This window comes from Protopterus annectens, chromosome 11.part0 (genome assembly GCF_019279795.1).
Source record: "Protopterus annectens isolate FY-2018-M chromosome 11.part0, PAN1.0, whole genome shotgun sequence".
Taxonomy (NCBI): domain Eukaryota; kingdom Metazoa; phylum Chordata; order Ceratodontiformes; family Protopteridae; genus Protopterus; species Protopterus annectens.
This window is the reverse complement of record NC_056745.1, coordinates 1,386,223,640-1,386,295,728: the sequence shown is the minus strand read 5'-3', so window position 1 is coordinate 1,386,295,728 and position 72,089 is coordinate 1,386,223,640.

Below are 72,089 nucleotides of genomic sequence, written 5' to 3'. Positions count from 1 at the left end.
TCATGCATCCTTAACACACCCAGGATATATACGGCAGTGCACTGGTTGGCCAAGATGTGCATCAGTCATCACCATATCCACTCATGCTAGGGAATGGGTAGGACACAACCATCATCATCTCCACAAGTGGAGTCGACACAGTGACAGATAACTGCAGCACAAAGAGATTGAGTAGTGTGAGGTGAAGTGAATATCATAGCTGCACATTCTGGTAGACTATTGAGAGTCATGAATCCCATCATTCAGTGGTGCGGCAAGCTGCAAAGTTGTAATCACTGTCAATGTTCACTGCATTAGCTTGCATTGTTGGGGTTTGATGTAGTCCATCCCAGGGAAGGGATACACCTAAATAACTGTGAGCATTCACCAGATAGAGTGTACAGTTTATTGATCTTGATAAGCATCATTGCCCAGAAAGTGTTTACTTGCCATAAATTGGGGTGCACATTGTGCACCCACATGTGACATGGAAAGGGTGTAGAACTATGAGAATATGTTAATGCAGTCTGATACAAAACACAGGGCATTCCATAACCTTGATAATACCAATGACCGAGTGGCAGGATGTGTGCCAACAGTCAGCAGTAATGCTTTCTCACTAATGTTCTGCTTATTTTGAATTGGAATGGTTTTACATCTTGACATTTTGATCAATAATGACATAGTACCATGGAATTGATCAATAATGACACAGGAAACCTCCAGACAATTGAACCAACCCAATTTGCTTTCATCAAGGATAGGTCATGCCTACTCAACCTAGTGGACTTCTTTGAGAAGGTCAACAAAGCAATGGATGAGTGAAAAATGGTTTACACTGCCTGCCTTGACTTGGTCAGGTCATTTGACACAATCCCCCACCTGTGCATTGTTATAAAACTTAAGAGGTTAGGTACAAACTATTATGTCACCTGGTGGATAGCCAGCTGGCTCACAGACAGGACACAGGAAGTTATAATTGGGCAGTCCACCTCTACAAAATGCCACTCACAAGCAGAGTCCTTCAGGGATCAGTCTTGGGACCTCTCCTTTTTGGCATTTACTTTTCTGAAGTGAGGACAATGTCATTGGCCTCTGGCTGACACAATTTGCAGATAATTGCAAATTAGGTGCTGTCAAAAATCACTCACTGATGCTAATGTTCTCCAGGAAGGGCTGACACAGACAAACAACTAGTGCCAGAGCCATGGACTAAAAATAATGCCAAGGAATGCATAATAGTATCCTTTGGGAAGTCATTCACCACTGGAAACTATCATATTGACAACACACCTCTAAGAGTTGACCCAATAATCAGGGACTTAGGGACACTCATAGCCAATAATCTAACCTTTGACCATCACATGTCTACAGTAGTGAGGAAATCATTCTATATTGTGCAACTTATAAACAAAGATATGACATCTAGGTCCAAAGACATCATTGTTCCACTGTATTCAGCATTCATCAAACCTGTCATTGACTACACTGTCCCATTTGGTTTGTACCTAACCAGGCACATCCAACAATGGGAACGTTCACAGAGGTTCCTCACTAAAAAAATACAGGGCATAAGTAACATATCCTGGTCAGATTGCCTCAAGGCCCAATCCCTGTATTCTGTCTCCTACAGACTTTTGAGGACAGATCTACACCTGGCTTACAAAGCCTTGTTATAATCTATTCTGATGGACCTACTGCATATCTGCAAAATAAACAGCACCAGAATTACCCATTCTAAAGACATAAACCTTGCCTGTGATATAAATAGGACCTGCTGGAGATGCAGGTATGTATCACAGAGACTACCCCTTCTCTGGAACAGGCTCCCTGTCCATGTAAAGCACAGTTCATCCCTTACTCAGCTCAAGTGTACCTTGGACCATTGGAAATTCATCCCTGATTTGGCACCTATGTCTCTAATGGACACAGGCTGCATGTTAATGTTTCATCTTCCAGGCCCCTGCTTGTAAATGTTTCACCTCCCACACCCCTGCTTACACTTAACAAGGGTACCAAAACTAATCAGAGGTCTGGTATGCATAGCTAGGCTTAATAATGCCATTGTTGTCATTAGCCTAGTACACACCTATGAGCATATTGGAATGACATATCAGTAAGCCTTTATCAAACATGTTGTACAGACCTGTTATGGTCACCCACAGTAACTCCACTCTCTACCAGCTCATACCACATTTGGTCCTAATTATACTTGTTTGTGGCAACTTTGCTAAGGAGCACATGTAATGTGTGTGAACAGCCAGCCAAACCACTTAACTATCATGGGTAGTGTACTAGTGCCATCATTGTCTCTTTAGGTGGCAATGCCAGCACATGTACATCTGTGGGAGAAATACATTAGTCAGTGGGTGCACAGGGTATGCTGTAAGATGTTTATAACTATGGCCATGGTGTGTTATCAGTTATAGTTAATGTTATACATGGGCTCCTCCCATTTCTGTACTGTAGCCATGGCTACACCCTCCATACCCCCTCTTGCACCTGTTTATCAGCCAGATAGTGCTATGTACAGCCCCCTTTACATACTGTAGCCATGTTTCCTTATATAGCTATGGAATGCTAACCCCCTGAGTCATCTACTGTATGTGGTTGTCACTACCCACAGCCACAAGCAGATGGTGCAGTGCTATGCTATGCCAGTGTCCAAAGTTCTGAGTTACATGTTCATCATAACAGCTTTCTCACTGCCTCAGAGTAACTGGCATCCACAACAAGATTTGTTTTCTTGCCAAAGTACTTTACCAAGCAACACTCCTTTCTTAACTCTTTGAAGCCAAAATCTGTCAAACATTTATTGAAGTTTCTCTTTTCTACAGCTGTGCAGTAACAAGGAATGTTGCACAAAATGACAACAAATGTTTCTGTCATGCTAAGAAGGTCTAATGACCATAGCAGTACAACTACTGAAGCCACATGATGCCACTGTTTCTGAATCACTGATTGTGCACTGTGCTAGTCAAACATGCTAGCACAAGCTATGCATGGGGACCACAAAGCATGTGGCCAGTCTGCTCAGACATATGGCATCTATAACCTTGGAACACTGTAGCACAGTGCTAAATCTACCACTACTGTACGTGTCCCATTTCTTACTGTTCTCTTTCCTACTTTCCTATTTACCCTTATGTTCATTTTATTTCTATGAAGAACAGGGTTGGTATTTTGCTGTGCATACCTGCAGTGGTCTGTCTGATTGTTGCTATGTTGCAGTGCTTGTGTTGGATGCATGACATACAGCTGTGCAGCAATGCACTGCATGTAAGTGTGCATTGACATGGCCATGTTTACCTGCCATCAATAGGATGTCCGTCATGTTGGTCCTATGTAGTATTGCAGCACTACTCCAGGCTAAATGGAGTTTCACCATTAATACTATGCTTTTCCTTTCTTATGCTGTCCTTTGCTAGGTATGCTGAATTTATTCAATACCTAATACAACATATACCTGATTAGTTGAAGATCTTTGCATAACAGCTTCCTTGCAAACTAGCACTGTGCATGCATGTAGCACCTATCTATGAATCCTAGCCTAACAGTTTACTGCATCTTCAAAACAGGGTAGATTTTTTTCTAAAATTGCTGATTTTCATCTTGTTTTATTTTTTTTTCTTCTGCAAGCATGTTTTACAAATGAAAGATTCAGGTACATACTCTTATTCCTTCCACCTGCGCAGACCTTTTCTGGGTTTCATATAATTCAATATGATGTTTTTACTGACACCCACTTGAAATTTTAGTCTTGAGTTTTTTTAAGTGCCTGTAGGAGGTCCTTTTATTCAGCATTTACTTCTTAGATCCAGAAACCAACAAAGTGCAGTACAGTAGTAAGGGCATGTAACTTTATTTTCAGTAACTAGCTGTCCTAAGATTAGTTACATGTAAAGCATTTCTGTGTTGCTGGTTAATATCCTAAATACTAGCTTTAATGGTAATTTTTACAAGCTAAGCATTTGCTACTATATTGGGCACTGCTAACCGCCACTGCACAGTGAGCAGCATTGCATAAATGTGCCTAATTTAAAGCAGACAGAAAAAGCTGAAAACTAACTCTTGTCCCCCTAGTCAATAAATGACTAGACTTTGAGCTCCCAGGAGTGATTCTCAACTCATAAAGATCAGATAAATATCTTTTGTGACAAGGTGGATGATCCTGGGCTTTGTTAATGTAGAAGCACAGCAAAAATAGGTTTCAAGTGCAGATTAACACCAGACAACTAAATCCCGCTAGCACGGAAAAAGAGTTATTTTGACTCAAAACCTTTGCATTTTACTGTTTATATGAATACATTTTAGACGGTTAAGTCCTTGCTTGCTTTTTTTTCAACAATGAGGAACACACACACACACACACACACACACACACACACACACACACACACACACACACACACACACACACACACACACACACTCTTACTTTACGGCAATTTCAATGTACACTAACAGTCTAAAGGGAGTGTCTTCCCAGTTTTACCTGTCAGTACCCAATGTGACCAGCCAAAATGATAAGACTGGGAGGAGCTTCTAGGGACAGGTATACAGAAGAAAAGACAGGGCCAGATATATAGTAGGAAGAGACAGCTCAAAAGCTTCCAAGATTAAAAATGCAACAGGAAAAAATTAGAAGAGAGATAGTGAAAAGTGCAACAGAATGAGACAACACTCAGGAATGATTTAGACACCTAGGCAGAGCATGGAAACCAATTGAAAATACTATACTACACTATAAAGCACTGCAGGTATAAAATGCCTTCAATTAATAGTTTTATCTTCAGATACAGAACAAACACAACAGGAAAAAGATAAATCTGATTTAAAAGGTATGATAAGACCAACAGTTTAAATGTACTTCCCTAGATGTAAAATTTAGTCTGAATGCTTTGTTTCCAATCTTCCAAGCTTCCAGCAGTCCCAAGACTAATCCTTGCCTGATTAGAAAGTATTGCATTGGTGCACTGCAGTTTATTTATCCCAGCTCGTCTCTTTAGATTTGACATGATTTATACTTGCTGCCTTTTCTAGATCTTGTGTCAGCTATCTACTTAAGTTTGTCTGGAACTTATATGCTGATTTCATGACTTATTTACCAGCTTTATATGTCAGACACCTCATAATTTATTGAAAAAGAATGGAGTACATATATAGCATCACTTTCTCTCTCTCTCTTCACTAGACTATTTGAAAACAGATAAGTAACCATTTAACAAGGTGATTCTAAGAAACAATGATATGATATCTGCCTCATTTCGTATATTATGTGGGGATAGGAAAGTGGAACTTTCTTATCAATGACTTTATTATTTATTTTTTCCTTTATTTTTACATATTTATTTAATTTCATTTTGTTTTATGTTACATTTGAAAACCAGGTAGGTGGACGAGTCCAAGGGCCATTTTCAGCCATGGCACAGGCCACATAACAAAGATAGAATACATAAAAACTTGACTGGTAAAGGCTATTATATAGATTCATAGGTTTATAGATTTATAGTTTTTGTAAGGCAGAGTATGTCCAGGAAGCATAATTATATCACCAATACTTATACTCATAGGGTACCTTCTGCCTGCAAAACATGGTCAGGTCCAGGCTGAATTTATAGGCACCATGCCAATTGTCAGGTTTTGCCTTAAAGAAAATGTGAGCATCACTCTGTTTATATGCAAAGCAAGATTTTTCAAAGATGGAGAAGCACTGAGTAAGACATCTTTCCCTCCAATGTCTTATTTATTGAATTTGAGTGTTTGCGAAGCCATTGTTTTGTATAAGTGTAAGAGATCCAGGAAAGTTGGGTCCTTAATCGCATGGAGTGGTAGACATAAATCCCTTTGCAGAATTCTATATAAGACAGAGTACAGGAATAAAGCTTCAAGCCTGGCTTGGTATCTGAAGATCTTGAGTCTATTGGTCTTTTTAGTTAAGAACCTATGGGGTCTTTTTATCTGCATGATTTTTTTGGATAGATGAATACTAAAATGGACATTATATTCTATAACTGGTCTGACCAGGACAGAATATGCATGAATTATAATCAAACTTCTCCTAGATGAAATACTTTTAGCTATTAATTGGGCTAGATAGAAGGTCTATGTGGTTTTCAAAGGATAGAGTTGTCTATGACAATAACAAGAACTATGATTACTTTAACAGTCCAGAGTGGGGTGCAGTTAAGCTACTGCTGAGATTTTTGTAACCAATAATGACAAAGTTACACTTTTTTCTTTTAGTTTAGCTTGTTTTCAATACACCTGCTATTTGTATGGCATAGCTTTTGTAGTCACTTGATTTCAGATACTGAGTAAAGGACAACATCCAGCTTGCATTCATTGGCAAAATTAGTTACACATATATCTGGGCTAGTGGTACTGAAATCTGAGAACTAGCTACCATACAGAAGGAGTCCCGTAAATGACCACTGAGGAATGCTACTAGTCACCTTATTTGCATTTTGAGATGATACCTGCTACTTTAAAAATATGGATGACTACATCTATCAGCAAGTCTGTTATCTCTCTTACAAAACACCATTCAACATTTGTACCTTAAAGCTTATTTGCAATTCCATCATGGGAAATAGTGTAGTAGCCATGGCCATTTACAGGTACAGCATATGAACAGCATGATCACTATTCATAATGGTTTAAATGACTATCTCAAAGAAGTTTACTATAGACACTGCAGTCTAGAGCAGCATTTTTTGTGTGTGTATCAGAGCTAGTGAAGCCAGATATAAAACATTCCATAGCTTTGCAAATTAGGCTTGTTAGGCTGATGGGTCTGTAGTTCTCGGTAAATGAAGTGAGACATCTTTATTGAGTGAGATAATGACAGGCATTTTTCATATCACAGGAATATGCCCTATGAAATAGTTTTAGGATGGGTTCAGAGAGGGTATACCTCACTCTGTTGATTAAGTAACCAAATATACTGCCATGGCTTATAAAGATACTATTTTTGGCTTTAGAGAGTGCAGTTCAGTCATGTTTTATACTATCTTGGAGAGAAGAAGGGTCTGAGAAATCTGTGGAATGTCAATGACTGTTCCTAGTATGAAGGTGGCACTAAATTTATTTAAGCATGGTAGCAATATTTTTGGGTCAGAAAGAATAATATCATGAATTAATGCAGAGCATTGCTGATATCTGTAGTTAAAGAAGGATTTATTATTATTTTTGGCTTTGAAAGCTAATTTTAATTCATGCTCTCTTTTGATCTTCCATAAGATAACATTCACATTTTCTGATTTTCTTTTAATATCTTTATTGAATTATCACTTGGCATAGGCAAACACACATTTAATAAAACAAAGCAAACCATCATAACATGTTCACAGTTACAAACATTATTCATCACATACATTCTTTTTTTACAATTATCGTCAATCCAACATTACAGAAATTGCTCAGTTGCTGCCTTCCTTTAAACCTCATTTCTCCTCCAAAACATTATTCTGCATGCATTGTTCCCACAATTTCCATTTTTATGCAATCTGCTCCTACCATTCTATAAAGATCCTACTTCCAGTTCTTAAATCTCTGTTACAATATTTACTACTTCAAATATAGTTGGTTTAAACTTATTTCCACTTTCTAGCAATTGTGTTTTTGGTAGCCACCATAACTAAACTTAAAAGGCCTTGCTATGTCTATACAATTCAGATCTTTTATCCCAGCTCAAAAAAGTTATTTTCTTTGTTACACCTATTTGTTCACCCAATATTTCTAATAGAGTGCAATGTAGGGGATTTTTAAAACCAGACAACTCATTACACTCATAAGTTCCTGGTCACCTCTTTTTTCACCTTCACACCTCCAACATTTGCCATCTGCATGAGTAAAATTCTTTGGAGTTTATTTCAGGTATAAAATACCAATACAAACACTTCACTTTCAAGCAAAAATCTTAAATCTTCTTCTTTGTTGCATATTTGGGAGCTATAAATATTTCCTCTCATACTTTCCTTGTGAAGTGCTTATCCAATCTATCTTTCCAATCTTTTCTAACCTCCTCTGATTGGTTCCTGTAGTTATCATGCAATAACTTATATACACTACTAATTATTCACATTTTAACAACATATTCTGTTCTAGACTCACCTAAAACCTCTAATAAAGCAGGTCTTTTGCTTAGGACTCCCTTATTCCTTTTTTCTGCCTATGCTCTGATAACAATCCCTGATACGAAAGGCAGTCACTAGCTTGCAGTCTAAATGTTGTCCTGGCCTCTTCCCATTCTGTTACCTTTCCCTCTCTAGTTATTTATTTACAATATTTTGGTTCATTTGGAAGTTTTATCCAGTAAATTTCAGGTCCCTTTTGTCTATTCTTTGTACCCCTAATTACAGCCATCCCTACTGGCAAAATGTCCTTTTTCCAGATTTGACTTAGTTCTTAGAATACTTTCTGGTATTTTATGAATATAATATTCTGGATGGCTGTCATTATTCTCCTTGAGGATTTGCATCCAAAATCCCTCTCTCTCTCCTTATATCTTGAATTCGCACCCTGCTTCATCATCACCCCTTTCCACTTGGAATTATAGTTTTCTGCATGTGTTATGCATATGATCCTTAACTATGTAGTTGTAAAATATCCCTTCATATCAGGTAATCCTAAACCACCTTGTTCTGCTGGAAGGATCAACTTACCCACTTGAATCTTGCCTTCTTCCCATCCCAGATAAAATCCTTCAGCTCTATCAGTTACTGTCCCTAACTTCTACTCTGGTTAAGGAAAATATGACTGACTTGAAAATAAAACTAAAGGTACTAAAAACATTTTCATTTCTTGTATCTTGCAATCCAAATTCATAAACATGAGTTTCCAGTTTTTCAGTTTTTTATCTTTTGTTTAGTTTCTTCCTGCATATCCTTAGCTGCCAAAACAGTATGTTTTTTAACCCATATTCTTAAATACTTAATTTTATTTTGTTAACCTGTACTCCAAAATAATAAATTTTATTGTGACCCATAATTATGGGTATTGCTGAACTAATTCATGTGTGAACACATAGTTTACAGCTATGGCCTTTGTGTTGTCTTCATTAATTTTATATCCAAAAACTACTGGAAACTGTCTCAAAATGTTCCACAACACTAAGATGTCTTTTTCTGGTTTTATCAGGTACAAAAGAACATAATCTTCAAAGAAAACCACCATTTGTTGATTACCATACCGATTATATCCTTGAATTTCTGAGTCCCTTTGTTATTTGCTTTATATTTAGAACCATTGGCAAAGAAAATAAGGGGAAGATAACAACCCTGCTTGGTTCCTCTGTGCAGACACAACTTATCAAAGAGGAACCCTCTCACTTTAATGTTTGCCTCCAATCCCTCATATATCCTCCCAATTAACCTTATTATTGTATCAGGGAATGCAAATGCCTCCAATGTCCAATCCATAAAATCTGAGCTTAATGTTTTGCCTGCATTAAGACCCACCAATAACAGTAGTGTTGTCTGACATTTTGCTTCCCTCTGGATCATCACTGTTCTATTAATGTTGTCAAATGTTTGCCCCCCCCCTTTACAAAACCACAATGATCAATATTTATCAATTTTGGCAACATTGCTGCATTCTTTTTTTAATTATACACTTTATAATCATGGTTTAAATTGAAATGGGCCTATTTAAAGCTGGGTCTGATGTGTCTTTACCATCTTCAGGTATCACAACCACCACAGCTTTCTTCCAGGATGTTGCTAATTCCTCTCCTTTTAAAATAAATGCTATTAAACCAAACCTTCTGGGTCTTTATCACTTTTTTCTCTCCCAGCTTCCAAACTTCTACAGGACTTCCATCTATTCCTGGAGATTTTTCTGCAGATTGATTATACGTCACCACTGTTATCTCATCTCCTCCTATCTTAACTGTTAATTCATCTACCTCTAAGCTTAGCATACTTAAGTCTTCCAGAAATATTTCCATTTGTGCTTTTTCTTGATTTCTACATTCATCATTTTTATACAAATGTTCATACAATTTCCAAAATATATCTGATACCTGTACAGGATATCTAGTTACTATTCTTGTTACAGGTCCCAATTTTGGCAACATATTCTGCTTTTTGTTGCCTAAGTCATTGTACTAAGAATTTTTGTGCCTTGGAGTTATTATCCAAAAACAGTTGCTTAACAGCAGTCTTTCTAAACTCATTCATATTAGTACTCTGCAGTTCTGCATTTTCTTGTTTGTGAGATTCCCATTATTCTGCAATACTTTAGCGTTTGACAGCTCCTCTAAATAATTTTTGTTACTTCTTAACCATATATTTCTCTTTTTTTATTTAAATCCTATTTTTAAACCCAATTTTCATGTTATCCCACTTAATAGCTATAACTTCTGAAGAACTTTCTATCTTCCCATTAACTCTCAAATAATTTCCACTACCCATTCCATAAAAAAAAAAAAAAAACAGCAGGAACATAACACAACAATCCCAAAACCAATGACCAGGTAGCAAAATAACTCGTAAATAAACTTTATTAATACATCGGTTAAGCAGTTTCGTCTAAACTTAATCATAGATTTCTTCAGAATCATAAAATATGTAAGGACAAAATATTAAAGTTTATAAAACCTTACAATAACATACCCCCTATTTCCAAACCAATTATTGCAATCTTGTAAAGCCTGCCATAAAAAAATTAAAGTTACAGGCACACCATTAAGATAAAAAATATACATAAAAACAATACATGAAAATGGTCACAACAAAAAAATGCCTCAAGATCATAAAATGCCTAAATTATAATTTAGAGGCTCTAAACTTCAATTCACTAGTAATAGAAATACCCTCATTTATTCCAGGTAAATTAAAAGCATCAAGCTGTATCTGCCACATTATTTCTCTGTGTAGCAGATGATACTGTCAATCCCTTCACACCCACTGGAATATATATTTTCTAAAACAGGTAAGTGGGGAGACAGCAATGTTCCATTTTTACTTTATTCCTCTGCATTTTATCTTAATTGTTATTAGCACATGATCTGAAATAGTTATTGGATGTTTGTGAAAGCTTTCAGTTAAATGTACATGTTCATCTGAAATATAATTTCTGTCTGTTATAATCCATCTATTGCACCTTGGGGAATAATATGTAAATGTTCTCCAATTTCCTACTACTGAATTCACACATCTTCCATATCAACTATTTTCATAAATTTCTTCAGAAATCTACCCTCTTGTTATATTTCCCCTTCTATGTCACCCAGATACATATTTACTGTTGCAAGTCAAGTTCCAGTCCTCAATAATATTTCCTTGTAAAAGCTGATTATTTCTCCCAAAATATTCTTAACCTCCATAACAGCAGTTTTAGGTGGAATATAAATGCACGCCAGCATAACCCTCATCCCTTGCTAGTAGTCCTTTACTACCACAAATCTATAATTACCATATTTTTCCTCTTCTATAACTACTGGAGCTCCTCTAGCAATTAGTATAAGTACTTCCCTTTTCCTTTAGACCTGATATTCTGCTGAATATCCATCTTGAAATAATTTATTTATCAAATTAACATCCTCACTTCTTTCCAAATGTGTTTTCTGTAGCATTGTTATTTGAACTTTGTGTTTCTTAATATAATTAGTACTGTAACCTTTTTGTCTATACCTGTGAGGCCATTCATTTTCCAAAATAAAATGTTCAGTGTTGCCTTTATGATAAGACGTTATCATTCCCACACATTATATATAACAACTTTTTTAAAAAATGTCTATTTCCAGCTTTTGTATTATATACACCTACTAATGTTGGTCAGGTTGATCTTTTATAAAGCTGTCATTTCCGTTTTAACCTATGTCACATTTTACAAGACTTTTTATTTTAATAAAAAACTCTCACACAAATAAATAAATATAAATAAATAAATACCCAGAATACTCCCATAATCTATTAACATAAAATAAACACACAAATCTATTTGCATCTTCAAATAATAATGTTTAACCCACCCAATAAGAACAATTGGCCCAAATCAACATCTGCATGCGCAAGCATAAGTTAACCTAACATTAAGGCTATTCACCCATATGATACATGCTGCAGCCTGTGCTCCTACTTAGATTAACTGCTGTCTGTTCGTCTTTCTTCTCCCAGATGTGAAAAACAGTTTATATGATTTCAGATAAAATTAACCTTATAGCCTTACAAAAGTGATCTGGCTTGTATTGCTTGATCCTAAAGTCAACTTGCCTCCATGGAAACACAAGTACAAAATTTACAGATGCCATCATGTGATCATCTTTAAGCCTCTCAACTTACACTGTATATTATTTGCCAAAGGAAAACTTTTCATTATTTTCAATGTTCTCTTATTTACTTGCTTACACACATGCACGCACACACACACACACACACACACACACACACACACACACACACACACACACACACACACACACACACACACACACACACCTTGTATTAAATTAAGCCAAGGGCCTTAATTCAGACATTCATCATGCAAAAGTGAGAAAGAACATATCAACTCTACATATATAATAATCTGTGCACTTTTACACCCCATCCCCCACCATAACAACTGCATTATATCATATTAAATTAGCTTTTGTCCAACCTTTCTTCTCTTTACATTGTAATGTCTGCATTTATTAACACTTAAAAAGACGAAAAATGGCACTTGTTTACTTTAGTATCTTTAGAACAAACAACAACTGAAAATGTTTTACTATATAGCATGCCATTTATGTCATATTAAATATGTTTAAGAACAAAAAGTGTTTTCTTACAGTTACTTTTCTTTGTTTCTCCTCCTCTTCCCTTCAGTGTCCTTCCAAACATTAATGAAATGAAGTGGGGTATATGCATTTCAGTCCCCCACAAGTTTATCAAATTCAACCAGTCTTTTCACTTTTTCTTGTAAAGTCATATTTCACAAATGTGATTGGTGCTTTATGGTCTTACATTTATTTATTAATTTCTTTGTTACTGGTCTTTTTCCTGTTCCTCTCCATTTCCCAACTCCAGACTCCAGTTCAAGTCCAAGTTACTCTTGATTATTGTAGTTAGCTCTTGTGCTTTTTTTTTCAGTCTCTCAAGCAGTTTCCTTTAGAACACTGGAAAAGGTTTTACTGGCAAAGACTTTCTCTGACATTTATTATCAGAAGAATGAGAAGCAGAGTCCCATTCTGTTTAATGGCTCACTTTTTGTTGGACAAACCTTTGTGTTTCCTCCTTTTCCTGTTTTACATAAAAAAAATTACTTTGATCCTCCAGGAAACAATATTCTGAAGATATCTGGATACAGAAGCTTGAATTTCACACCTGCCTCTCAGCATTTCCTGATTGCTGGGATAAGTGTGCTTCTTTGCTGACTGGTGTACAGCGAATAATACTTTTCCAGAAATACTCTATTATCTCCAAATTTTAATATTTGCCCTTCTGCCACAGTTTTGTCATGATTAACTCTTTCTGTTGGTATGATTGTATCTTTACTAATATAGGTTGTAGCTGCTTTCTCATGGCCAGCTTTGGAGCATAAATAAGATGTGCCATCTCTCTCAATTAACAAATCTTGCTGTAGAATACCAGTCCAGTTGCTTATTTGCACTTTCATAAAATTAATGCAGTCTGTTCCTTCCAGTTTCTCTGGTACAGCAGAAAATTTCAGGTTTTCCCTACATCTTCTGTCCCCTAACTCTACCATTTTTTGAAAGAGCTCATCTTGAACAGTTTCATACTGAGCCTTGTCTTCATTTTGGCCACTGATTTTTGCAGTTTTGTCAGTTCATTTGAATAGGGCGGCCACGGTGGTGCAGTGGTTAGCATTGCCGCCTCACAGCAAGAGGTTCTCCGGTTCAATGCCCAGCTGGGGTGCCTTCTGTGCGGAGTCTGCATGTCCTCCCTGTGGTCGCGTGGGTTTCCTCCGGGTGCTCCGGTTTCCTCCCACATCCCAAAGACATGCTGCAGGTGGATTAGACACTCTAAATTGGCCCTAGGTGTGCGTGTGAGTGTGCCTTCTGTGGAAGGTTGGGCGCCGGGCTGGCAACTCGACACTGTAAAACTCCACTGCCATTCAATGTGCGGACAAGGTGATCCGCTGTGGCTACCCCTGACCGGGAAAAGCCGAAAGAAGAAGAAGAAGAAGAAGTCAGTTCATTTGAATAGCTGTATAAAGTTTCTTTCATTTTTTTCTAGCCTTTTATTATTTGAGTCAATATACTTCTTCAATGTTTTGTTTATTTTAATCAGTTCTGAGCACATTTGGCTTATTTTTTCCTCTAAATTACTAGAAACCAAGCCTTGCACCAAAGCTGGAGCTTGAACTGCTTTTTTAATGAACAGCTGCAGAATTCTTCACAGTCAGTGTTTTCTCTTTGTTTTTTCTAGTTGATTTTCATTCAAGGTTTTATAAGTTTCCCCTTTGCTGGCATCCAGGCAGTGTACTTACTAGCCAGTAACTGATTGTACTAAACCTTGCAGTTTCTGGCCCTTATCTCTCTCTTTCTTTTTTATACTGGAGAGCTGAAATCAAGCTGTGGATCAATGTGCAGCCTCATTGGAAGTCCATATTTTCTGATCTTTTTAATACAATTTTAATGTGGGTAGATTTTGATTTATTACAGGTCTTAATAACTGTTTTATTATTGCCAAGCTAATTAATGCTGACATTGCACCAAGATAACTTGTTTGTTCTACAATATATTTGGTTCTGATTAGAACATCCTGGTTTTTGATATTTCTTTGATGTGAATAAAATTCATTGCCATATATGATAGCTGAGGTTACATTGGAGCTGTAAATTTTTATAGCAGAAATTTAAGAGGTAGTTATGAAGTTTTAATTGGTTTGTCTTTTTAAAGTCTTTGAATTCCTTGTTGTTCTTTGTAGGGGTTTATGTAGATGAAAGGAGAAGATTACTGATTTGTGATTGGATTTGACTAGGGACAAGGATAGTACAGGAATAGTAAAAGGAAGCAAGGATAGTAAGGATGAGGTCACTGAGACTTTGATTTCTGAGAATGTCACAGAGTAATGGGATAAAGACCTAACAGTGGCACAGGCTACCCAGATTCAGATAGTGGTTTGGGTGTCTGAGGTGCTGACAGGGATGAATAGTTGTGCCCATCTTGGGGGGGGGGGGGTCATTCATCTATGTGTTACCTGCAGAGAGGAGTTGTCTATAGAGGAGAGTATTCAATGAATAAAACAGGTGAATAGTGGGAATGGAAGATCCTTAGGTTCTACATTAGTCTTAGAACAATGATAGTCCAGGAGCAGTAAAAGAGGTTGGCAGACCTGGCAATAGACAAGGTCACTGGGGTAGCTGGAAAGAATGAAGCAGAAAAAGGCCTTTGTTTACTAGTAAGCTGGTTAACTAATTGTACAAGGGTGTTGACTTTTACAAAGTCTAGAAATCTTTTGGAATGCACACCATTTATGGGATGGGTGTTCTGCTTATACAATGGATAACAAGAATCACAAATCAAAAAGTTATTTTTATTAAAAGAATAATTTTTGTGGTCCTCTTGGGGCATGAAGAGTGATCTAGAGTAAGCTACAGATTAATAATTTGTTATATTTACGAAGAAATGATTTATGTTTCTCATAACAACTATTTTAAGGCTAGAGAACAAGGTAATAGGTATCTCTAAATTACTTGCATGCCTAATTTAAATATTCATGGGGCTGGAAAGTCTTTAAAATTATGATGCCACTCAGAGGTGCAATCAGACGATTAGAAAGGCAAGACTACCTTCACAAAAGAGATCAAAATGATGTCGCTCCAGAGCAAATACCTCATCCATCTCCACTTATCCCATCCATAGCCACTCAACCCTGTACCCCAGCAGCATGAAAACAATGCACTATAGTTTTAACGTAGTTCTAATTTTTTATTTAATTATCTTGCATTTATTACTCTCATAATCCATCTCCACTTATCCCCTCCATAGCCTCTCAACCCTGTACCCCAGCAGCATGATAACAATATATTATAGTTTTAAAGTAGTTCTAAATTTTTATTTAATTATCTTGCATTTATTACTCTCATACTCCATCTCCACTTATCACATCCATAGCCTCTCAACCCTGTACCCCAGCAGCAAGAAAACAATGTACTATAGTTTTAAAGTAGTTTTAATTTTTTATTTAAATATCTTGCATTTATTACTCTCATAATCCATCTCCACTTATCCCCTCCATAGCCTCTCAACCCTGTACCCCAGCAGCATGATAACAATATACTATAGTTTTAAAGTAGTTTTAAATTTTTATTTATTTATCTTGCATTTATTACTCTCATAATCCATCTCTACTTATCCCACCCATAGCCACTCAACCTTGTACCCCAGCAGCATGAAAACAATGCACTATCGTTTTAAAGTAGTTCTAATTTTTTTATTTAATTATCTTGCATTTATTACTTTCATAATCCATCTCTACTTATCCCATCCGTAGACACTCAACCCTGTACCCCAGTAGCATGAAAACAATGTACTATATTTTTAAAGTAGTTCTAATACTGCCATATTTCAACAACAAACACACAACTGTACTTGAATATTTTTTCACTATATCATATCAGTATTGATGAACATATGATGGTGTGGCTATAATTTATAGCCCTATTTCTGACCATGTACTTTGAATTTACATTGTATGTGATGGTAACCTCCTGAAGGGAGGAAGCATTGGAATATCCACATAATATAAAACTGCACAGACACATTTGAACATGATAGTACTTGTAGAAAGCAATCATACAGGGCAAACATATGAAAGAAGCAGCAAATCAGCTAGGTCATTTTGCATTCTTTTCTGTCAAGTCCTGTTCTTAATAAATATCCTTAGAGTTAAGAGTCCATTGAAAGCCTGGCAGGTAATGTTGACAGCATAACACTCTGAAACAGTGTCATGCTAGACATTACCATTTTGACCAATGGCAGTGACATTCTAATATGCCTCTTGGTAACTGTGTTTTACTACAACTTAAAGTAGTATGTGTTTGTAATCTGCAGTGCAATACCTTTGTAGAGTATCTGCCCCTAAATATTCTTTTCAGAATTGTACAAGCACCATCTCCTCTCTTTTGTAACTCAGCAAAAATACTTGAGTCTTCTACTAGACATTTCTTTTATCCCTCTTGTAAAGATTCAGTCACAAAATGCATATATAAAGCTTACAGTAAGTCTACAAAATGCCCAACCTGCAAACAAAAGACGCAAGAAAGGACATATCAATTAATCTGTTACTCCCTATGCTGGAATACTCCCTACCTTTCATAACCTGTTACCTCCTCTCTAAATACATGCTTATTCAGAAGACAGAAAACAAGATATTGTCACTTATTCACTTAAGCCTTTTTCCAAAATACCACTGTATCACCCTCACAAAATATAACTGGTTCCCAGTAATAGACGGAGTCTCCTTCATACTCAGTTTGTAGACTTTTATATTACTGAATAAACATTGCTGCCCCCCCCCCCCTTTTAACAATGGCTCCAAATCAGAGACATTTCCTACTCCCACATAAATACTGATAACAACCACCTTATTAAGATGCCTTACACTTTAGCAAAGGTCATATTGTAAAGCTGGACCTGAATGTTTTTACAAAATAACTCAGGGACAACAACTGCATCTCATCGCTGTAAGAAACTGCAGACAATCTCTATGAAAACAAATTAAAAAGTTACTCCAATAGCACTACTTTGACAAGGAAGGGTAATTGTTCATTATATACCGGTAGTTTCACTATGTTATATGCAACCCTAGTGATATCTACCTTACTGTAGTGATTAATTCATTACCTGCCATGTTTCCATTCCTACTATACAAATTTCATATAGCTTCCTAATCCCATAATCTTTTGGCTGTACTGTCCACTGAGTATCCTTTCCTCCACCCACCCCTTCTTTTGATCTATCACAGGACCTTACTGACAAGCCTTTGCATTTACTAATCTTTTCTTTATTCTATTTCATCTAACCTCCACTATTTTTCTTCAGGCTAATACTGCAAATTACACATGATTCCTGCTACTGACTAATACCCCTACTAATTCTTCTAACTCTTAATTTCAAACTCTGCCAGTCGTGATTTATAGCAATACTCTACTATAATCATATTGTTAGGTTATTCTTCTATAAATCTTGTTCTTGTTGTAATCACATTTCTACTTAAAGTGTACTATATTTCATGCATGTTATTGAACTTATGCCCTGAGTTGTACCTGAAATGGAACTTTGGATTATAGTACATACCCAGCTAACAAATGGATAAATAAATACACAAATAAATACTCCATTGTTGCTGCCTATTACCAAATGACACTAAAGTATCTCTCACAACAGATGCATGTGACAAAATCAGTTGTAGACTGCTTTATGGGTATCTAGACTGAAATGTCTTGGCAGTAAGATAAACAGTCCCCTCAACATAATGTCTAATTGTTTAGCACCTCTGAATACATATCAATCAGTGATTCATGTTTTTTTGCAACACATTCACTTTTTCATTCATTAATTCTTCCATTACCTGTTTTATCCATTTCAGGATGGTAAGGGAGCCACAATCAATCAAGGCAATGAAACTAACCCCAGACCATCAGTCCATCTCAAGATGTACAAACATACATACAGACATACTTATTTATGCATGACAAGGACACTAATACACCAAACTGGAATGTGAAAAAAAACTAGAAGTGCTAATTGAAACCTATATGATCACCTGGAGGTTACGCAAGCCCCACACAGAAGGCAGCACAGCTAAGAACTAAACCTCAGCTGAGCCAAGTGACAGGAGTCAACACTGCATCAACCATTATGTGAAGCTATGAGAAAAAAATTAATTAACCTGAGATTGAATAAGTGTTAACAGCTGCAGCAACCTCAGCTTCAGAAACAGCATGAAGAATTTTAAAAGGATCATATGACATCAATCCTGACTGATACTACTGTGATCTCTGTAACAGAAAGGCACTTATCCTCTGCTCCATTCAAGTTTAGCTAGTAAAATAATACTCCCAGACACAGAACTAGTTGTTTGATGTTATGTTCTTTAAAGACTAACTATATGATATATCTAAAATGTGAATTCCAAAGTCAGGACAAAAGTTAGCATTCTGCCTTGAACACATACACAACTAAATGTCAGATGGAAAGTTGTTAAGAGTCTGACACCCAGACATGTGACATGGATGTCATCTGTCCTGGTGAAGTGTAAAGGAAAGTGCGTCACAGAGCCATAGAACAGAAGGTTTGTTGGTAAGATTTTGTTGCCCTTATGTTTGTAAGAGATTAACACTTATGCAAACTCCATCAAGAGTTTTTGTATACAGGTTAGTCTCATCACCAGTGTTCACCTATCGACAATGATGCTTTCAGTTTGTTCAGATCCCCCTTGCACAAAACAAACCACACCATTTAGGATAAGATGACCATTTATTAACAATAACTGGACTGACACAGACATCCTCCAAAAGGGTCTCACTGAGACAGATACCTGGTGTCAAAATCATGGCCTCAAGCTAAATGCCAAAAAGTGCATAGTCATCCCCTCTTGAAAAAACAAAGTACCCACAAACTATCACATAAGTGGTAGCCCCCTAAATATGGAAGACGTAATAAGGGATCTGGAGACCCAAGTAGATAGTAACTTCTCCTTTGATAATCACATTGCCAAAGTGGTTAGAAAATCCTTCTATGTGGCCCACCTAATCACAAAAGGGTTTGCATCCAGATTGAAAGAGGTCATTGGGCCCCTCTACACATCACTCATCAGACCCATCATAGAGTACAATGCCCCATTTGGGATGTACTTTACAAGACACCTGCAACAACTGGAAAGACCACAGAAGTACCCCACCAAGAGTATCACTGACCTCAAGCAGATGCCCTATGCAGCTTGACTGAAGAAACTCCAGCTGTACTCGGTTGCATACCGCCTACTTAGAGGTGATCTTTGCCTGACATACAAGGCCATGTCCAACCAAGAATTGATGGACATGCCCCACCTAAAGAAAACCATATCCCCTCGAGCCACACTCTCCAGGGATCTAAACCTCACCACAACAATAAATAGAACATGCTGAAGGGATAGATTCCTGTCCCAGAGACTTCCCATGCTCTGTTACAAGATTCCAATCTACATTAGGCAGAGCTCCTCACTAACCCTCTTCAAGAGAAACCTTGACGAATGGATGAGAAACAGAAAGTTTACCTCAGGGATCACTTCAATGGCTCTGCTGGACAGAGGCACAGGGAACTAATTTAAGGGGTCAGAGAAAGCCAACACATTCCAGCTAGGCTTATAAATGCCTTCAGGCAGATAGCCTAGTACCTACCTATGAACCTATGAACTTATGATTAACAATAACATATGATAAAATCCATAACACTGCAATGTGATGAAATCCAGCAAAACAAATACAGTAGGCAGCATTAATCACTCACCTTCATCCAATTGTTACCGAAAGGCAGCATTAAACAATCCACTGACTTATACCCAACATCCATTAGAAACAGAGTGATACTACTCACTTCTATACCAAAACCACACAATACCAATCCAAACCAACTAACAAGAAAAGGGAACAGAACAGGGGTTCATCAGAGCCCCTCTTCTCTGCCTTCACTTACTTCCAATATTCTATCGTAATTCAACAACTAATAAAACAAACTAATGAAAACCGAGGGCTCGGGGAGAGGGGGTGCTCAGATAGCCGACATCAAAATATGCTTTTCCCAAGCTAACCATTTTGTATAACCTGGCTAATTCCTCCCTTTCCCTTACCTCACTTCCTGTCTATTCCTTCTATCCATTCACATAGTAAACCCTTATCTCGCCATCAGTGACCTTTAATACCTACCTTATTGCCTAATCTCACACCTTCCAAGCAATTCCCCTTCTTTCATTGAGGTGTCACTGAACAAATTACTCTGTGTTCAACTACATTTATGTCAGTGTTAATCTATCATACTGATTTTATGGCTCACTTATCAGATTTATATGTCAGAGAGCTCAGAAGATTTAATTGAAAATATATGTACTGCACACCTTTGCTATTTTTTCTTCACCAGCCTGTTATTTGAAAACATCTGAAATAACCATTTGAAAAAGTGATTTTAATATATTGTGCATGATCAAGGGAGTAGAACATTCTTTTCTTTTTTACTTCACATATTTTATTTTAGTTTACTTTTTTTACGTTACATTTGTTAACTAGGTAGGTGGACTAGACCAAGGAACGTTTCCATTTACAACCTGAACCACATAACAAAGACACAATATGTAACACAGTTGAAAAGCCTCTCACATAGTGTAATCATTTCACAGATTCATACAACTTATAAGGCAGAGTCCATCCAGAGACCATAGTTATATTGTCGTTCCCCTGCAGAAGAGCAGAGCTGAGGATGAATTAACAACCACCCATTCAAAAGTCATCTGTTGCCTTAAATGAAATGAGAGCATCTCTCTTGTAAGTAAGGAACATAATTCCAGAAATGAGGGAAGCATTGAGTAATAAATCTAACACTCCAGTGTGTCTTAATTACTTATTTATAGAGATTCAAGTCTTTAGTTCATGTGTTTGTGAATTGAGTTGTTTCACTGAGGTGTATAAGATTAAAGAATTCTGTGCTCTTAACAGCATGGGATACTAAACTTAAATCACATTGTCAAAGTCATAATGCATATGCTATGTTCACTGGCTTTTATCATATGATTGGTGTATAAATGCTCTGCTACTCTTTAACTAATTTTTAATCATCTAATGACATGCTGTTTCTGGGTGAAAACGTGCATTTTTGCCATTTTTATAGTTTTTATTTAATAAACATTCTGTATAATTTCCTGAAGCAAATTGCATTTTTACATTTGTGAACTTTTGATGTGGATCATATTTTACTGGTTTGAGCTATTCTGCGTTTAGCACTTCATTCCATCCCAGCCTGTCCTTTCAGCTTTTCCTTGCCCTGCTGGTTATTTGGAGTCATTATTTCGATGCTTTCTGTTAACATTTCCTGTTCATTGCTGTCTCTGTTTGGTTTTCTCTCTTTTGTTCTCTTTACTCTTTCCTTCCGTCTTCATGCTTATCTTTAGTACTGCCAGTGCATTTTCTGATACAGCTGACACTTGTATGGTCACCTCCACCCCTCCCTCTGCTTTTTGTCCCCCACCAAACAAGTGCAGCCTGCTTATTCAGTGCTGGTCATTGCTTGAAAACATACATGGCATTTTGTTATGGTGTATTTCCCCTCCATGTATCGATCCTTCCCATTTTGCTCATCTTCTTCTTATCTATTTTATATCATTATAAAGGCTGTATTCCAACATCCCTTTCTATCATGATCTAGCATTCATTTTACATTATAATCTCCTGCTTTGCATTCCAGATTTTTTTTTACCATGTCTGCATTTTTCCCATTCTTCATAGAATCTTCCAGTAAAATCCTTGATGTCCCTGATAGAAAATGCATGTTCACACATTGCCACAGTTCAGTATGAAGTATGCTTGTGAAATATGGAAGAATGCATATTAATGAAGATTCAGTAATCCATCATTTGTCTCTATTTATGGTTATTATTTCACATCGTTAGGTATCATCTCTGGATTTTGATGTGTCACTCATTTGCAGCAGGTCATCAAAAATCTGACCTGACACTATGCATCTAAAATGACTCAGACAACAGATTCTCTGACTGAAATCGGAGAATAGAAAACACAAATTATATACAATATTCGACTCTATTGAACAGATAATTTTAATCTTGATATTGTCCTGTTAAAGGCTGAAATAAAAAAGCTTTTTTGAAATAAAGACTGATTTAAAAACATTCAACCCCCTTAATCAGTTATTTTAAGGTATTTCTACAGATTTGAGTTTTCATAGGTTACCATTCTGATGTACAGTAAACACATTAAAAATATGAGAGCATGCCAAATCTGCTTTGTTTAATAGCTGCCTTCATTAAATTTGCTGTATCTTTCTGCTATATACAAGTACATATGTCAGTGAGTGCAGATTCATATGTCCATGTGTGTGCATCTGAGGGTTTTTCCTCAACCATTAAAATGAGGATTTGAGGATACACATCTGCACCTCCCATAAGAGAAGTACCTCGCATAATATGATCTTGGGTAGAAACGGGGCATGCTGGGATTATATCTTGTAATACACCTATGAATGCCTTGAAATTCAACAAGATAATATAGAGACTGCTACTGCAGATAAGAAAATCATCTAGCCTCCTCAACTTGCTACATTCTGTGATACCCCCCCAAGACAAATGCTTTAGAAAAATAGATGGATGGGTAGTTATAAAATGTAAACCTACAAGTACCATTTCTCAAAGACAAGTGAAGCCCAGATAACATGGGTTCCTATTACGTGATTGAAAAATCACAGTTTCGAATGCTCAGAAGAGCGAAAATGCTGCTTATTGAAGTTCGTATTGTGGGATCGCAGTACAGTGAAGATTGGAATATTTGCCCTTTCCCTCACTGTAGTGCAATCTTAGAGTTGGTATATATATTTTGCGGGGGGTGTGGGGGGGGGGGGCGCAGCCCCACACAATAATAGTTTCGATATGTGGTATTTTCGCTCTTATGAGCATTCGAAATTGTGATCTTTCAATCACATAATAGGAACTCGATAACATTGCTGTGTATCATAAATGTGCATTTTGCCTTCACAACAAAATATAGCAAATCAAGACGTCTAATATAGATTAATCATAACAGTCATAAAAATTAAGTCAATGATTTAAAAATACTAATATGTTTAAAATGTCATATTATTCATTTAAAACATACCTCGCATGCTTGTACATTCCTGGTTTAGTAAAGATTCCATACCCATTAAAACAGTGCTGCACTAACATTCCAAAGAAGTGAACTGTCAGGACTTGATTTTATAAACATGTACTACTGAAAAATATCATATTCAGCAGCTTCCTTAACGTATTTAGAATCAGCAGCTATTCACAGACATTTAACAGCATCTTTGTAGAAAAGGAAAATACGAACAGTGACGAAGGAAAAATGTATTTGTTTGCATACTTTGTTTTATTCTATAGTTTGGTGTAAAGTATGCAGCATCAATTTGCCCATCATCTGTGTATTGTGGCCTGTCATGAAAAACGTACATGAGAAAGAACTAATCAACTGTCTAATAACACAAACAATATCACGATTCTTAGCTATCTAAGACATTGTCAGGGTGCATTGATCTCTTCCCTTAGGAGACACTGTGTTTAGATTGAATTCTTGTTAATAAAAAATGATGAGGTAAAGAGTTAGAAGCAAGCTGAGACTGCGTGCTTTATTATAGCATTTTTTATTATGCTTCTCAAACTCCGGTATGTCTAAAAATAATAAATCTTAGAGCTTCAGGCAGCAGATAATTTTAGCTATTTTAAAGCAAAGTGATTTGGTATCAGGGTAATCTTTTAATCTTTCTCTTGTTAAATAGTATGCTAAATATTTAATCTTTCTTATGAAATATTCAAATAAATGACCAGTTTATATTGTTGAAATACATACACTTCAGCTTCAGCTGTTCCATGCTAATTGGAATTTAATGTTCCACCCCCTCCTCACTGCAAACTGCATTACTTAAGTACGTATCACCAGCTAAGTGTTATTGATTTGGGATCCACTGGGACTGGAATATGATACTTGTCTGCCCTTTTTGACCAGAAAGTGAGTGGTGTCTGGGTTTAATGGATTGCTAATCTGATAGGCATTGCAATATTTTGAAAAATAAATGTTTTGCTTATGGTGAAAAACAAGTGGGAGGTAGAAGTTGTCAGTGTGCAGTATAAAACACAGTAGGGACAGTACAGAACATCAGTTTGTCAAAGGTCAGTAATAGAATGCTTGCAGAAAAGTCAGAAGGAAGAGAAGTATAAATTAGCTGAATGTCTTACATAATACTAAAAGAGCTATGGCAAAATGCATCGTCAGTGTTAATTTTATTGTATAAGTGAAACCACTTTTATCCCTGTAACAGGTGGGGTTAATTTTATGTCTATTTACTTTTATAAAGGATAATTATTTTACCAGGAAATATTATAATCTAACCCCCCCCCCCATCTTTTCAAAGTTTTCAAGTCGACACAAGACATTATGAATTTTATTCCAGGAAAAAAGCATGGACAGATACAATCAACAGGAAAGATAAAGATAGGAAAGCAGCCTGCAAAAGATAAAAGAAATCAGAAAATAAATTGATTTAAAAAGAAACTGTTGAGATTAAATGAAGTTGGAAACACAAAAATAATTACTTGCAGTTTTTTTAATATATGCAGCAGGTATCGACAGATTTGAGCAAAAGTTTGGCATTACATTGACTCTTTCAAATAGAACTTGGAGAAAAACAATTTCTACAGCAAACAAGTATGTATCAGTTCCTACTCTTCTCAGTATTAGAATATGTGTGTCTTGAACCTTTCTTACTCCAGTTATTATTTTTTCATGTTAACATGTCAATGGAATATTGTATTTGAATTTCATATTAATTTAAGTGATTTCATATCGTAGTTATAAAACAAAATAAGCTTATTTAAAAATATAACTTTTTTTACTTATTAACTAGGTTGAACTGTTTTTAACCATGACTTGGTTTACATTGCAAAAAGTAAACAGCAAAAGCCAGGACTGAACTAAAAAACCTTATAGTTGAGAAACAAAGATCACTGGGTCTTGTATCATTGCTACTGAACTATTCTCATACATTTAAAATGTCACAGATTTGCTTACTTTATTTCAGCAAGTTATAAGCAATTTTGCTGGCAAGGAAGGAGTGAGACTGTTTATAATCAGGGCTGAAAAAGAACCTTTTCAACTAGCATGATACATATAACATCATGAGCACTGTGTGATACATGTAAGTAACGACATACAACAAGCAATAGTGCTAAATTAAACAGGTCTTGTGTCAACTGACAGTGCATGTCTGGTTTAATTTACAGAGGCTCAAATTCATTTGAACTGACCTAGTTGTTAAAAAAATACCCTTGTGCATTTTGCATTGATATCAGTTCTTTTAAATGTTACTGAATATTAATTTAAGAGAGATAGTTAAAAATGGGCATAATTTTTAAACACATAATCACAGCATTGTTTTGAATCTATACACAAAGTAAATGCTGAAATGGTTTGGTGACATCACAGTTTTGTAAGAACTCCACTTCAGAAAGTTTGTCACCATCACTTACCAACTTATCCCTAGGGTAGCCTGGAATAAATATATGCAATAGATATAATATTATCTGAAATAACTGTGTCATTTGACAGGACTGAAAAAAAAAACACTGATATAGATCATAAGCTTTGCATTAATGAATGGAATGTTAAATGCATGGGTCTGCAATGCTAAAAGCAATGAAACTTGAAAGATAACTTGATAAAGGAAATGAAGGAGGGACCACACAACAGTCAGTTTTCTAAAAGCCTGGAGAACTGATTTCATAATCTTTCTATACTAGGTTCCAGCCTTTAAAATTACAGCAATGTCGCTGTTAAATCCTTGTGTCAAAGTCTGATTTTGTGCAATGGTTACAAACTGATCATTTAATACAGAACGGTACAACTAGATTCCATTATCTGCCCTACTTCCAACAAACTGCACGAGGCATAAATGTGTGCAGCAATATTTATTTTATTTATTTATTTAAGTTTGATGACCGGGGAAGTCCACTGGGAGAAAAGCTCCATGATAATTGCAAGTTACATTCCACATGTTACAAAAGGACATAGTTCCTACAGCTAATTAAACATTTACAGATAAGCCCCATGATATTTGCAATTGGCTTGTCACAGTGCTACAAAAATGAAAAGACATAATTCAATACAGAAATTTCAACACTTACATAAAGTGAATGTTTTTGTTATAAACTCAGCTATAGGTTTAACAAGGTAAGGTTTAGTAAGGTAAGACTGTGCACACAGTCTGGCTCAAGAAGAACTGCAAATTAATAAAGAAGGGAAATCAAATACTAGTGCTATGGCAGCTAAACCAAGATGGAGTAATGTTAACAGAGAATAACAATATGAAAAATATTGTGTTACAAGCCTGCACTCATTTCATGCACACTAGGAATGCATGTAGAACTGGTAGATAAACATCATGTATGCTACCACATTTGTCATCACAAGGACCCCAGTATCAGTGATATGAATATAATGCTGACAATTTATTTATTTATTGACATTTGATTACCAGGAAAGCACTACTGGGTAGAAGCCCATTATCAACAGAGGCCTGGGGTGAAAAGCTCTAAATTATTACAAAATATTTTCAGAACAATAATTTTACAATCTTCAGAAATAAAGCATAAACATATGCAGTGTAAATAATTATAATAAATTAGACATAATTGGGCTAATTTCTATCTCTTTCATTTCCCTGCTATAAAACCTGCATTTGCAAGGTTATTGTGCTAGTATGCAACTCAGCAAGCTCCTGCCTGGTGTCCTGCAGAGTTCTACAGCAGCAGAGAGACAAAAGAGAGACTTTGGAGTGATTAAGTATCATTTTTCTGTATTTGCTTGCTGCCTTTAGCTGATTCCACCTAAAACGCCAATTTTCTAGAGTTTCTATGATTTAAAAAGCTTGTTTCAGCTACATATTGTTACTTATTTTACTGCCTGCACTTTAAGAAAGTCATTTTTGTATTTAAATTACCTGTTTAAGTGTTATAGGCTACATACTCAAGTTTGATAGCCATTTCTGTACATTTAAAGTGTTTTTTAATTGCATCTGCTTTATTTTCTGAAAAAAAAAAAAAAAAAATTACTTGTTTTCCTGCCTTTCTAAGCTAGTATAGTCAAGTTTTCAGATTAGTGCTGAATTCAGGGCTGTTTTACAAATCTCTGTGTTTGCCCAGACCTTACTTGGATAGAAGGAAGTTTCTCTGCTCACTGTGAGAGATGGAGCTTTGAGCAGCCTATCTGTCCCTGGAGGAGTGGTTTCAACCCAGAAATGAGTAGTTTATTGGCCATTTTGTGCTAATTTCTATCTCTTTCATTTCTCTGCTATAAAACCACCATTTCAAGATTTTTGTGCTAGTATACAGCTCAGCAAGCTCCTGCCTAGTGCCCTACAGAGTTCTACAGCAGCAGAGAGACAAAAGAGAGACTTTGGAGTGATTAAGTATCATTTTTCTGCATTTTCTTGCTGCCTTTAGCTAATTCCGCCTAAACGCCAATTTTCTAAAGTTTTTTATGATTTAAAAAGATTGTTTCAGCTACATATTGTACTTATTTTACTGCCTGCACTTTAACAAAGTTATTTTTGTTTTTAAATTACCTGCTTAACTGTTGTAGGCTACACACTCAAGGTTGATAGCCATTTATGTGCATTTAAAGTGTTTTTTGATTGTATCTGCTTTATTTTCTGAAAAAAATCTATCTATCTATCTATATATATATATATATATATATATATATATATATATATATATATATACTTGTTTGCTGCCCTTCTAAGCTAGTATAGTCCAGTTTTCATGTTAGTTCTGAATCCAGGGCTGTGTTACAAGTTTCTGTGTTTGCCCTTACCTTACTTGGATAGAAGGAAGTTTCTCTGCTCACTGTGAGAGAAGGAGCTTTGAGCAGCTTATCTGTCCCTGGAGGAGTGGATTCAGCCTAGAAACTGGTAGTTTATTGGCTATTTTGGGCTAATTTCTATCTCTTTCATTTCCCTGCTATAAAACCCACATTTGTAAGGTTTTGTGCTTGTATACAGCTCAGCAAGCTCCTGCCTGGTGTCCTGCAGAGTTCTACAGCAGCAGAGAGACAAAAGAGAGTCTTTGGAGTGATTAAGTATCATTTTTATGCATTTTCCTGCTGGCTTTAGCTAATTTTGCCTAACACACCAATTTTCTAGAGTTTCTGTGATTTAAAAAGCTTGTTTCAGCCACATAGTGTACTTATTTTACTGCCTGCACTTTAACAAAGTCGTTTTTGTGTTTAAATTACCTATTTAACTGTTGTAGGCTACAAACTCAAGTTTGATAACCATTTCTGTGCATTTAAAGTATTTTTGATTGTATCTGCTTTATTTTCTGAAAAAAAAAACAAAAAAACAAAAAAATATATATACTTGTTTGCTGCCTTTCTAAGCTAGTATAGTCCAGTTTTCAGGTTAGTTCTGAATTCAGGGCTGTGTTGCAAGTTTCAGTGTTTGCCCATATCTTACTTGGATAGAAGGAAGCTTCTCTGTTCATTGTGAGAGAGGGAGCTTTGAGCAGCTTATCTGTCACTGGAGGAGTGGTTTCAGCCTTGAAATTAGTAGTTTAGTGGCCATTTTGGGCTAATTTCTATCTCTTTCATTTCCCTGCTATACAACACGCATTGGCAAGGTTACTGTGCTAGTATACAGCTCAGAAAGCTCCTGCCTGGTGCCCTGCAGAGTTCTACATCATGAGAGAGACAAAAGAGAGACTTTGGAGTGATTAATTATCATTTTTCTGCATTTTCTTGCTGCCTTTAGCTAATTCCGCCTAAAACACAGATTTTCTAGAGTTTCTGTGATTTAAAAAACTTGTTTCAGCTACATATTGTACATATTTTACTGCCTGCACTTTAAGAAAGTTGTTTTTGTGTTTAAATTACCTTTTTAACTGTTGTAGGCTACACCCTCAAGTGTGATAGCCATTTCTGTGCATTTAAAGTGTTTTTTTGATTGTATCTGCTTTATTTTCTAAAAAAAAAACAAAAAAAAAAAAAAAAATACTTGTTTTCCCACCATTCTAAGCTAGTATAGTCCAGTTTTCAGGTTAGTGCTGAATTCAGGGCTGTGTTACAAGTTTCTGTGCCTGCCCATACCTTACTTGGATAGAAGGAAGTTTCTCTGCTCACTGTGAGAAAGGGAGCTTTGAGCAGCCTATCTTTCCCTGGAGGAGTGGTTTCAGCCCAGAAATTAGTAGTTTATTGGCCATTTTGGGCTAATTTCTCTCTCTTTCATTTCCCTGCTATAAAACCTGCATTTACAAGGTTTTGTGCACCGAGCAGCGCCGGTTAGCTAAGGTATAATTATTCCCGGCTCCACAAAGTGTACTCTTCAATTTTTCCCTTGGAACTAGACAAACTTTCAACTTAAGCACTCAAACCATTCACTTTTCATACAGGCACTTGCTCAAAACGTACAGCAAGCACTAATAAACCTTAGCACTAGACCCCCTCTATACTGTATAGAAGGACAAGGCTGTCTATTCGACCTTACCAGCCAATCAGTAAAACAGTTCACTGTACCTATCCAGGCATGTCCAAAGGGCAGTTTCAGGTGTACTCTCTGGTCCAACTGTTGAATCTGGGCATTTTGAGGCAATGTTACAATTGCCTCATGTACACAGACAACCCTCTCCTCCTTCCACCAAAAACTAATACATGCAAGAGATGCAATTATACAGCCAAACTGGAGGCTAAGCTCTTTCAACCCAAGACTGGACCAGGCAGTTAAGAGGAAAAGGGAATTACTTGCATCACACCACCAGTCTCACATAGACCTATGAAACCAGTGCCAGCAATAAACACACATAAATACATGAAAACATACTCGGAGACTCTAAATAAAAATCTGCAGACGCTACAGAGACCTCCAAAGTAGACATCCAAGCAACCTCCACCCCCCAACACAAACCATGAAACACATACTTCACAAAACCAGTGTGCCACACAATCACAGCCCTTAAGGCAAAATAACATACCCAACGCACTAGTAATAGGTGACGCTATAGTCAGGCACACTGACGTCTCGCTCACTAGGCTGAACAAGGAGAAGGTTACTGTTAGCTGGCTGTTGGGTGCCAGGATCCACCACATAACACAAGCACTCAGGTCACTCCAGAACAAGTACAACTATGACTCTGTCACTGTCCATGTTGGTGTAAATGACCTGAGCTGTACCTCCCTGGATTACATGAAAAGAGACACGGAGGAGCTCTCTGATCATGTAGCCCAGGCCGGTATGACCCTGACCCTGAGTAGCATCCTGCCCTCACCAAGAATTATACCATGGAATAGAGAAAAAATATCAGTTTCAACAATTGGCTAAGTTTCTGGTGTCATTCAAAGGGGATCCAGTGTCTGTCAGCCTGGGATGACATGCTCGACAAGCCACGCTGCTTTGCTAAAGATGGCTTGCACATGTCACCCTTAGGCTTTCGAATACTGGCCAAGGCTCTTGTCACCACCATAGTGCCTTTTTTAGGCAAGGCTCAAAAGACAAACCCACTGCCATAAACAGCACAAGTATCAAAAAACTGAGGGCAATGCTACTGAATGTCAGAAGTCTAAACCTCAAAATGCATGCACTTGAGGCACTCCTCAGTATGGAGAAAATCAATATATGTGCAGTAACAGAAACCTAGTTTATAGCTCCAGAGAGTACCCCAGCACTACCAGGCTACAACTCATACCATACATTTCAGCCACAAAACTCAGACTGAAATACAAAAGGCAGGGGCGTATCCATATTCATCAAGGATACCCACACCTCCAGCTTAGTGGCACAGCACGATGCTTCGGAGATCATCCACGTGCAAGTAACAATGGGCAAAACTACTATTCAAATTATAGCTTGTCATAGATCACGCACCATGTCCCAGGGCCCCCACTCCACATTCCTGGAAACACTGGGAAACATAAAGGTCTTACCAAACACTCTGATATTGTGTGATTTCAATTACCGAAACATTAACTGGGAGAAGTACTCAAGTACAAACTCCATTGTCTAAAATTTATAAACTCGAATGCCCTGGATCAACTAGTCAACAGCCCCACCAGAGGTGACAACATATTGGACCTTTTCATCACCAACATGGGCAACCGGTGTTCCACACCAGAGGTCAACCCCTCGCTGGTTAGATCTGACCATAAACTAATCACTCAGGATATCCACATTCTGCCACCAACCCCGATCAAAGAAACCACTATGAAAAACTTTTCAAAAGCAAACTTCACGTTACTTAAGACCGAGGTGGGAAGTTTCAAAGCTCCCATGCTAAAGGATAATGCTGTCCAAGCTGCAAAATCCTTTAATAATGCATTCTATGGGCACCTACAAGAATGCATGGATCATGCTCTCCCAAACAAAACCAAGACTTACTCCTCCAAGAAAAGGAAACCAGTCTGGTGGACCCCTACCATAAACAAGCTATACAATAGAAGGAGGAAACTTGTACACAAAAGAGAAAAATCCCAAGAAGGGAAGACATCCCTGATCAGTATCAGCAAGAAACTATGTTCCCTCATAAAATCATCCAAGGCTAGCTTCGAAAGAAAAATTGCCATGGACTCCAAAGATAACCACAAGGCATTCTTTAGCTATGTCAAGAATCTAAGTGGCAATTCTCAGATCTGCTTGGAGTTAGTGCAGAATGGCACAAAATACACTGAACTTACCAATATTGTCAACATCCTGGCAGTCAGGTTCAGTGTAAACTTCACCCCCTCTCACCCCCAAAAGGGCCCATAACTATACCAGAAGAATGTGGTGCCCCTGAAATCACAGACACTCAGGTTAAAACAGCCCTCTCCAGCCAAAAACACTGCATCAATGAGTCCGGATGGTGTCCAAGGCTGAGTCCTACACAAGCTCAAAGATGAACTAACCCCTCACCTAAACACACTGTTTAAACTCAGCTTCTCCACAGGCTACATGCCCACAGAGTGGCACACAGCGATGGTTATTCCGCTCCACAAAGGTGGAGCCACAGGGGACCCCTGGAGCTATCACCCTATAAGCCTGACTAGCTTGGTCTGCAAAGCTATGAAGTGCATCATCATGGATCTCATTAACAAAGACATTGGAAACCTCCAAACACTGGACGCTACCCAGTTCAGCTTTGTTAAGGGCAGATCATGCCTCCTAAAACTGATGGACTTCTTTGAGACAGTTACCAAGGCTATAGATGAGGAAAAGGTGGTCCACACAGCCTACCTAGACCTTGCAAAGGCCTTCAACACCATTCTCCACTCAGGTATTATAGACATGCTCACCAGCCTGAACATAAACCCCTACTTCACAAGATGGGTTGCCAACTGGCTCATGGACAGAATCCACATGGTAAAAGTTGCAGGAGCTAGGTCTGACTGTAAACTGGTTACAAGTGGCATTCCCCAGGGCTCAATCCTAGGACCCCTCCTGTTCTGCTTATACTTCTCAGAAGTATAGGCAAGCACAGGAGGACTATGGCTGACCAAGTTCGCAGACGACTGCAAACTAGGGACTATAACTGACTCTCCAGCTGACACAGACATCCTCCAAAAGGGTCTCACTGAGACAGATACCTGGTATCAAAACCATGGCCTCAAGCTAAATGCCAAAAAGTGCATAGTCATCCCCTTTGGAAAGAACAAAGTACCCACAAACTACCACATAGGTGGTAGCCCCCTAAATATGGAAGACATAATAAGGGATCTGGGGATCCAAGTAGATAGTAACCTCTCCTTTGATAATCGCATTGCCAAAGTGGTTAGAAAATCCTTCTATGTGGCCCACGTAATCACAAACGGTTTGCATCCAGATCGAAAGAGGTCATTGGGCCCCTCGATGCATCACTCATCAGACCCATCATATAGTACAATGCCCCATTTGGGATGTACCTTACAAGACACCTGCAACAACTGGAAAGACCACAGAAGTACCTCACCAAGAGGATCACTGACCTCAAGCAGATGCCGTATGCAGCTCGACTGAAAAAACTCCAGCTGTACTCGGTTGCATACCGCCTACTCAGAGGTGATCTGTGCCTGACATACAAGGCCATGTCCAACCCAGAATTGATGGACATGCTCCACCTAAAGAAAGCCATATCCCCTCAATCCACACGCTCCAGGGATCTAAACCTCACCACCACAATAAATAGGACATGCTGGAGGGATAGATTCCTGTCCCAGAGACTTTCCATGCTCTGGAACAAGATTTCAATCTATATTAGGCAGAGCTCCTCGCTAACCCTCTTTAAGAGAAACCTTGATGAGTGGATGGGAAACAGAAAGTTTACCCCAGGGATCAATTCAATGGCTATGCTGGACAGAGGCACAGGGAACTAATCTAAGGGTGCGGTGAAAGCCAACATATTCTGGCTAGGCTTATAAATGCCTTTGGGCAGATAGCCTAGTACCTACATATGAACCTATGAACCTATAATATAAAAACGTTGGTTAAGAATCGCTACAAGTTATCTGACAATCATTTAATACGTATAGAAATTTTAGACGGTTTGTAGAGAAATTAAAGGTAAGTTAGTGTAATGCAAACAGGAATTACAATATGAAGTGAGGGAAAAAAACAGGCTTATGGTGTATTTAGAGAGAAAGTCAGGGAAGAGAATTTGGTAGAAGTTAGGAAGTAAGTGAAGAAGGGAGATTAAGGAGTTATAAGGAATGTAAATGTACTTGTTCACATTTCTGGTTTTGAACAAGAACAGAGACAGATCTTAGATAGTAGGTGATTCAGAGTGGTTTTGAAAGATGTAAGGGGGGTTATTGACTTGATGGATACAGATAAGGACTTCCAGCCTTTAGCAACCTTGTATGAGTATTACAGACAATATTAATGCTGTATTGGCTTTGTGTCACAGAAGAAACGTGGTTGATGCAGGAGCCACACACTAAGTTTGACCACAGCAAAGACAGAGACCCTGCATAATGCAGTATGTTGTCAACTTAACCAATAATGAACTCTTTGATCAGTACAAGGTTGCCAGTGTTACATAGTATTGCATTTTTTATACCGGTGATTTGAGTTTGAATAGTACAGAATAACATGGAATGCTCATGTAGCTAGACACCATTTCTCCATAGCCCTCTGGATTCTGGACAAAGGAATGTTTCAGCAGCCTACTGGTGACAGTGTAGTCATCTCACAGACATCCTAATCCATAATAATAGGAATGTTTCTTAGCTTCATGTTGAAATACATGGGAAGTTCTATAGCATTTTATAATTCCATGTAGGAATGCTGCATTGCAGTGTCATTTACCAGTGTTTTAGCACTGCCAGTTAAACAGGGGTCAGGGGATGGTAGAATGGTTAGGGTGTTCACCTCAGAGACACAAAGCACAGGGTTTGATTCTCACATTTGGAAGGAAATTGTCTAGGTTCAAAATAGTTCACAAGGGCAGCTAGCCTAGAACTTGTCTATGAACCAATGAACCTATGAACTAAACTGTATAGGCTATGTCTATGCCGAATAAAGGTGTCATCTGACCCTCAAAAGATAGTTTGCATTAACAAAAAATGGTGTCAGTCTTTCCCTTACCAGATCATGTTCAGCACAAATGATTACATCATGAGTGCATCTGACAATCGCAAACTGAACATGATATACACATACAGCAATAAGCAAATCATGTTAATCATATTTCTGTAGAAATATTTCACTGCCGATAATAGCACAGATCACACAAGATTAATGTTCGCAGCTTGCCAAAACAGGACATAGCTGATGAAGTGTCTCTTGTGTCATGGCATATCTGAATCACAGAAAAAAAATTCTTGTATACCATGTGTCGATCATTATGTATAATGTTGCTTTGGAGCCACTGTAGCTAGAAAGCACTTGCATATAAGTACTGAACTCATGCGAGAACACTGCCATTTTGTACAGTCAGAGTGAGTGCAGGCATGAATAAAGATGCACATACGAGTGTGTTTGAAGTAATGTGCAAATCAGTTAACTTAAATATATGTTCCACTTAGATTTCCTGAAAATGTTTATGTACAGTAAATATCTTGAAACCATACACTGCTTTATCGTCTCTTTTGAATACATGAGACAAACGACATGGTGTCAGAAGTGGGATCCGAAGTTGAAGCAACACACAAGCAATGAGGCACATGGTTAGAAATGGAGGAATATACCGGAGTAAACTTGCAAACAGGTCAGCGGTCATTTCAAGTTACTTAAATTCGTTTAAATTATTTTTCAGTTGCCAAATCTGAGGCAAAGCATTCAAAATGTTCAAAATAATTACCAAGATAAAATGGCCAAAATTGAGACATACTGATAAAAGTATTCAAAATAAATAAAGTGTTCAAAATGTTGTTGTTGTTTGTCTTTCTGCTTTTCCCAGTTAGGGGTCACCACAGCGGAACTCCGGTCCGCTTATGATTGGCAGGAGATTTTCACGAACGCTGAGGTGCCAGCTCGATGTTCAACCTTCAACAAAGGCACGCCCATTTATGCATGTCTTTTGAACACCCACCCAACTGCAGGGAGGACATGCAGACTCCACACAGAAGGCACTCTCTGCACTCCATCCAAGAATCGAATGGGAGAACCTCTTGCTGGGAGGCAACAACGCTACCGCTGCACCACCATGGATGTACAAATAAAGTGTTCAAAATAACTTCTGAAATGTTTAAGATGTACAAAAGGGCTAAAACAACCACATTTTTTCACAACAGACTACTTTTGCGCATTAACTAAAGCTATTTGAAGTGTCTGAAGTTTCTGGAATGTTCACAGTGTTTGCAGTGTTAAACTGAAGCTTTTTCAAAGAGATAATTGTGCATTTCAGCATTATTACAAGTACCTGGTCTATGCTTATGTTTAAATGTATTTTGTTGATATGACAGAGGAATTTCACAGACCTGAGCCACTGGTGTTTGATAACAATATTGCAGAGAATTGGAAAGTGTTTGAACAAAAATATGATATTCTCATACAGGCTGCTTTTTCTGATAAGATGCACATACAGAGGTATTCATACTTCTTAACTTAGCAGGCTCAAAAGCCATTGAGAAGGAATGCTCATTTGTGTATGCACCTGCTGTGTATGCAGGGGAGAGGGTGAACTGCCATATTGTGATAGAGGCTGAACTGCAGGAAGACCCAGAGTGCTTGAAACATAAATTTATAGAAATGTGTAACCCTCAAACAAAGATTACAGTGTAAAGGCACATGTTTTACACTAAAAATCAAAAGACTGGTAAAACTATAGCAGCATACATTACTGACTTGAGAAATAAAGCAGAAACTTGCAGATTTGGTGATTTGACAGATGAGTAAATAAAGGAGAGACTTGGGTATGGTGCTAATAATGATGCAGTGAGAAAGATTTTGGTTTGAGACAGTGATCTAAAGTTGACCAAATGCATTGATATTTGTCAAATATATGAGCTTACAAAAAAGCCCTTGGATATGCATACAAATGGGAATGGTATGCATACAGTAACTATCAGTGTAAATGTTGATAGTGTGAGACACATAGCTAAGATGAATAGGAGATATAAGCTGAAGAATGTGGCAGTACACAATTTTAACCATAAATCAAATGGGGCAGCACAAGTAATCTTACCGTCATCTGTTGTCATTGTGGAGGTAACCATAAACCTAAGCAAGAAAAGCACTTAGCTTTTGGTCAGCAGTGTCACAAAATTAACAAGTGGAATCACTTCAAAGGCTTTGTAAGTCTAAAATACCACGATCTTTTAATAAAAGAGAGCATTTGAAGAAGCAAGTAGATCAGTTAGCAAGCTGCGAGATTACTTTTTATGCTGATGGTGTATCTGTGCTTGATGAGACAGTTAATACAGTGAACTATCAGCCAACTGGTAATCTGGCAGCAAAGTATAAATGTTTTTGTACTGTTTGGATTAATGAGAAGCATGTAGAGCTTAAAATAGATACTGACTCCAAGTGCAATGTTTTATCAGCACAAATGTTTGCCAAAGTGAAAGCTGGTGAGAAAATTGATTCAGCCAACTGTGCAAAACTTGTTGCTGGTGGTGAAGAGATTCAAACTGATGGCACAGTAGTTCTCATATGCTATTCTCCTGGAAACAGCTATGACTTGCAGTTTTATGTAGTCAAAAGACACATGCAGTCATTGTTAAGCCTCAAAGATAGTTTGAGACTAGGAATGATTTAATTTAATAAGGAAGTCCAGTATATAAGTCTGAACAAACAATATAGTTTTACATAGAATATTTTTCTTGAATATGCTGATATTTTCAAAGATGAGCTTGGCAAGCTACCAGTCAAATATTCCATAAAGTTAACCCATGAAGCAAGCCCAGTTGTCTGACCAGCAAGGAAAGTTCCAGTAGCAATATAGAGAAAAGTAAAATAGCACTAGACAAAATGATGAATTTAGGTGTGATAACTCCAGTAAAAGAATTGACTGAATGGGTATCCTCCATGGTCATAGCTAATAAGAAAAGCTCAGATGATATTCGAATATGTATATATCTGAGAGATTTGAACAAAGAGCTTAAACATCCTCATCATCCGATGTGCACAGTAGAAGAAGTAGCAGCTCTCATGCCAAATACCACTATTTTTTCAGTCTTAGATGCAAGAAAATTCATTTTGGCAAATTTTCCTGGATCAGAAATCTTCATTGTTAACTACTTTCAGTATGCTATTTTGAAGGTACAGATTTTTGAGAATGCCATTTGAGATAAATTCTGCCATTGAAGTCTTTTAATGTGGGATGGAACACATTTTTTTCAGGTTATCCATGTGCTATCAAAGAAGACAACATTATTGTAGGGGGCAATGGTGAAGACAAACACAATATAAACCTTAAGAAAGTTCTAGACCATGCACATGAAGTCAGTCTTAAACCAAATCCCCAGAAATGCAAATTCAAGCTGAGAGAAGTTACTTATGTGGGACATTTGTTCACTAGTTCTGGTTTACAACCAGATCTGTCTAAGCAAACAGCAGTTCTTGTGATGCCAGTTCCAGATAATGTCACATCTTTGCAACCTTTTCCTGGTATGGTCAATTATTTAGGAAAGTTCATCCCAGACTTGAGTAAGCTTTCAGCACTGTTATGTGAGTTGACATGCAAAAATGTAAGCTGGTCCTGGTTAGTACAGTACCAAAGAGCATTTGACATTTTGAAACAGAAAATTGCTTATCTACCCACATTGAGATATTATGATGCTCGCAAACCTGTCACTCTTTTGATGCGAATCTTCAAAGTATGGTCTTGGTGTAGCATGTTTTCAAGAAGGCATAGTAGTAGTCTATACATCCAGAACTTTAACCCAAACTGAGATGCAGTATGCACAAATTGAGGAAGAGCTTTTGTCTCTAGTGTTCGCATGTTCGAAGTTCAATTATTATATTTATGGCAAACCTGTTCAAATATAGCCTGATCACCAACCTCTAGTGACAATTCTGAAAAAAACTATTCACTCAACCCTAGCACACCTACAAAGCATGATATTAAAAATTGCAAAAGTACAATTTCAATATTGTCTACACAAAAGGCAAATATTTATATCTTGCAGATGCTTTGTCAAGAGCACCCAGACAAACAAAAGAACAGCATGACAATGAGAAACCAGACTTGGAAGACATGGAAGTCAAAAGACATCACAAAGCTTTAGACCCAGTTCTGAAGAAGCTGACACATGGTATCAGTTAAGGATAGCCAGTGCGACAGTCTACCACTTGATGTCCAGAAATATTTTCCTTACCAAGATGACCTCATGATGGAAGATGGTATCATCATTAAAGGTCCTAAAAGGTCCTAAAGTAGTAATTCCTACAGCATTACAACAGGGATATATCAAAATTTTGCATCATGGACACCTGGGTACTGATTCTACCAAAAGAAGGGCAAGAGGCATAGTATTTTTCCTTCTATGTCAAAAGGCATACAGAAGGAAACTCTAGCATGTTCTATTCATAATGGTACTAAACCACACCAACAAAAAGAACCACTTCAGCTAAACTAGATTCCTGAACTACTATAGTCAATGGATGCTACTGCTATTTTCGAATGGAATGGTTAACATTACTCAGTGTTAGTAGATTCTTAATCAAATTGGTTTGAAATTGACCTTCTTCCTAATCTAACTTTCAGCACTGTCATTACAAAGTTGAAGAGACTTTTATCTGTGCATGGCAGTCCACACAAAGTTGTATCTGGCAATGGTACACAGTTTACCAGTCAGTAATTTAAGAAATTTGCTGACGGTTTGGACTTTGTCCTTGTTACTAGTAGTCCTGAGTATCCACAGTCCATTGCATTAGCTCAGCTTACAGTCCAAAGTGCAAAATGTTTTCCAGAGAAATCTAAGAGAGACAGTATCAATGTTTTCCTCAACCTTCTCAATCTAAGAAACATCCCCTTAGATAACTTGCTTGGTTCACCTGCTCAGAGATTACTGTATAGACAGATGAGAACAACCTTACCAATCAGTAAACAACTATTGATTTCAAATGCAAAGAACAACAAAGTGATCCAAACCCAACTTTTGAAGAAACATCAGTCACAAAAGTTGTACTACAATAAATCTAACAAACCTCTTAGACCACTAAGACAAGAAGAAATCATAAGGATTCAAACAACCAAAGGTTAAGACTGAGTGGGCATTATAAAAAAATGTCTGTGAGGAGCCGAGATCTTATACTGTTCAATCGGAGGGAATGGAATTTAGAAGAAACTGACGACATATACTTCCAATTTCTGAACCAATAACTTAGCAGATTGCCTGTGCCAAAGACTCTGTTTCTCAGAGCAACCTTATGCTTGTTACCATTTCACAGGACAGTGTGTTTCCTTAAATAATCCTGATGTTATCCCTGAATTTCTTATTGACAAGAATTCCCCAGGGACTGTTCCTGTTACTAAACCCAGTCAAAGGTTTTATGTAACCAGATTAGGTAGAATTTCCAAACCCAATCAAAAATACACAGTGACTTTGACTTGAATTTGATTTGTTATTAAAACTGAAATGGTATCTAGTATATACATTGTCTTGTTCTCCTACTGCATGTTGAACAAATCAAAGAGGGAGGATGCAGATCATTATGTGTAATGTTCCTAGTGAGCCACTGTAGCTAGATAGCAAGTGCACGTAAGTACTGAGCATGTGCAAGAACAATGCCATTTTTTACAGTCAGCCAAAGTGAATGCGGGCATGAATGGAGATGCACTTGTGAGTGTGTTTGAAGTACTGTGTGAATCAGTTAAGTTAAATATATATTCCAGTTACAGTTCCTGACAATGTTTATGTACAGTAAATACTTTGAATCCATACATTGCTTCATCGTCTCTTTTGAAATCATGAGACAAGTGACACCATGGTCATTTACAAAGGCAAAAACACCTGCACAACCTGAACAGGTTTCCAATAATGTATAGCTTTTGACATCATGTGCCTTGGGATCTAAGTCTCAGCATCTGCTAGAAGCTAATGGAAGAATATCTCTACGAACACTTCCTCCAACAAGGTGGCCAGGTAATAGCCGCTCATTACTGCCTCCCTGGCTTGACCCTCTGTTGCTTGAACTGCTAATTAAACTTGTGTCTCCATCTACAGAGCCACTGTCTGTAGTCCTATTATAGTCAGCACACAACTGCAATGTGAGCGTGATTACCAGTATTACCCAGCAGCTGTGATTACTAATGTACAGAATGTTATTTTTTTTCAAAAGTTTTTGACTACCATACCCCTAACCATCAAGCATATGCTATAAGTTCAGCTCTTTCCTCCCATTCCCAGGCATCTTAAAAACAGGGGATCACATCTGTCATGAAATGAAGTATATCAGATTTTATATGGTTTTAGGATCTATCTGTTGATGAAATGTGCATAGATAATGTGATCCAGCATTACTACTGACATTCTTACACCCAGTATATCCAGACAGAGCATACACTCACCTTGGTACACTCATGCTCCCTGATTCTTGCATTATAGAATCTGCAGCACCTGGCATCCCACAAAGTGGAATCCATGCAATAGGATCCTGCCCGTGCTTTCAACTAGAACACATGAATAGAAAATGGCTGGTCGCGCCTATCCTCATCACCCCCTACAGTAACCTTAGTGTACTTCGTTCATCTGAAAGACTACTACTTCAAAAGCTCAAATCCAACAACACAGCCAGTAAATCTCTATTTGCTAACTCTGTTGGCAAAACTTGGAATTCTCTTCCTGGTAATCTTACATATGAACTCTCTCTACCTCAATTCAAGAAAGGTCTGATTCGGTACTTTAAAAAATGATGGCTATGTCCTTGTCCTAATCCAGACTAACTCTAACCATCACTCGTGTGCACATGGAGGACTTCTGCCTATACTTTATTGTTTCTTAACCTACAAATCCTATGATCTCCTTGGATCCACTACCAGGTTAGCCTACTAGGCATTCAATACCCTATCATTCTTAAAAACACTGTCTAGAATTTTCCATCTGAGTAAAAATGTAATATTTTGTTTGTGTATCTGTTTTTGTGTTTGTTTACATCTGTGAAAAAATCCTTTTATTTGTGTTTTATTTTGTGTTTTAAACTGTAAAAATGTAACAGTTTGTTGAATGACTTTTTGGAGCTTTTCTCCCCTGGCCTCTGCTGAAAATGGACATGTATCCAGTAGGACTATCCCGGTAAATAAATATAAAATAAATAAATAAAATAAAAACCTCCTTCATTTGCTTCCTCATTGCCACAACCTGTGGTGGTGGTGCTGCGGTAGCGTTGTCGCCTCACAATAAAATGCTGTCCGGTTCGATTCTCAGCTAGAGCGCCTTCTGCGTGGAGACATGCATGAATGGATGTACCTTCGTTGAAGGTTGTGCATCAGGCCTGGCAAGCCGGTACGTAAAAATCAACTGCCAATCATTAGCGGACCGGTGTTCCGCTGTGGCGACCCCTAACCGGGAAAAGCCGAAAGACACAAACATTGCCAGACAAAAGTCATCTCTATGTTGCTAATCCAGACTTCCCTTTGTGGGGCAGCTGACCTTATATCCACTGTGATGAATGTTCCTAAGTAGTGAGTTTTCAACTCATGTAGCAAGTAACCCCCTGACTTCTGACATGAGGTGTCCATTGTTGGTCTACTGCCTGTGCTTTTCCTCTCTGAAACCACACTCAGAACTTATTCTATACCTTTAAGTCTACGTTCTCAGTGGAAATGGTGTTGCTATGACAACCAATGGCATTCAGGTCCTTTATACTTTCCACAATTGACCATAGTCAGTGTACTGAACTCCTCTGCAAAAGTTTAACTAGCCATGTGTACCTCAGTCTGCATTAGCAGCACCATGATTCATACACTTGTCAGTGTATTTATCTGCCTCTTTTTCTATGCCTTGCACTATCGTCCATTACTTTGTGACATGTGAATGGATGTTGCACTGTCATCTGTTACTCTGTGATATGTGAATGGATGTTGCACTATCATCCATTACACTGTGACATGTGAATGGATGTTTGACTATTGTCCATTACTGTGTGACATGTGAATGGATATTGCACTACTGTCCATTACTGTATGACATGTGAATGGATGTTGCGCTATCATCCATTACACTGTGACATGTGAATGGATGTTGCTCTATCGTCCATTACTGTGTGACATGTGAATGGATATTGCACTATTGTCCATTACTGTATGACATGTGAATGGATGTTGCGCTATCATCCATTACACTGTGACATGTGAATGGATGTTGCTCTATCGTCCATTACTGTGTGACATGTGAATGGATATTGCACTACTGTCCATTACTGTATGACATGTGAATGGATGTTGCGCTATCATCCATTACACTGTGACATGTGAATGGATGTTGCTCTATCGTCCATTACTGTGTGACATGTGAATGGATATTGCACTATTGTCCATTACTGTATGACATGTGAATGGATGTTGCGCTATCATCCATTACACTGTGACATGTGAATGGATGTTGCTCTATCGTCCATTACTGTGTGACATGTGAATGGATATTGCACTATTGTCCATTACTGTATGACATGTGAATGGATGTTGCACTATCGTCCATTACTGTGTGACATGTGAATGGATATTGCACTATTGTCCATTACTGTATGACATATGAATGGATGTTGCGCTATCATCCATTACACTGTGACATGTGAATGGATGTTGCTCTATCGTCCATTACTGTGTGACATGTGAATGGATATTGCACTATCGTACATTACTCGGTGACTTCTCAATGGATGTCAAACTATCATCCAGGACTCGGTGAATGGATATTGCAATATAGTCCTTTACTCTGTGACATGTGAATGGATGAACCGCAGAGTTACACTCCTTGTCTGGCTGTTCAGAATGCAGCACAGAGTCAGACTCCTTTGATCTTTAATACAGAGCCTTTTTCACATCCTAACATCACCAGGCATGATGTATATTGGTAGCACTACAGATGGTCCTTTACTATATACAGTGCAACAACAACTATCCCCAGACTATCCATCTATTTAGCCTATGTATTTTGCATGTCATAGGTTCATAGGGTAGTACTAGGCTAGCTGTGATTGTGGAGCATTTTAAGCCTAGTGAATTTCCCTCAAAGATAAGAATCAAATCCCGTTCCTTGTGGCTGTGAGATAAACACCTTAACCAATGATCCACTACCACTATAAAGAACAAGAGATCCCACATGATGTGCCTTTGGTGTGGTGATATCTCCATATCATCAGTGGCAGAAAACTCATTTGGTGAATGCATGTTTTATGGATATGTTTAGAAACCCTTCTATTCACATTCTGGGCCATGTATAGTTCTTTTAGATATGCAAATGAACCACCTTGTACCATTGGCTAGTAAATTATAAACAATTAACATTACAGTGGTGTACTGTGCAGCTATCCATCAACCACAAAGCAATATGAAAAACAGTGCTCATATACAAGCTGAAGCAAAATGTTCTACTCCATACAAGTACCACTAATATATAGCATACATCATAGCTGTTTGCACATCGTCACTTAGTCATACACTAGTTGGCATTCTCTGCCATTAAAGCACAGGACACTCTGTAAGGTATGCTATCAACAGTCATGTTATGGTATGCATTGCTTTAGAAATGCACCATGCTATCTGCTATTTTACAATCCAAAAACTTCATCTGCACAAATAAACAAAAATCAGCTGTCTAGTGAAATTAATTAGTACACTCTTGAACACATAATGCTTTTTGCCATCCAAAAATCTTCCTGAAACTAATTTACTTGTTTTTCCTTTGTGGTACCTTATAGAAGTACTGAGAATGCACAGTGGCAAATAATGCAGTAATTTATTATTAACGCAATTATTTGTCAAGTCCAAAACCAGAAATTAGCTCACATGGCATTCAACAAGAGAACACCATTTACTGATACTACTTAAAATTACTTAAGACTTTTTTCATTATTATTATTATATAAAAAACAACAAAAAATTAGCACTTTCATTTGCAAGGACATCTTCGAAATCTAATTATGACTTTGAATTACTTTCTTTTAGATGTTCTTACATCCAATCACATGTAGTCCAATCATTCATGATACTCTCAGATTGCACTCAAACCAACCCCCTTCCCATCATTTACAAAAGGTTAATTTATAAAGAATCCCTTGAGGAATGCCTACAACTCTTGGGATGCAGAACAGTTCTGCAGAAGGACCTCTAAGTTTTTCCTTCCATTCTAACCCTGTATTTTATTCTCCTGGTAGTCTTTCTCATCATTATGAACTAGACATTATTGTTAATTTATATTTTCTGTTAACCGAGACATCTATCTCATGAACTTAGACAGACTAACAACTTACAAATTATGACTTCTTGCTTTCCTTCTCTGGATTTAAATAAACACCCTACACATCTCTTATTTTGGGATTTATTGCCTCATTAATGTCAGAGCAGTCTCTCTAAGCATTATTTTCTTTGCTAAATGAACACTAACTGTAATGTAACATGCCAAACTTTGATTTATATACATATATATATATATATATATATATATATATATATATATATATATATATAGATAGATATGGTTTACCATTGGAATGTCGCAGTACCATTGCACGGCTATGAAGTATTCAAACTACAAATGTTCGAATACTTCATATGTCTGCAGGTTAAATGAGCGAACGTCATATTTGCGAATGGACTGTGCTTTCGCTAATATAATGTTCAAAGGGATGTACAGGGTTCACGGTACAGTGCGGTTAGGGAAATACATCCCTTTCCTCATAGTGTGATCTCGGAGTTGGAATATATAGTTGGGGGGGGGGTGTGGGGCTGCAGACCCCCTGCATAATCTGGATGTTAGGTGTGCTAGCTAGGGAGTAGCGGCAAGGGTGGCATTGCTGTTAAGTGCCGAAAATGTTGTGTCTGACATTTTTGAAATTAATAAACCTATATATATATATATATATATATATATATATATCTATATATATATATTTATATATATATATATATATATATATATATATATATATATATATATATATATATATATATATATATATATATATAGGGTCTATATTAGATCAGCAAACGCTTAAAAAAGCAAACACTGATTGATCGAACTTATGTAAGTGAAAGCTTAAAATATTGAAGCAACAGAAACCCAAATTTTTTCCTATGGAAAGAATTTGGTTGTCCGTTTCTGTTGCTTCGGTATTTTCAGTGCTGTGGTGGAAAGTTACGTGTTGGGTTCAGGTAAGTGTGCGATTGTGTGGATGTGAGTGTTAGGGCAGGTTAGGTGCGTTAAGGTTAGGGCGCGGGTTAGGTATGTGTGCGATTGTGTGGACGTGACAGTCAGGGCGGGTTAGTTGAGTTAGAGCTAGGGAGCGAGTGAGGTGAGTGTGCGATAGTGATTGACCTTAGGGTTAGGGTTTGGGTTAAAATAAGTGGATAGTTAGTGGTGTGTGTATAGTTTAGTGTAGGGTTTGGTGTCAGATTTTAGGTGTATGTGTGTGGATTGCTGTTTGTTTGGTGTGCTTGTGTTGTGTGTAAAAAAATCACTGTTCTGACAGTTCAAGATGGTAAGCTTTAGCTTACATAAGTTCGATTAATCAGTGTTCGCTTTTTTAAGCATTCACTGATCTAATATGTTGCTGTGACTTTCGGCTTTTCCCGGTTAGGGGTCGCCACAGCGGAACTCCAGTCCGCTAATGATTGGCAATTGATTTTTACGTACCAAGTTGCCAGCCCTGACACACAACCTTCAACAAAGGTACGCTCATTCATGCATGTCTCCACGCAGAAGACACTCTAACTGAAAGCCGAACCAGACAGCGTCTTACTGTGAGGCGACAACGCTACTGCAGCACCACCAACGCGGACCCTATATATATATATATATATATATATAAAAAGATATATATATTAATAAATATATATATATATATATATATATATATATATATATATATATATATATATATATATATATAGGTTCACTACACATTACCGAAAACCCACAATATTGACACCCATAAACCCGAGAACAAATACCCAAAAGACTACAAGACCGATGGACCACAAGTGCGAAATTTAAAATCACGAACATTTGAAACACATACAGTACACACATACACAGACGCACAGCTTCCCCCCACAATCAAACGAATAAACTTACACTATATACACTTCGCCTCCCACACCCCCCTACTTTAATATTCTAACTCCAAGATTACACAAACACACACATAAGACAAACTCACACTCACACATTACAGTCCCTCGCACACACACCACAGTCACAACACACACTAAAGCCCCTCACAAACACACTTACACACACATACTTACCTGAACCGCAATACCAGAAGCGCTAACTCAAAATCTCTGAACATCGGGAGTATGAAACTCGCGCTTCTGGTCTTACGATCATCTGGTTTCGGTGTTCTGGTCTCAGGATTCTGAGCGTCGGTAATATGGGCATTCAGTCTTCCATAGTGGACCTATACATATATATATATATATATATATATATATATATTTATATATATATATATATATATATACATACACACACACACACACACACACACACACACACACACACACACACACACACACACACACACACACACACACACACACACACACACACACTCACACACATATATACATATATATATGGATCTCCTTCTAAATACCATAATTTCAGAATACCATAAACCAAAACATCAAGACTTGAATGCCGAAATCTTAAAATACTGAAGGTTTAAAATACCGATGCTCAAAAGACTGAAAGTTCAGACTGCCGAGTGTCATAAGACTGAAAGTTAAAGTGACAATTTCGGAATACCAATAGTGCCATAAGAAATCTTTATTTACTGTTTGTAAATGTGGTATGTCCCTTTAAATTTATATAGGAAGTATGTGAACAAATATTTTATTTAACATTTGTTTACCAGGAAAGTCTGACTTGGAAAAAAGCCAATTTTCAGTGGATGCCCAGGAAGATACACTCTAGATGCATGTCTTTGTAACGTGGGAGGAAACTAGAATACCCAGCGGAAACCCACACAAACACAGGGCGGACATGCAGACTCCACACAGAAGGCACCCAAGCTGAGAATCAAACCAGACAGCCTCTTGCTGTGAGGCAACAATGCTACCATGGCACTACTGTGCTGTCTGGCTGGCAGATGCTTTGTCTGCTCCCAGTATGTAGTGGATGTGTGTACTGTACTATAAGGTAAGGAAAAATCATATGTCCTTTACCCCATTGTAGTGCGATCCTGAAGTTGGTATATATATATGTATAGTTAGGGGTGTGTGGGGATGGAGGGGTATAGCCCCTCACCTACAGGATTTTAGATAGTCAGGTTTGCAGAGGGAAGGTAATAAGTAGTTATTTAATTTTTAAGAGTTCTTTTTTATTTTTGAATCTATACAGTATTGTTTTGTTCTTGTATAGTCCTGGAGTTGTATGTAAGGTTTGTGCATTTGAATTCGGTATTTTGGGAATCAGCATTTTAACCTTTCAGTACTTGAAGATTTCAGCATTCCAGTCTCGGTGTTTTGGTCTTTGGGATTTTGAAATTACAGTATTTAAAAGTAGATCCATACACACACACACTCACAGACACACACACACACACACACACACACACACACACACACACACACACACACACACACACACACACACACACACACACACACTATGTCTGTCTCCAAGGTATAGTCTAAGCTGCACATTTTTTGACACATGCATTTCTCAGGTTCCCTGTTTTATCTAATTGGAAATTAATGATACACTTCAATTTCTATGCACAACTTGATATTTAAGCACTGCATCTAACATCACCAACTAATAATTGCTGATGAAGGGCTCATGCCATCTTGAAAGATTAAGTAATAGTAAAACCTATGTTGGTATTGCATCATGTCTGTGTTCCGGTGTCCTTGTGTTTTCTGTTAATTGACCAACAAGGCATTTTTTTATGTTTTCCTTTGTAAGGTCTCTCAGCTTTCTGTGCTTCTGTCTTGTTTCCTTTCTGTGCCTCTGTATTCACTCTTATTTACAGATTTGTGGTATAGTGCAATATCATACATGCTGTTCTGTAGTATTTATTTTTGGTTCTGTTTTTCATTTATCTGACTAGGTTTAGTTAAAAATCCCTTTTTAGTGGAGGCCTGGAGAGAAAGGTGCTACATATTGCAATCATTTTAAACAGACATTCAGTAATGTATATGAACAGACATTAACAGTTATACATTAATTTGCTAATTAGATTACGTTCATCTGAAATAAAGGCAAGTATTACAGTATAAAAGATACTTATACATTAGTATATGTTGAACACTGAGTATATGAAGAGGTGCATTAGTGGGTTTGTCATATAGATAATAAATCATGTGATTCATTCGGAATTCAAAGAAATGGAAGTGAGAAAAGAAGCAGGTAGTGTAGAAAATGTTACTATAGTTAAGAGATGGGATTTAAAACACGTTCATAGATAATTATATATATGGCTATCATAAGGGTTATATTAGAAGTACTGAGGTGGCGGGATGAGCATTTTAATAAACTATAAAAATGCTAGTAAATTATTTTCAGATATTGGTGAAGACTACTTATGGGGCATAAAACTCTGAATGAACAGAAATGTTTTGTCAATATGGCAAGTTAAAGATAATGCCATTTACCTTGGAGATATACAGGAGCAGATCAATTAATTTGATAAACAAATTTTCAGTTGTGTTTTAAATGAGTTTGCATTGTGAATGGATTTCATTTGTAGCAGGATGTGTTTCTACAGTTTAACTATACTTAAGTTGTTGTCGGAATTGTGCGATATGACACCAACTTATAGTGCTACTGTTATTATGCTCATATGTTTTGCGGTTGCTCCATATGTTGTTCTAATTCTGGATCTTATGAAGCAGATAGCATGGACTGTCGAAAGAGCATATCCACTTTAGTAGTATAATAAATAGCTGTAATAAATATAGATTCCTGTAGATATAAGTCTTGAGCCTACAAATCAACAGTTATGAAGGGAAATACATACATCTCATTCTGTCTTTCTCACCCCCCCGATCACATTCATATGTGTAGAGATAAAGAGAGAGCTAGATGACACAATGGCAATAGTAACTTCCTCTGATGCTTTATAAATGGATCTGTATGGAAAAACCTGATGTATTGAAGTCTCATGGCTTTGATTGCTGTATCCATTTTAGAGGGAGCTCTGTTTGCTTCCATATTGTTGGTGACAGGATGCCTCCATAATATTGACAAACTATGTACTCTCCTAGGCAAGTTATTATACAGATATAGTAATCTTCTTTACCCAGAGGTATCAGGTCCGTAATCAGCCACATTGAATACTGTGTGCAATGCTGAAGGCAATACACAATGAAAGACAACATGAGTGTAATGTATATTCATAAGAAAAGTGCATTCAATGTTAGAGGAAGGATCTAAAAAAAGATAACAGGAGCTGGGACTGTTCTCACTAGAGACATGAGAGAAAAGACATATTTGTTTAGGTACAAACAATGATTTCTGATCAATAAGAAGGGGTCAACCTAACCTGGGAAGAGAAATGGAAAGGAGGGGCATTGATCACACTTTTTCACAATCAGGGTTATAGATCCAGGAAATTGGCTGTTTCTACATGTGATAGATTTTAACTCCTTAGAGGTATTTTGGAGGTGTGAGAAAGTTAGAAAATGGGAATGGGAGGCCAGGAGGAGAGACCGAATACTATATTTGCTGAAAGGACTTACTACATACAGTAATTAGCTCCTTATCTGATCACAGAAATGCAGTGCAATATAACATAATGTGGTATAGCCACATGGATAGCTGCATGTGGTACTTCATGTTATAGCTCACATTTTTAGGTTCATAGGTGTGTACTAGGCTAATGGCCCTGGAGTCCTTTACAAGCATAGCACATAGAATTACCCTGGCAATGTGCCACCCGACCTTAGTTCCCAGGGCCTCTGTCGAGTAGAGCCATTGGAGTCATCCCTGGGGTGAATTTTCTGTTTCCCATCTACTCATCAAGATTTCTCTTGAAGAGGGCCAGTGGGGCACTCCTCTTGACATGTATGGTTAACCTATTCCATAGCATGGGCAGTCTCTGGGTTATGGACCTGTCTCTCCAGCTTGTTCTGTTGATTGTGGTAATGAGGATGAGGACTCTGGAGCATGTAGTGCAGAGGGATTGGGATTTCTTTAGATGTAGCATTTCTAACAGAGCTGGGTAAGACATGGCTTTGTAAGTCAAGCATAGATCACATCTAAGTAGGCGATATAAGACAGAGAATAGTTGGAGTTTTTTTAGTCTGTCCATATAGGACAAGAGTTTAAGGCCTAGGATCCTCTTTGTGAGGTACTTTTGCGGCCTCTCAAGCTGTTGTAGGTGTCCAGTGAGGTACATGCAAAATAGGGCATTGTACTCAATGATTGGCCTAATGAGGGAAGAGTAGAGGGATGCCAATGACCTCTTTCTTTCTTGATGCAAAACCCTTAGTAATGAGATGTGCCACATAGAAGGACTTTCTGACCACAGTGGCAATGTGTTGGTCAAAAGAGAAGTTCCTGTCAACCTCTGTTCACAGATATCTTATAATGCCTTCTGTTTTAAGTGGACTACCATCGATGTGGTAATTCATGGGAACCGGGTTTTTCCCAAAGTGAATGACGACACACATTTTCTGGCATTGAGCTTAAGGCCTTGGTTCTGACACCAGTCATTGGTCTCAGTGAAGCCTTGCTGTAGGATGTCAATATCACTTGGGGAGTTAATTATGGCTCCCAAATGGCAATAATCTATGAACTTTGTCAGCCAGAGTCGATTTGTATTGGCCTTGACTACAGAGAAGTAAATACCAAACAGGAGAGGACCCGAGACCAAACCCTGTGCGACTGCACTCATGACTGGTCGGCATTCTGACTTGGAGTCAGCTACTTTCACACTGTGGGTTCTATCTGTGAGCCAGTTTTTAACCCACCTAGTGATACAGGGGTTGATGCCTAGCTTAGTAAGTTTTTCTGTGATTCCTGAGTGGGGAATGGTATAAAATGCCTTAGCCAGATCAAGGTAGGCTGTATGAACCACCTTGCCTTCATCAACAGCTCTGGTGACTGACTCATAAAAGTCGACAAGGTTGAGCAGGCATGATCTACCCTTCAGAAAACCAAACAGTGTGGGAATTAGAGTTTGGAGAGTCCCTATATCCTTGTTTATTAGGTCCATGATCATATGTTCCATAGCTTTGCATATCAGACTTGTCAGGCTGAGGGGGCAATAGTTTCCAGGGTCTGTAGTCGCTCCACCTTTATTAAGAGGGATGACTGTAGCAGTGCACCATTCGGTACGGACAAAGCCTGAGGTGAGGCTGGGACTGAACAGGGCACACAGGTGAAGTGCCAGCTCAGTCTGAAGTTCATGTAGAACACAGCCAGGGATATTGTCAGGTCCCATCGATGCTGCATTCTTGGCCTTGGACAGTGTTGTTTTATCTTGTGCAGCTGTAATACTGGGTGCCTGGCAATCTATTGATATTGTGATTGGTCCTTTGGGGAGGGAGAGGGGTAAAGTTGGCACTGAATCTGTTGGCCAGTATATTGGCAATATCTGTTGGCTCAGTATAGGAGGTGCAATTGTGCAACAGCTCAGAGCAAATCTGGGTATTGCTGTGGAGATTCTTTACATAACTATAGAAGGCCTTGTGGTTGTCTTTACTATCTGCTGCAATTCTGTTCGCATAGCTAGCTTTAGAGGATTTGATGAGGGATCTCAACTTTTTGTTGAGGCTGATAAGGGAGTTTTTTCAGTCTTGGGATTTCACCTTATTTTGCATCAGTTTCCTCCTTCTGTTGTAAAGTTTGTTTATGGCAGGGGACCACCAGATTGGCTTCCTTTTTTTGAAGGAGAGCATCTTGGTTCTATTGGGTATGGCAAGATCTATGCATTTGTGTACGTGTTCATACAGTGCATTAGTGTATGATTTGGGGGTCATGCAGCTGTTCACCAGTTGAATGGGTGCTGTAAAGTTAGCCACTTCTGTTTTTAGGAGCCCAAAGTTAGCTTTGGAGAAGATTTTCATGGTGGTTACCTTTGTGGGAGCGGGGGTGGGGTGGAAGGGATGTGGATTGTTATACAAATCTTAATAAAAGTAAGTAAGAAAATATGCAGATGCACTAGGACCATTACAGTGGACTGCACTGCAGATTTGGTGAGTGTTTATACCTATTGTGTTTTAATATATGTGTGCTACTACTCATATTCATAGCCATACCTTCTTCACCTATGCCTTACACATCTCAGATACTAGTGCTTGTAGTTCCATGAGGTATGCAGATAAGGAGCAGAGGTGTAGTTAGGGTGGGGCAAATGGGGCAGCTGCCTCAGGCACAAGTTCTCAGGGGGCATGCTCAGCACATGATGGCCATGTGCTAGTGCAGTACTGGTCAAGGCTGAAGCGTTTCAGTACTCCACATATGGTATACTGCAGGACCGGAATTCATTTTGCCCAGACTGCACTTGTGGTCAGAGCTGAAATCAGTACTCCATGTGGAATTCAGTTTAGTTGCAGCACATCGCTTGTTACATTTGTAGCACGTGGTTTACCTTAATATTCATAGAAGATCCTCCTTTTTTTATTTGGCTCACGTCTCTAAGAGTTGAAAGGACCTTTTTCGACTTAATTCAGCAGGCAGCAACCAAGACATAGGAGTCTTTACAGAAGTTGTTTCTGATTGCCATCACTGAATTTGATCTGTCATTGTTACTTTTGCTTTTTGATATCAGTTGTCCTTCTAATAGTGCTTGATTTTTTTTTACTGAAATGCATGACAGCAATGCCAATGTTCCGGAAACAGCTGACTTCTGCAGGCATTTATTGAATGCTCTAGAAACTATTAATACTATATATTGTTTTATCTTTTTTGGGGAGTTTCTTAAGATGTAAATTTTGCAGTTTGACTAGGTTTATTTGCTTGACTCTGTATTGTAACAGGTCAAGCGTGCTGCTAATTCTATACTTACCTGGTCTAAGATGCAGTAATTATTATGTTAATGTGCTTGTTACTAAATGTACGAGTACTGAAAACCTTCACAGCTGTCATCACATACAGTTATACTGTTACCCAGATATACACGTTCTTCATACAAAGTCTGTTGTAAACTTATTGGAGACAGGGTTACATCGGAGCACTTCCTCACTACTCCCAATTAACTTATTGGGTTTCAAATCAAGCAATATCAAATTGTGGGGTTGCTGTGTTTTTTTTTTTTTTTTTTTTTTTTGGTGTTTCCTTCATAGCATTTTTATTACAGACCTACTACCAATCATGTTTCAGGTACCTGTTCTTATTGTCTTTGTCAGACCTCACTGGAGTTCCTTCAACTGTCTATCTCTGCTGCCTTAGTTGATGTTATTGCCAAGTACTGCAAGTAAAAGCCACCTTCTCACTTCCAGCAGCTGCCATTTATGACAAGGTTTGGCCAAGAAAAAGATGTAATACCATTTGGGGTTTACTATATATATCTGCAGATGTTTTAGCTGAGACTGAAATTCTGAATGTGGAATTGACAATTTCACTGTGTTTCAACATTCCAGGCAAGACATGATAAGAAAGCAAACTGCTATTATCTAAATCTAAACTAATTGCATCCTTTCTAGTCCACGGACATGAGAAACATAGAACAAATAATGCATATAAAAGAGCACAGAAATAGGTTCAGGTGAAGTGTGAAGGGAAATTGGCCTACTCTCTTGAAGGAGTGACAGTGATATTTCAAATATGTCAGAGAAGGATGCTGTATACAGCTCAATTAAACCTAGATATAACTTAAATGCATATTAATCTAAACACTTTCTAAAGTATGAATAAAATGCAGGGCATATGCAAGCAAATAAAACATTACTTCAAAAACTGTCAGAAATACATGTACAATTGTTCTTTTAGTGTATCTAATTAATGTATTGTCAAATAATACACTAAAAACAGCATATCTATATCTTTAGCTGTATCATGAGTATTAAATGTAAATGTCCAGCAGTCTAAAGCAAGTCATTCACTCTATTTAATAAATGAGAGGCTACAAATGCCTTATATGAATAAGCAGCTCTAAATGTGAGGCTACAAATGCCTTATATGAATAAACAGCTCTAAATGAGAGGCTATAAATGACTTATATGAATAAACAGCTCTAAATGAGAGGCTACAAATGCCATATATGAATAAGCAGCTCTAAATGAGAGGCTACAAATGAGGCTACAAAAGCCTTATATGAATAAGCATCTCTAAATGAGAGGCTACAAAAACCTTATATGAATAAGCAACTCTAAATGAGAGGGTACAAATGCCTTATATGAATAAACAGCTCTAAATGAGAGGCTATAAATGCCTTATATGAATAAGCAGCTCTAAATGAGAGGCTACAAATGAGGCTACAAAAGCCTTATATGAATAAGCATCTCTAAATGAGAGGCTACAAATGCCTTATATGAATAAGCAGCTCTAAATGTGAGGCTATAAATGCCTTATATGAATAAACAGCTCTAAATGAGAGTCTATAAATGCCTTATATGGATAAGCAGCTCTAAATGAGAGGCTACAAATGAGGCTACAAAAGCCTTATATGAATAAGCATCTCTAAATGCCTTATATGAATAAGCAGTTCTAAATGCGAGGCTATAAATGCCTTATATGAATAAGCAGCTCTAAATGCAAGGCTATAAATGCCTTATATGAATAAGCAGCTCTAAATGCGAGGCTACCAATGCTTTATATGAATAAGCAGCTCAAAATGAGAGGCTACAAACACCTTATACGAATAAGCTGCTCTAAACGAGAGGCTACAGACACCTTATATGAATAAGCAGCTCTAAACGAGAGGCTACAAACACCTTATATGAACAAGCAGCACATCCTATATAGAATGCAAACCAAAAAGTAAAACTTTCTGCACTCTCTCCAAGTGGATTCATAGTTTAATCATCATCTAAAAGTAAATCATAAGTGAAGGGTGTTTTCAGTAGAAGAAGCAGATAAAATGTATGTATCAGTTCTTGATATTGTTTTCTGTTTCTATCATCATGTATTTTTTTAAATAGATATCAATGTCAATCTTTCTTTAGATAATGCCAACCAGCCCCCCTTTCTACCCATTTTTCTCATGGGGTCAGGATGTTGTGCCATCTGTGGCAATTTCACTCTCAATTCACTGCCACTTTCCTAATTTCTTTGACAGTCAGGGCCGACTGCTGCAGATCTTCTCTCAGATAATTCATCTGTCTCTTTGCTGGATGCTCTTGGTTCATTTTGTCTGCTTCCTGTCTGTCTTAAATCTTCTTCACCAGATTGTCTTCGGCTTTCTTGCACATGTGCCTGAACCACTGTAATCTGTTCTCTTTGACCTTTTCTGCAATTAGCGCTATTTGGGCATCTGCTCTGATGTCTTAATTTCCTCATCTGTTCTACAGTGTACATCCTATCATCCATCTCAGGCACTCCATCTCCATCACTTCTTCTTTCCTTAGCTGCTCTGCCTTCACTGCCCAGGTTTCTGTACCATCTTGTAGTACTGGTCACACAACTTAATTTTCAGCTTCTTTGTCATTCTTCTGTCATACACTATTCCTGACACACTGTACCAGTTGGCTGCAGCCTCTCTGATTCTAGTTTTGACAACCTCACTCAGACATCCTTTCTCCTCAACCACCCATACCAGATACTTGAAGCTGCTAACCTGTTCTACTATTTTCCCTTCGATTTCATTTCTCATCTTCTGATTTCTCTCATTTGCTACCATTGCAACTGTCTTATCTGTACTCAGCATCATCCTGTGTGCCTTGAGTTTTGCATTCCATTTGCCTAGCATCTGTTGAAGTTCTTGTTCAGAGCTTACACGCAATGCCAGAAAATCTGCATACAGCAGATTTGCTAATCTGCCCCCACCGACCTGCTTGTTAATGTTCCATCACCAATATGCACAGAGGTAGGCTCAGAACTGGACTGTGATGCACACTTGCTGCTACTTCAAACCTCTGTGAGACCAAACACTGTTCATACTTGAGTCATTGGGTCCTTGTACATTACCTGTACTAATTCTATCAATGTTTTGTGACTTTAAGCCAGCACAGAACTGCACAAATGCGTTCTCTGGGGACCTTACATATGAGTTCTCTAATTCTAGGGCTAATATCACATGGAAATCTCAAGTTAGTAGCCATTTCATGTGTGTTTGACATCAGTCAGTTTACTCAGCAATACTCAGACTGTACCTCAGGAAGACAAAGCTATAACCACTAGCGTCCTTAGTTTTAACACATCTCACTGTCACCAGTAATGCAACTTTGCTAAAATTACTGGATTCACCAACACAGTGAATTCCACACTTTTAAATTACACTACCCCTTCCCAGTTTTATAATAAAGCCATGCCTCCAGGCAAACCAATCTGACACTCCCAGCCAGCAATTATTGTAGAGTCATCTGTACAATTGATTTATGGTAGCTGTGGCTGAGTTAGATTAGCTAGAGATTTTTTTAATTAGGACCCTATGGGCTGTCGCTAGTTGTTTAATACGTCTAGTGAGCTACATCCCAAGGGAGACATTGCATTCAATAATTGGCCTAATCAGTGCAGACAATAAAGGGACAATGACCTCCTTAGATCTGGATGATTGTTCACTGGCAATTAGCTGCACTAAGTAGAATGACATCTGACTACTGTTGTGACATGATGATCAAAGGAAAGGGATCAACCCAAGTGCCAAGTTCTTTAACACCATTCTTATTTTGGATTGGGGTGTCCTCTATGTTGCCTGTTGGGGGGAGGGGTTGTCCATCAAATATGACAATATTGCACTTTTTAACATTTCATTTGAGTCCATCATTACTACATCAAGTGTAAGTTCTTGCTGATGGGCTTGAGCATCAGAAGAGGACTTGGCAATGACTCCCATTTTATGGTTACCTGCAAACATTGTTAGTCAGTGGTCTTGGTTCATGGTCTACATATCAGAAAAGTAAATGCTGAACAAAAGAATTCCCAGCAGTCAGGCCAGTAGGACACCACTGGTCACCATCGTACTCTCTGACAAGGCACCTGCTTCTCTTACTCTCGGATGAATAGAAAATCTGTACAGATAGGGCTGGAGAAATGTAGAAAGGTAGAGGAGATTGATGTTGAACTGAGGCTATAGCATGAGAGGAGCCATGAGTTTGAGAGGTGATCTTTGGTTTTTTTAGGCAATTTGCTTTCCACTTTACAACACACTTTCATAAAATGTCTGATTATAGGGCTGGCCGTTCTTTCATGTTGAATATCACCAACATGAAATGGTCACTTTCTTACCACTTTTGTTTCTTCTATATAAAATTTATGGCATCCACAAACATAACATATATTATAAACACTGAAATATATTTTAAGCAATGTTAAGTTTTGTGTAATGTACGATTCAACATACATACTTCCTATTCTTACATAAAACTGTAAGTTTCACAGTATCCACAGTTATAATTTCCTTTATCTAAGTATTCACACACTTTATTCCTTATTGTCATATAACACCCTGTGCTTTCCTATCCTATTCTATCCTATCCTATACTAGCCATTATAATACTACCTTTTCTATACCCAAATATAGGATATTCAGATAAAATACCATCCAATAAGCCATCAGTTATAATATATGTCAGTGTTGCTGGATTAAATTATTCATTTTAAAAGTGCACAAAATACTTGAGTACTCATTCTAGACTTGGTACTCACTAACATGGTAGAATGGTGTACCACCTCAAGTGTGTAGCCCTCCCTGGTGAAGTCTGATAATAAGTCAGTCTCTTTTGAAGTAATGATAGCATCATATGCCCCCTTAGGAGAAATTAGGCTTAAAAAAGTTCTCCAAAACCAACTACAGCCTCTTACAAGAAGGAAATAATAGATTCAAAGCTCCTGTCCGCACTGATGGCAAGGACACCTATACCGGGATATACACCAATGCATTCTATAAACATCTATACAATTGCACTGACTCAGGAGTTCCTGTCAGGACCAAAGTAAGATCTTAAATAAAAATATCAAGCCTGTCTGGTGGACATCTGCCATAAACAAGTTATATAATAAGATGAAAAAATTGCTGTCTAAGCAAGAAGGAACAATCTCAGAATTGGAAACACAACCTTCTCAGCTTGAACAAGCAAAGAAGACATCTTGTAAGGTGCTCCAAAGCTAATTATAAATCTAGATTAGCATCCCTAGCTCAGGATAACCATAAAGCAGTCTTTAGCTACATCCAAAACCTTAAAGGAAAAGACCAGATTTATGCTGAACTCGTAGTGAATGGTACCACATATACTGAACCAGTGGAAATAGCCAACCTGCTAGCGGACAGGTTCAGTGAAAACTTCTCCCCACTGTCCCTGCCACATATATTCCTACTACCTATTCTGCACCTAGTATCTCTAAAGAGCAGGTGTTAACTGCTCTCTCCAAGGACAAAAACACAGCCTCTATGGGAACTGATAACATCCCAGGTCACATTCTCAATGGTTTGAAAAAGGAGTTGGTGACAACATTCGATCTAGCAGGATCAATGTTTAGCCATTTTAGATTTGTGTACTTCAGTGTTTCAAAGTACATCCATAGATTACAGATAGAGAGACAGATATATAGATAGAGACATAGCTATATCAATAGAAAGATCTAGATATATATGGTATACATGTATACATGAGTATAAGTATATATGCATGTGTGTGTGTGTGTGTGTGTGTGTGTGTGTGTGTGTGTGTGTGTGTGTGTGTGTGTGTGTGTGTATGTTAATATATATAATACTAATTTTGTCCATCTGAAACACATTTAATCTAGACCTCACTTATCTAATCAAACATGACAGAAAAGTGTAGTAGTCTATAAAGAATTAATGCTGGAATGATTTAGGATGTTACAATAGTAGAAAATACAAGTCACATTTGTCTAGTGAAGCTTTTGTTTCTTGCTAACTCCCACCAACATATTATACCTCCATGTCTACAGGTCTGTGTTTGTGCATCAGCAGTGATTTTTTCTGCCTCCTCCTTTGTCCTTTCTCAGCAGTTGTGTGACCAGAGAGTTAGTATAGTTAAGAATGGGGTTACGAGGGAGCTTGAACCCCAAAAACTGTCATGCAGTAAACCCTTACCTAATTCTAATTACAACCAAAGTGCACTTGCACACACAAACACCAAATCACACCAATCTCCACACATGTACACACACACACATATATACATGCACACACACACACACACACACACACACACACACACACACACACTAAAAGCCCATGCAGTCAATATTACACATGTTCAGCATTCAGGTCGCACACCTAATCATTCAACCATTAAAATGCAATATACATATATATATATATATATATGGTTCTACCTGACATAGCCGAAACCACACAACACCGACAACCACATCACCGACACCACATATTCGACAGTCCATAAACACGAAACCACACATAACCGACAACGAAATAACCGACGGTACACAAACACGAAACCCCATACACTGCACACACCACAATAACAATTATTAAAAACAAAACACATCCCCATTCCACAAACCACACACACAACACAAGCACACCAAAATCCTTACAAGCCCACACTAAACCTTACCCTAACCCTAAGGTCCGTCACTATCGCACACTTACCTACCCGCTCCCTAACCCTAACTCACTTAACCCGCCACTATCGCTCCCTAACCCTAACTCACTTAACCCACCCCTATCGCTCCCTAACCCTAACTCACTTAACCCACCCCTATCGCTCCCTAACCCTAACTCACTTAACCCACCCCTATCGCTCCCTAACCCTAACTCACTTAACCCACCCCTATCCCCACAGACCGTCAATCTCCACACTTACCTGCCTCGCACCCTAACGTCCGTCACTACCGCATACTCACACAGCCTTTCCCCATGTCGGCATCCTCGGCGTTGGTGTTGTCATCCGTCGTGTCGGTCTTCTGCATTGTCGATGTTCTGCCACTCGCGATTCGCGTCGGTCTTCTTCGTTTTCGATCTTCTGGAGCTCAATTCGCTGTCGGGCTTCTGCGCTGTCGACGAAGTCAGGTAGAACCATATATATATATATATATATATATATATATATATGCATTTATATATATATATATATATATATATATATATATATATATATATATATATATATATATGGGTCTACTTCATATGACCTAACTTTCATATAATACACTAAAACAGCATATCTATATCTTTAGCTGTATCTATACAACTGCTTTAAGTAACATCCTAAAGAGAATGAAACAGATTAAAATAGCCCAGTCTATTAATATCCAGACAGCACTCATATGAGTATTAAATGTAAATGTCCAGCAGTCTAAAGCAAGTCATTCACTCTATTTAATAAATGAGAGGCTACAAATGCCTTATATGAATAAGCAGCTCTAAATGTGAGGCTACAAATGCCTTATATGAATAAACAGCTCTAAATGAGAGGCTATAAATGACTTATATGAATAAACAGCTCTAAATGAGAGGCTACAAATGCCATATATGAATAAGCAGCTCTAAATGAGAGGCTACAAATGAGGCTACAAAAGCCTTATATGAATAAGCATCTCTAAATGAGAGGCTACAAAAACCTTATATGAATAAGCAACTCTAAATGAGAGGGTACAAATGCCTTATATGAATAAACAGCTCTAAATGAGAGGCTATAAATGCCTTATATGAATAAGCAGCTCTAAATGAGAGGCTACAAATGAGGCTACAAAAGCCTTATATGAATAAGCATCTCTAAATGAGAGGCTACAAATGCCTTATATGAATAAGCAGTTCTAAATGCGAGGCTATAAATGCCTTATATGAATAAGCAGCTCTAAATGCAAGGCTATAAATGCCTTATATGAATAAGCAGCTCTAAATGCGAGGCTACCAATGCCTTATATGAATAAGCAGCTCAAAATGAGAGGCTACAAACACCTTATACGAATAAGCTGCTCTAAACGAGAGGCTACAGACACCTTATATGAATAAGCAGCTCTAAACGAGAGGCTACAAACACCTTATATGAACAAGCAGCACATCCTATATAGAATGCAAACCAAAAAGTAAAACTTTCTGCACTCTCTCCAAGTGGATTCATAGTTTAATCTTCATCTAAAAGTAAATCATAAGTGAAGGGTGTTTTCAGTAGAAGAAGCAGATAAAATGTATGTATCAGTTCTTGATATTGTTTTCTGTTTCTATCATCATGTATTTTTTTAAATAGATATCAATGTCAACCTTTCTTTAGATAATGCCAACCAGCCCCCCTTTCTACCCATTTTTCTCATGGGGTCAGGATGTTGTGCCATCTGTGGCAATTTCACTCTCAATTCACTGCCACTTTCCTAATTTCTTTGACAGTCAGGGCCGACTGCTGCAGATCTTCTCTCAGATAATTCATCTGTCTCTTTGCTGGATGCTCTTGGTTCATTTTGTCTGCTTCCTGTCTGTCTTAAATCTTCTTCACCAGATTGTCTTCGGCTTTCTTGCACATGTGCCTGAACCACTGTAATCTGTTCTCTTTGACCTTTTCTGCAATTAGCGCTATTTGGGCATCTGCTCTGATGTCTTAATTTCCTCATCTGTTCTACAGTGTACATCCTATCATCCATCTCAGGCACTCCATCTCCATCACTTCTTGTTTCCTTAGCTGCTCTGCCTTCACTGCCCAGGTTTCTGTACCATCTTGTAGTACTGGTCACACAACTTAATTTTCAGCTTCTTTGTCATTCTTCTGTCATACACTATTCCTGACACACTGTACCAGTTGGCTGCAGCCTCTCTGATTCTAGTTTTGACAACCTCACTCAGACATCCTTTCTCCTCAACCACCCATACCAGATACTTGAAGCTGCTAACCTGTTCTACTATTTTCCCTTCGATTTCATTTCTCATCTTCTGATTTCTCTCATTTGCTACCATTGCAACTGTCTTATCTGTACTCAGCATCATCCTGTGTGCCTTGAGTTTTGCATTCCATTTGCCTAGCATCTGTTGAAGTTCTTGTTCAGAGCTTACACGCAATGCCAGAAAATCTGCATACAGCAGATTTGCTAATCTGCCCCCACCGACCTGCTTGTTAATGTTCCATCACCAATATGCACAGAGGTAGGCTCAGAACTGGACTGTGATGCACACTTGCTGCTACTTCAAACCCCTCTGTGAGACCAAACACTGTTCATACTTGAGTCATTGGGTCCTTGTACATTACCTGTACTAATTCTATCAATGTTTTGTGACTTTAAGCCAGCACAGAACTGCACAAATGCGTTCTCTGGGGACCTTACATATGAGTTCTCTAATTCTAGGGCTAATATCACATGGAAATCTCAAGTTAGTAGCCATTTCATGTGTGTTTGACATCAGTCAGTTTACTCAGCAATACTCAGACTGTACCTCAGGAAGACAAAGCTATAACCACTAGCGTCCTTAGTTTTAACACATCTCACTGTCACCAGTAATGCAACTTTGCTAAAATTACTGGATTCACCAACACAGTGAATTCCACACTTTTAAATTACACTACCCCTTCCCAGTTTTATAATAAAGCCATGCCTCCAGGCAAACCAATCTGACACTCCCAGCCAGCAATTATTGTAGAATCATCTGTACAATTGATTTATGGTAGCTGTGGCTGAGTTAGATTAGCTAGAGATTTTTTTAATTAGGACCCTATGGGCTGTCGCTAGTTGTTTAATACGTCTAGTGAGCTACATCCCAAGGGAGACATTGCATTCAATAATTGGCCTAATCAGTGCAGACAATAAAGGGACAATGACCTCCTTAGATCTGGATGATTGTTCACTGGCAATTAGCTGCACTAAGTAGAATGACATCTGACTACTGTTGTGACATGATGATCAAAGGAAAGGGATCAACCCAAGTGCCAAGTTCTTTAACACCATTCTTATTTTGGATTGGGGTGTCCTCTATGTTGCCTGTTGGGGGGAGGGGTTGTCCATCAAATATGACAATATTGCACTTTTAACATTTCATTTGAGTCCATCATTACTACATCAAGTGTAAGTTCTTGCTGATGGGCTTGAGCATCAGAAGAGGACTTGGCAATGACTCCCATTTTATGGTTACCTGCAAACATTGTTAGTCAGTGGTCTTGGTTCATGGTCTACATATCAGAAAAGTAAATGCTGAACAAAAGAATTCCCAGCAGTCAGGCCAGTAGGACACCACTGGTCACCATCGTACTCTCTGACAAGGCACCTGCTTCTCTTACTCTCGGATGAATAGAAAATCTGTACAGATAGGGCTGGAGAAATGTAGAAAGGTAGAGGAGATTGATGTTGAACTGAGGCTATAGCATGAGAGGAGCCATGAGTTTGAGAGGTGATCTTTGTTTTTTAGGCAATTTGCTTTCCACTTTACAACACACTTTCATAAAATGTCTGATTATAGGGCTGGCCGTTCTTTCATGTTGAATATCACCAACATGAAATGGTCACTTTCTTACCACTTTTGTTTCTTCTATATAAAATTTATGGCATCCACAAACATAACATATATTATAAACACTGAAATATATTTTAAGCAATGTTAAGTTTTGTGTAATGTACGATTCAACATACATACTTCCTATTCTTACATAAAACTGTAAGTTTCACAGTATCCACAGTTATAATTTCCTTTATCTAAGTATTCACACACTTTATTCCTTATTGTCATATAACACCCTGTGCTTTCCTATCCTATTCTATCCTATCCTATACTAGCCATTATAATACTACCTTTTCTATACCCAAATATAGGATATTCAGATAAAATACCATCCAATAAGCCATCAGTTATAATATATGTCAGTGTTGCTGGATTACATTATTCATTTTAAAAGTGCACAAAATACTTGAGTACTCATTCTAGACTTGGTACTCACTAACATGGTAGAATGGTGTACCACCTCAAGTGTGTAGCCCTCCCTGGTGAAGTCTGATAATAAGTCAGTCTCTTTTGAAGTAATGATAGCATCATATGCCCCCTTAGGAGAAATTAGGCTTAAAAAAGTTCTCCAAAACCAACTACAGCCTCTTACAAGAAGGAAATAATAGATTCAAAGCTCCTGTCCACACTGATGGCAAGGACACCTATACCGGGATATACACCAATGCATTCTATAAACATCTATACAATTGCACTGACTCAGGAGTTCCTGTCAGGACCAAAGTAAGATCTTAAATAAAAATATCAAGCCTGTCTGGTGGACATCTGCCATAAACAAGTTATATAATAAGATGAAAAAATTGCTGTCTAAGCAAGAAGGAACAATCTCAGAATTGGAAACACAACCTTCTCAGCTTGAACAAGCAAAGAAGACATCTTGTAAGGTGCTCCAAAGCTAATTATAAATCTAGATTAGCATCCCTAGCTCAGGATAACCATAAAGCAGTCTTTAGCTACATCCAAAACCTTAAAGGAAAAGACCAGATTTATGCTGAACTCGTAGTGAATGGTACCACATATACTGAACCATTGGAAATAGCCAACCTGCTAGCGGACAGGTTCAGTGAAAACTTCTCCCCACTGTCCCTGCCACATATATTCCTACTACCTATTCTGCACCTAGTATCTCTGAAGAGCAGGTGTTAACTGCTCTCTCCAAGGACAAAAACACAGCCTCTATGGGAACTGATAACATCCCAGGTCACATTCTCAATGGTTTGAAAAAGGAGTTGGTGACAACATTCGATCTAGCAGGATCAATGTTTAGCCATTTTAGATTTGTGTACTTCAGTGTTTCAAAGTACATCCATAGATTACAGATAGAGAGACAGATATATAGATAGAGACATAGCTATATCAATAGAAAGATCTAGATATATATGGTATACATGTATACATGAGTATAAGTATATATGCATGTGTGTGTGTGTGTGTGTGTGTGTGTGTGTGTGTGTGTGTGTGTGTGTGTGTGTATGTTAATATATATAATACTAATTTTGTCCATCTGAAACACATTTAATCTAGACCTCACTTATCTAATCAAACATGACAGAAAAGTGTAGTAGTCTATAAAGAATTAATGCTGGAATGATTTAGGATGTTACAATAGTAGAAAATACAAGTCACATTTGTCTAGTGAAGCTTTTGTTTCTTGCTAACTCCCACCAACATATTATACCTCCATGTCTACAGGTCTGTGTTTGTGCATCAGCAGTGATTTTTTCTGCCTCCTCCTTTGTACTTTCTCAGCAGTTGTGTGACCAGAGAGTTAGTATAGTTAAGAATGGGGTTACGAGGGAGCTTGAACCCCAAAAACTGTCATGCAGTAAACCCTTACCTAATTCTAATTACAACCAAAGTGCACTTGTACACACAAACACCAAATCACACCAATCTCCACACATGTACACACACACACACATATATACAGGCACACACACACACACACACACACACACACACACACACACACACACACACACACACACACACACACACACACACACACACACTAAAAGCCCATGCAGTCAATATTACACATGTTCAGCATTCAGGTCGCACACCTAATCATTCAACCATTAAAATGCAATATACATATATATATATATATATATATATATATATATGCATTTATTTCATATATATATATATATATATATATATATATATATATATATATATATATATTTATATGGGTCTACTTCATATGACCTAACTTTCATATGACTGACATTCATTTCACTGAGACCAAAACAACTAAAGTCCAAAACACCTAAAACCCATTTGATAAAAACTCATAACATCGACACATAAAATAAATAGCATTATCCCTTTTCCCTACTGTAGCAAGATCCTGGAGTTAGAATATATATATAGTTAGGGGGCACAGCCCCCCATATTGTAGCGTGCGGGGGTGTAGCTCCCCACATAGTTTAGATAACTATTGTTGTCTGCAAAGAGTTAGTCATATCAGTTATAAGTATCCATATGTATCTTTGAAATGTATAAAGTATGTGGGGGAATGTGCCCCCCACACCCCCCCCAATTATATATTCTAACTCCAGGATTGCGCTACAGTGGGGAAAAGGGCATAATGCTTTTAATTTCATGTGTCGATGTTATGAGTTTCGATCAAATGGGTTTTAGGTGTTTTGGACTTTAGGTGTTTTGGTCTCGGTGAAATGAATGTAGATCAAATGAACAGTCAATCACGTGAAGTAGACCTATATATATATATATATATATATATATATATATATATATATATATATATATATTTATAGATAGATATAGATAGATATGCATTGGTACATATCTACAAATAGATATTGATATTTTTAATTTATATGTGTATATACACAGTGTAAGACCTAGTAGTTGCAGTTTAATCCTATTGCTGTCAAAACAAAACTGTGATTCAAACAGAAAAACACAAATTCCAAAATTTGCTTTTACTTCTTTTAAGTGAGTTTCTCCATGCAGGGGATCTTTTCTGCCTTACACACCCTTACATGGAGAACTGCGCTCTCCCTAACTCTGGCTGCTGATATATGCTATTTCTGAGAAAGAGGGATACTCTGACAGAGCACACACCTTAACATTATTGCACCATTTCTCTCATTCATACTTGTAGTTCTGCAGTTCTGAGGTTTGAAACAACAGTTCTCAAGCTTCAATTGGAAAAATAAAAGTGTATATGTATGTGTGTGTGTGTGTGTGTGTGTGTGTGTGTGTGTGTGTGCGCATTTATGTGTGTGTTGTGTATATATATATATATATATATATATATATATATATATATATATATATGGGTCTACTACTAATGCCCGAAACGACGATTCCCCGAAGGAAAACTCACCGACGCCAGATGACCGACAGGTAAGTGTACCGACAGGGTGATTTGCCAACAGCGGAAAGACCGACAAGGGAATGTGCGATCGCGACGCGGTAAGTGTGCAATGGTGACGGAGTTAGGAGCGGTCAGGTAAGTGCTCGAGATTGTGGGATGTCGGGTTAGGCTGTGGGAAAGGTGAGTGTGTGTTCGTGTCGGAGGTATGGTTCGGGTAAGGTAAGTGTGTGCTAGTGAGGGACTGTAGTTTAGGGACGGGTTAAGTGAGTTAGGGTTAGGGTGCAGGTAGGTGATGTGTGCGTTAGTGTCGGAGCTTGGGCTAGGGGTGGGTTAAGTGAGTTAGGGTTAGGGTGCAGGTAGGTGATGTGTGCGTTAGTGTCGGAGCTTGGGCTAGGGGTGGGTTAAGTGAGTTAGGGTTAGGGTGCAGGTAGGTGAAGTGTGCGATAGTGTCGGACCTTAGGGTTAGGGTTTGGGTCAGGGCTAGTGTGTATGCTATGTAGTGTCGCGTGTTGTTTACGTTCTGTGTGTCGGTGTAATGGTGTTCGGTGTAATGGTGTTCGGTGTTTTGCGTTGTCGGGTTTGTGTGATGTCGGTCATCTGGCGTCGGGGAGTTTTCCGTCGGGGAATCGTCGTGTCGGTAATTAGTAGTAGACCCATATATATATATATATATATATATATATATATATATATATATATATATATATATATATATATATATATATATATATATATATATATATATATATATATGCATCACTGGGTATTATTATAATTAACTTATTAATAAGATATGAGACTAATGAAATTTTGCAAGTGAGAAGCCTAATCTCCAGTGGCTATCCACTTGTGAAAAACCTTTCCAGTTTATAGATCTCCCTAATGCTGTGGCTTCCCACTAGTGGTAGCATCAGCATGAAGGTTTGTCCATCTCTTTGTGGTACATGCTAATACTACAATTATTAGCTATTTGCTATTATACAATGCCATCTCGGCAAAGACGAGAAACAAGCATGCTGATTGGTCAATCCAACCAGCGTGCACATTGTAAATCCAGCATAACCAAAGTAAAAAGTCTGGACGCTAATGTATTATGCAGCCGCTACTACACAAATGAAATAAAAATTACTGAAACCCTTAAAACTGACAAAACACTTCTCCTTCTATATTGCTATATACACTGTGTAAAAAAAACAATACATTTAACCATTTCATTATTACCAGATATGCATCAGAACACCTACCTTCAGCAGTAGCACCCACGATTCTACTCTCCCTGATTCTACATACTACATGCGGCATCAGTGCCAAGATAAACTACAGTTACCTCTCCGTGCCCAAAAATATTACAGCCAAGCAGCTCAATCCACAAGCAGCAGTGACAGTAATTACTCCCAACAGTAAATCGTTCACTCAGCCAGTCAACTACAATTTCACCCATAAAATCCATAACAGCTTAAACATATAAACATAAAAACATAAACAGCTTAAACATATAAACATCTACAACATAGAAACCCAACAAAATAAATAGTAAGTAAATTTATAATTATATATAACTAAACTCTCTCTCTCTCTCTCTCTCTCTATATATATATATATATATATATATATATATAAACTAACTATAAACACAATCTCTCATTACAGGTACTACACTAACAAGAACTCAAGCCAACATCTGAGCATCGACAACCAGCAAGTCAGAAGCAATACAGACATATAAAAGAAACTACAACAGGAAGACAGACCAAATGCTTTAAAACTATATCTACTTATATAATTATTTCCTAACATCTCTTGAAAAATTAATAATAACTTGTATTTAAATTAAAAGACAAATAAACACTAAATACAAAGTGAAAGTGTGGACAACTTTATTTTACAAAAAGTGGGAGAATACAAAGTAAACCAAACAAAAACCTAAATAACAACAAAAAAGAGATAACACAAGACAAAACTAACAGCATTGTATAATAGCAATAACCCACGGTTGGGTGTGGGTAATGCTGGATTTACTCATGGTTGGCGTGGTTTTGTCACTCAGGCTTCACCCTCGTGACCAAACCACGCCAACCGTGGGTAAATCCAGCATTACCCACACCCAGCCGTGGGTTATTGCTATACTCTATATGGCTAATCCATGAGCTATAACTAGAAAAATCATTTTATGCTTTGTCAGACTACTTATCATATACTGTCACTCCTGAAGCCATTATAAACAATGTAACTATTTCTGTCCTAGAGACCTCTAAAAATTGATACCAAATTTGTAGATAAAATTTTGTCAAACTTCTCAGCTTTATGCCTTCTATGCTATTTTTACAGAAACTAGAACCGGAATCCAATAGACTCAGGCGCTTCGGTGCACTGATAATAAATGTAAGGAGTATTTTGAAGTTACAAATGTTTCTTCAGCTTACTATTTATGCATACAGATGGCAGAACAGAGCTTAAAATGCATATACATGAATTGAGACATAGCATATGCTGAGGAATCAGATCATATAATGAGACATAAATTAGAAATAATTATCTATACCTTTGTTTCACAAAGGACTTTGGGCTAAATTTGTTATTTAACACTTTCATCCCATTTGACTGAAGCCTAAACTGTCATTAGATTATGTGAACTGTGAAACAGTGTCATAGCCATCACTTCTGTAGTTTAAGCAGAAACCTCTAAGGTATGAAACATAAGTGGCTTAAATTATCCTGTTTCAAGCTGTGATAGCTCTGAGCATTCATTTAATTATAGTCATTTATTCTCTAGTATGTATCAAAGCTCCTGTTATAAATAATGTAGTACCCTTGTCTACATAAAAAGCTGCATTTACATGTATCATTGTTTCTTGTTAAAAATATAATAAAAAATAAATAAAAACAGAACAATTCCAAAATTATGCTTAAAATATTTTAATTTTGTGTCTGGGTACAAAAAGTAAGAATAAAGTCCTGTATATTGGCATGGCCCATAGCAGCAACCACAAAGAAATGGCCTGTTCAAATTGTTTAAATCTTTCTAGCACAGTTTTGATGTATTATTATATCTTTTATATCTTTAGTTGTTATTACTTTAACATGTTATTAATGGCTAATGTCCAACAACATTGGCTACAACTGTCATCCATTAATGTACCCAGAAATATTTGAGGGCCTTAAATACTGCAGCTCTCAACAGCTTAAGAGTCATTCTATGTTTAATAATGTTTATGTGATAATCCTTTTATCTGATAGTGTAGTTCTGGGACATTACACTGAAATCTGAAACTTCTTGAAAAAAAAAAGTTCATCATATCTTCAGTTTTAAAGACTATACCTTAAGTTTCTTCACAAGAATTTTCATTGCTCATAATTTTTCCTTGCTTGTCACTTTACTGTATAGGAATAAGAGGTTCTACTCCAAGATTTCAAACGCCAAGTTGTTGAGGACCGCTGTCTCGAAACCAGAGATTCGTAGCTTTTTAATGCTGCTGCTCATATGCTCAAAACTGAATAAGAGTTTAGGCACTCAGCTGCCACTCCTCACTCAAATGTATTATTCTAGTTTATATCAGGTAAGTGCAGCGACAGTGTGGAGGGAGTGGGAGGTGTTTTCTAGAGTTAGAGAGCAGGAGGGGGATTTTAGGGTCAGGGTTCAGGGAGCTCGTTTTAGGGTTAAGGAGTGTGAAGGAAGTTTTAGGTTTAGGAAGGAAAAGTGGAGTTTCAGGGTTAGGTAATGATCAGAGAATTTAGATTTAGGGAGGGAGGTGGAGTTTTAGAATAATGGATTGAGGACTCAGGTTGGGTACTGGGTGGCAGTATTAGGGTTAGAGTTCGGGTTCAGGTAGGGCTTTGCTGTTTAAAAAGGTTCAATTTTGGGAGAGCTATACAGAAATGTGAGATCAGACTAGTGAGAGTTTCAGGCAAGAAACAGAGAGCTGGCAGAGAGAAAGTGTATTGTGAGCTACTAGCATGCGAGCACCTGTAGTAAACACATAATAAGATTATAAGATACTAATGTATTGTATCCTTCAG